At 38.2% G+C, this 72,089-nt stretch overlaps 2 protein-coding genes across 9 annotated transcripts; one reads left to right on the forward strand and one right to left on the reverse strand.

Moving 5' to 3' along the window:
* Window positions 1-5,560: 5,560 nt before the first annotated feature.
* Window positions 5,561-7,804, reverse strand: RAG2 (recombination activating 2). Its single transcript, XM_032691179.1, has one exon. The coding sequence runs from the start codon at window positions 7,763-7,765 to the stop codon at window positions 6,113-6,115; it is 1,653 nt and encodes a 550-aa protein (XP_032547070.1). The 5' UTR covers window positions 7,766-7,804; the 3' UTR covers window positions 5,561-6,112.
* Window positions 7,805-8,060: 256 nt separating this feature from the next.
* Window positions 8,061-50,126, forward strand: IFTAP (intraflagellar transport associated protein). Of its 8 annotated transcripts, none has more exons than XM_032692155.1 (7): window positions 8,061-8,143; window positions 19,957-20,109; window positions 34,152-34,309; window positions 35,846-35,941; window positions 36,884-36,941; window positions 43,194-43,324; window positions 49,888-50,126. In XM_032692155.1, the coding sequence occupies exons 2-7, from the start codon at window positions 20,007-20,009 to the stop codon at window positions 50,026-50,028; spliced, it is 687 nt and encodes a 228-aa protein (XP_032548046.1). In that variant the 5' UTR covers window positions 8,061-8,143; window positions 19,957-20,006; the 3' UTR covers window positions 50,029-50,126. The 8 variants fall into 8 exon arrangements, with proteins under 8 accessions (XP_032548046.1, XP_032548047.1, XP_032548045.1 ...); XM_032692156.1 differs by lacking the exon at window positions 8,061-8,143 and adding an exon at window positions 8,145-8,162; XM_032692154.1 differs by lacking the exon at window positions 8,061-8,143 and adding an exon at window positions 8,553-8,723 and having other exon boundaries at window positions 19,955-20,109.
* Window positions 50,127-72,089: the final 21,963 nt, after the last annotated feature.

Below are 72,089 nucleotides of genomic sequence, written 5' to 3' on the forward strand. Positions count from 1 at the left end.
ACAAATACATCTGTTTCCCATGGAGTATAAATATGAGGTAGAAAGAAAATCTTTTAGCAGTAAATGCAGATACAGTTTTCATTTTTGGTCAACATATATTTCATTATACAGATAGTTGCATACTTTTTTTTTTCTCTTTATGTGTATTTGGGACAACTGTATTACCTTATGTTTTATCTTTGACTTTGCTTGAATAAATTAGGGGTTTGTTTAACAATCTCAACTCATTTCATGGTGATTTTCACTCCATTTAAGTGGTGTATATAATTTTTGTTGCCTTTTGCATAGGAATGAATTTCACCCCCACGTAATCCAAACTCATCCATTACAATGAATATGTATCGTGGAATGACAGACCAGACTTTGTTAATTTTGCACATGTAATTTCAGTGACTCTGGTAACATTTTCAAATTCCAAATTCAATTTAACAGGCTGCTGATGTAACAGCAAGTGATTTGTCTCACAATCTGCAAAAGGGTTGAGTAAGTTTTATCCTTACATGTATGATTTCTTAAGACAAGCCTTATATCCTGGGGTAACTCATCAGACTGAACAAAACCTGGATGGGGATAGAGAAATGCAGTGGGACGTGAAAGTATTCTTTTGTGAAATATTATTAAGCCATAAAGACACATTTCACATCCTACCAGCTCTGGGCAGGATAGCTGACACAGAGAAGTACTACTATTTTTTTTTCTTTTCTGTTTTTTCAGATTTGAGTCTAGTTTAATCTTCTATTTCCCCATTGTTGACATCTTCTGTAAATCAGTTGAGAATTTTGAGCTCATTAGAACAAACAGTACTGAAAGGGTAGGTACCTTCAAGTACAAGCTTTTGTAAACAGAGCTAAAATAACAATGCTGCATGCACTGAGCCATGCATCGGAGGGCAAACAAATCCTGACTGCAGACAGGTGCATCATTTGGTTATGCAGCCTATTGTTAAGCTTTCTGATTTTGAAGAGGCTTTAGAAATATGGAGACACTTCTATTCATAGTATTCTTTCAAACCTCCACATTTTCTTTTTTACATTAATAATTGGTACAAATCCTTCAGTAATTCATGGTAAATAATTACCATTGGTAATTACCATTGGTAAATAATTGTTATGAAATTGTATTGGCTGTAGTTTTTATACAATCACATTATGTTTCTTGTTTTGTTTTATTCGAGGGCTTTGTATTGTGAATTGCCATGTTATGAAATGATGTGAACTATGTTAGAAGCCATGATCTTTGTATCATATTTTTTTTCTCACAGGAATAATTCTATTGCCTTAAAGCAAATCAACTTTGACTTTTAGTCAGGTAGTTCAGAAAAAAACTCTAGATATTTACAGTATCCTAATTTCTGATTACATTGAGTTCTTTGCTTTGTCTCACTGATGGTTTCATAATTTTACTTTATCTTAATGTATTACAGTTTCCTAATTAATTTCCTAATTCAGTTTAAAATAAAGGTCTTATAAATATTTATGCTTCTGACTTCTGATTTCTTAACAGTTTTTCAATGATGCACATAATTTCATGGTACCAGTCTTACTTTTCATTCAAATTCTGGATGTTTTTCATAGTTAGGTTGTTCTAATACCCAGAGGCAGCTGTGATTCCAGCCCTGTTCTGGAATTCACTAAATTAACACAAATGAAGATTCCTCTGTGAGTCTCAGCAGTACTTTCAGCACCCTTCCTCACAGGCAATTGTGTGACAGAAAAATAAACTGATATAAACACAGTTTTATTTAGTCTGTAAATGCCTTTTTCTTCATTTAAAAATACCATCCCAGATTTTATCTAAAATCAGCCTTGCACTGTTATCTACATGATGAAACATTAAGTCTCTTTACTGGTTTCTGTGCATCCTTTGCATCAAATTTTGACTCCTTGTCAGAGACTGAGCTGTAAAGATTAGTTCCAATCTACCTTTCAGTTCATTATTTGAAATTAACCTTTATTCTACTTCAGAAAAATCTTTCTTCCCTACAATGATATTTCTGGGTTAAAAGATTTATGTAAACAAACTGGTTTGGATGGAACTAATGATGAGCAAATTAAGCTACCTGATTTCCTTGTGTAATCAGATAATTAGACATCTCATATCTGCACTTTATATCACCAACTTATTTTTTCATCTGACCTCAAATAAAAAAAAAATGTTGGATGGAAAAAACCAGAACTCATATAAAAGCAAAAAACAAGCCTGAGAGAGTTTTCAGGTAATGATTTAACTCCTTTACTCCTAAATCTGTAATAACTGACTGAATTTTCCTTTCCATGTATTCCTATTGGGATCAGATGAAGAATAATGAGGCCTGTCCCTGCTCTTCTTCAGAGTACTGTTTTAGAGAACTGAATATGGTATAATTTTCCAACAGCTGACCAGCTGCAACTCTGTTTCCTTAAGTGTTTAGGGAGCTTTTCTACTTTTGCATCAAGCTTAATATTGTTCATGATACAAAAAGACATATTAGGAATTAGCACCTTTTCTAGCAGCATCAGGAGAGAGGTCAAGAGATGTGTTTTCAATGCCCAGCTCTTCCTCTGGAGATGGGCACTCTGAGCAAGTGGACAAGGGAATATCTGCACATCTGTGGCAGTGGCCAGTGCCCTGTTTTTCCTGTGTATGTATATGGATATGGATATGTGTATAGAAATCAGAAAGTTTATAAGGTTATTGCCTTGCTTTTTTCAAATTAAAAATGGGCTCTGGTGTCACAATTTTCAAAGTAGAGACAACAACTGGAGTTTGATTTTCAGAGGCCCAAGGCTTTCCCAAAAGTTAAGTCTTGTTTGAAATGGAATAGAATGGGAAATCAAATATGGAGGGAGGTATAGCCATCAATGATTAAAAAAAAAGAAGTAAGGCAATCCTTTTGTCTTTAATACATAGGGTCTAGGAGTAAACAACTTTACAGATTCCGTTTCAATCTGAATTCAATATTTTCCTTTTGCTTTAGGCTCCCAGTTGCATTATTTCCACTCATTCCAATGGTCTATTGGTACAATGAGTCACTCTGAACTATGACATGTTTTAGTGCTACCACTAAAGTTTGTGCTGTGCCTTTGCTGTAGATTAATCAGGTACTTCAAGGTCCAAGCACCTTTCAATACTAGTAAAATCCATATATTATTCTCATAAAAGCTGATAATAGAAGTACAGTATTACTAAAATGTATCTGGGAACCACGATGCTGTATATTGTGGTTACAAAACACACAGGTCAGTTGAATGCAGATACAATAGAGATTTATTTCTACACTCAAATCTACTTCATTTTATCTGCTAATTCTAACCTGCCTGAGCAAGAAACATCTTGTATTGATTAGCTGGTTTTGAAGACAATGAATGCTTTTAAAGTACATGACTCAGTAAATTAAGTACTTTCTGCAGTCTTGAATGCTATGTCAAGTGTCTTCTTTACAGGCTGAAGTTCATATATCTCTTTATGTTCGAGTGCTTTCAAGTGTTTTATATTTTACTTACAACTTCCTCTTTCTGCAGTAACTACAGTGTTTGAGCTGTGATTTAATGCTGCTTGTACAGCCCTTCACTGTGAGGCTGGGACATGGTTTAGCCAAGCAATTTCTCCCTCCTACTCAAATAAACCACACATTTTAAGAAAGCACAGCTCAAAAATATAATACACTAATGTTATGGGCCCAATGAGGTATAACATAAAGTCTGAGTGAGAGTTGTTCTTTCATAGCCACAGTGTTAAAGTAAAGAACAATAACTCAGGTAACAACTGAAAGGGGCTGCAATGTGTGCTTGTGCTTGCCACATGCTGAGTGTACCTGCTCTTAGCTCCCAGGGGCTCAAGGAGTCACTGAAGCTGCATGAGGCAGTTCCGGAAATTCAGAGTAGCTCCCAACACATTGCAACCACAACACCAGTGCCTGAGTCACCAGGCTTTATCTCAGGCTGAATGTCACTTCTGCTAAGGCAGTGTCAAGCTTTACCTCAAGAAAATGTTTCCATCCTTTCGTCTGCACTAGCAGACAAATTTGTCACACAATATGCTGTCTGTGGAATTTGAGATAATGACAGTAACTGGGAGAAATAACAGGCAAAAACTCAGACTAGATACTGCCCAGGAGTTCAATAACTGTGGGGAGTCCTGTTATTGTAAAATGGCAAAGTAATAAAGGGTGGAGTTTTGTTGTAGGAGTATATTGTCACTCTTTGTTGGTGTTGTGATGATGTGGATTTTTTTTGATGTAAATAAGTCCATGACGAACATGCATGACAATTCAGCTCACTAACACCTCTGATCAACCTACAAAAGAGGATGTTGCCAAACGTCATTGGTTTGAAGGGACTTTACATGGGCATGATATTAACTTCCTCCTTGGAAAAACATATAGCACTATATACTTTGAGCTTATGTAAAGTAGCATGACAAAGGAAATGGGAAGTTGGCATTGAAATCTATGAATTAATACCCCTATCAAAATGTTGAAAAGGGAATCAGGGTGATATACTTCCCATTTACAAGCTCAACCCAAATTATCACCTCCCTCAGCACATGAAAAGGTTGGAAATGGAAATTTTGTACAGTTGCCCTTTACTTTTCTTTGCTGTTGACTGGAGTTGGTAAGGTTTTAAGGGAAGTACTGTGGATATACATCTGTGTTGATAGAAATACTGTGCTACACAGGCTGCTTTGTAAAGGAGTGGCTGCTCAGGGTCTGCTCACAGTGATCAAATACCTGACAGCTACTGCCGCTCCTGTTTTTCTTTTTTATTCAAGGATCCAGCATGAGAGTTGGACTGTGAATACTGTGCTATTATTGTTGGCTCACAAATGTTGAGCTGATGGTATTGATTTTCTGAAAAGATGTTTGGAGCAGTAATAAAAATAAAAGTCAAGAATGATGAGGCTTTACAAATAGCCAATAAAAGAATCCACAAAAAAACTTAGTAAACTCTTGGGCTATTCAACCTTGACAATGTCCTTTTCAATCTGAATTTAATCTTCTCCTCATGCTTTGAACAGCCAACAGCATTTGTTTCTACGCTCACAATGCTCCACTGGCCCAAAGGATCACTTTGAGCTACAGCTTGCTACAGCTACTTCTAAGCTTTCACACTCTACAGAGTTTACTCTGGGAAAGCAGAGAGGGAAAGGGGTAGTGTAGGACCTGAGTAAATGATAAAAGTCCTCTTCATCAGAAGGAACTACTTCTAAAGTCGATGGGAGTTCACAGCATGGAGTGCTGTGAAGCTAGACCCCCTTATTGGGCTTCATGTGGATCTCCCAAGCATACATGCTGTCCTTTTGTAAACTTGGGGATTTATGTTTGATTTCCCCATGAGTAGGTGAAAAAATACAGTCATTTTTATTAAAAACTTTATTAGCTTACTAGATTTTTTAAAATACAAACACAAAGCAGTTGATGAGCACACTACCTTTAAAAAGAAATTTGATTTATACTGTGAGATGATATTCCTCAACTGTAGACAAAACTGACATATGATCATTCAATACCTCTCAAAATAAAAAATTAATTATCCAGCATTAAATGCTCCACATGTAAGCTTTCCATAATGGAGTTCCCTGAAGAAAACTGACCTTCAGTGCCTGAATATTTCATTATTTCTGACACAAGGGACTTATGCCACTACTTTTGTTTAAGATCAGAGTAATTAGTCTCATTTTATTTCATTACACCAACAAAAAATTGGACTAATGCAACTATAAAGTAAGTGAAATATTTCTAAAACTACTAAGATAAAAAAGTAAAATGGGTAACATAATGTTCTTTATGGACAGATGCTAACAGTACTAAGTACATGGGATAATGTCTCATCCTACCAGCAGTTGCATTAAACTTACTGGGGTGTAAGTTATAGCATAAAATACAGCATACAGTTACCAGTATCTGACTGTGTGTTTGCACAATTCCCTCTGTGAAGGGGTTCCTATCTGGAGATTACAAAAATACACATAAGAGACAGAATAAATTAATGAGCTTTGAAATGTAAGAGAAACACTGAGATAATTGAAATAACAAGATCTCTCCAAGCTCCAATAACCCACCCTGCTTCAACCATTACTGTCTTGGACTGTGATTTCTTTTCCTCCCAGGTGAATTCAAATCAGCAGTGTAAATCTACTCAAACAGTCTCCGAAGAAAGGACTTTTTTGCGGACGTTGCTAACTTCATGGTTTTCTTTTTGCGCGATGGTTTCATGGGTTGCTTTTTCAGGTGCACCACCTTTGGGGGAGTTTGTAGCCCTTTATTAAGGTCAACGTGCTTGTTGCAGAAGTACTTGACATTTGCTTCTGAGAGATGTAGAAGCATGGTCTCTGAGAGATCCATACATTGCGCGTGGACCCAGTGGCCAGTCCCGCTGGAACACAGAATCATTGCAGGCTTGTTGAGTTCTGTCGAATAGAAAGGGACCCAGGAGTTAATGTCAATATTGCAACTGTCACAGCAGGTGATCCAGTAGCCCGTTTCTGATTCATCTTCTTCATCATCCTCATTGTAAGTGTCAGTATCATCAATGTCAAAGCTACTGGTTTCAGCACTAAAAGAAAACTCCTCTGAATCTTCAAATGGAGTGGAATCTCCAGGGTCTTCGCTTGATGTCTGACTGCAAATTTGTGTTGTCAATTCTTCTTCCTTGTCCTCTTCTTCTCCTTTGCATCTCAAAATGTAGAAGTAGTTTGCATCTGAGATTAACTGTTTGTTGGCCCCTGGAATGCCCAGCAATACAGACCCTTTGCCCATATCACAGCCAAACCATATTCTGCAGTGTTTAATATCTGGTGTCCACTCTGGGCTCTCCCTTTCAACAATCTTTATCTTACTGTCTTCCAGAACTATGGTGTTACACACCAACCGTTTCTCGTTGTCGGAGTGGTAGCCACCGACAAGGACAAATTCAGTATCACTGATTTGAGTCACTATAGCACTTGACACTGATATCCCTCCTGGCAAGATGGTACAGGTCACAGATGGGCTGCCCAGTGGGAGATCAACTTTTAGCTTGTACAAGTTGGGGCACCTGGTGTTATTTTGAAGTGAATGGCCTCCCAAAATGTAGATCGTATCATCTCTGGCGATTGAAACATGGAAAGAAAGTCCATCTTGAAGCTCTGGAAGCATGTATGATGTACAGCATCCAAACTCAAAATCAACAAGAAACACAGATGGCAAACAGTCGACTACGCTGTTCCATTTTTCAGTGGTTCTTTGTGCAAGAGGAGTATACGATCTCCCTCCAAATATAGCACTCATGCTTTTTCCCCGGCTATGAACTACACTAATCGTATGCCCATATCTACCTTCAGGCACATCTCCACCCAGGTCTTTCTCAATGCATTGGAACGTCATTTTCTTGCTATTTTTGCTTACCAGACTTATAAAGTAAATCTTATCAGAGAGGTCATTGTTAGGTGTTTTACCACCATGGATGATATACTGGTACTCATCAGACTTTGCATTGTTTCTGAGTGTGCAAAGAGCAGGGTAGCGGAGAGGGGGAAGGTAACATGAGTCTTTAGAGAAGGCGGCAGGTTTCATTTTGAGCTCATTCTGCTTTATATCGAGTAGGAAAACACCAGTGGGGCAGGATCTCTTTGGCCATCCTTTCTGCCCAAAAAAGAAAACATGCCCATCAAAATTCAGGAGAGAGAAGCCTGGTTGAAGCAAGGATGAGTTACTGACAGCTGACACCATCTGCAGTGACATTTCATCTGTCGACTGGGCCATATTGTGGCTTCGAAAAGAAAAAAAAAAAAGAAACAGATCAAACATGTATTACACCCTACGAGAATTATTTAACAGTACTTGAATAAATCGTATTAAAATTGCGCTTCAGCTCACACTTTGAGAACCGAAAAGACACCTTTTCCTGGGACTAAAGAGATGAGTCAAACGTGAGCTGTGTGCCAGTTATGCGGGATTTTCTACAAATTATGCCCTTTTGGCACGGAGAACACCGATGCGCCCCCAGCGCTACGCTTGGGCGACCTCCCGGGACGGGCGCGGCCGCTCCCTTGGGAACGCGGCCCCGCGGGATGCTGGGCCCGGTAGTTCTCGTTGGGCTGCCCGGCTGGGGGCCGCTCGGCTCGGCTCGGGGCTGCACGGCCGCCGGTTGGCTCGGCCCGGGCGTGGGGCATCGGGCCCGGCGGGGGGAGCGGGTTGGCGGCGGGTGAGTGTGGCCGCGGGGCCGGGGCCGCTCTGCTGGCGGCGGGATTCGGCTCCGGGGCACCCGGGGGCGGAGGGAGCAGCCCCGGCGATGCCGCAAGCCGGGCTGGTTCCTGCCCGTTGTTTGTCCCGCGGGGGTACCGCGCTGGAGCCGCCCGGGGAAGGGGCGCGGATCCCCGGCCTGGGCGCCCGGGGGCTGCGGGAACCGCGTCTGCCCGCGCCGCCCCCGATCCCGCGTCCCGAGCGGCTCCGGCTCCCCCGGAGCGGCAGGAGATCGGGGGGCTGCCGCCCTTCCAGGTCACTGGCCGGGAATGTGCCCCAGTGTCCTGTGGCCAGTGGGCTGAAGTGCGTGCACAGCCGAGTGCAAACTTCAGTTACACGTTTTGCAGGGTTACAAGGGGGAAAAAAAAAATTAAGATTTGTTGGATACATTTAGAAGCAGCGATGCCCGCTCTGTTTCTAACCGTGCAGGTATCACTGAAGCGGCAGAGGCTGTTAGTGCCAGGGTGAATCACACTTGTGCTGAACAGTCCACTCAGATCTGGGTGGCTTGCGAGTCTCCTTGGGATATGTTTTCGATGTGTGGTCGAATTCTTTATCTTTCACGTTTACTATTTGCTCATGCTTTCACGAGTAAGTTTCAAGGGGTATCTTTTATAAACCTGTTTGTTCAAAAACCTAAAAGAGTTCATGTAGTCAGCCTGGGTAATAACACTGAAAGAGCTTTGGAGAGCACAGGCACCAGGGAGGGAAATAACTGGCCTATTCATTGACACTGTCCTATGGTGACAGCAGAGACATGCCTTTTAGTAAATGTCCAAGTTCTCTGTCCCAGCCTTTGCCAAATCCCCAAAATTTAAAGGTGTGAACTAAATATTAGGAAAAAAACCTAAATCCTTCTACATTTTAAAATGTAATTCCTTGTTTTGAAATCTTTAGGATTCATATTGTCCTTGTTCCTGCCTTTCATTTTGCTGTAATAACAAAAACAAGACACAGAGGGTTTCTTTTTTAAGGAAGGATCAGTATCTTCTGGTTATGTGACATCAGATCTTGGGGAATCGGGAACAACATTGCATACAGGAAGAGTCACTGTAAAAACATGGGAACTGATGACACCGACTACATCAAATTACCATGTCGTACCATATTCCTGCACTGCCTGCCTGCAAACTGGTGTGCAAATTGCTGTGCTAAAATATGGATCTGCAATGGAATGCTTTCAAAAGTGAGATGTGCTTAGGCCAGAGCACATAGACAGAGTAGGTATAGCCATTACTGAGTCCGTTTGAAAAACAATCCATGGAATAGCTGTCTTACAAAACTGGATGTTGTGGAATCATCCAAAGATTGTGGTCAAGTTCTGTTCACTGTGCCGGTCCTAATGCCTTTTCCCTGAAGGTAGTAGTTTTTTCTATATTTAGATTCCTTTTCAGAAGTACTGCACTGTAAGTTCAGTTATAAGTTAATTAAATTAGTGAACCCTGTTCTGAGCATGTCAGTACACACAGCGGGTTTTGTTCTTATTATGCATGAAGAAAGATTTGCCAGGTTATTTACCTTCAGGTGATATGCTAAACAGGAATCTCTGCTGCTTGTTCCTTACAAGGATTCAAAAATGGTGTCAGAGGAGCTTGCACTAAATTGGGTTTACTGGATTAGATGTCCTTTATCTCTTCTTTCATATTGGTTAGTTATTTCTTTGTTTTTACAGGATCTTTAGAAAAGTAAAATGTCCTCCATACTGAAGATGCCTTAAGAAAATTAGTGTTCTTTATGATCAAATTAGTGTTCTTTATTTTGTAACACTAGTGTTCTACATTTGACTGCTGGTTTATATTTGAAGTCTAAGATCAGTGAAAATTATTAAAAAGTGAGATTGACAGATACAAGTAAATAAGCACATAAACACACTTCCTCCTTGTCATCTCGTAATATTTCTTGAACTTTACATAAGCAAGCAGTTCAGTCAGTAACAGAGAGAATATTTATCTGAGATTTTTGACAGACATGGCTTCTTAGGCACTTGCTGGAATTGCTTTGGCTTTCTGTGTTTTTTTCATGCTAATTACAGTGTGTTAACATAGTGTGGTTGCTCTGGCTATGCTGACCTCCACCTCTAACCTTCCAATACCACTGGTTCCTTTGGGCTTGTCTGACCCTGAACAGCTTCAGGGAACCCAAAAGGTAAAACTCTAACCTCATAACCGCAGAGTTTAAAGTGTTTTCAGTGGTTTTATGCTCAAAACTGTTTCACCGTGGAGTCGGATTAGCATTAGAGTTAGTGCAGAGGGAAACAGATGCCTTTGTTGTGGTGCATCACAAGTTATGGGGAAAAGACACTACAAGAAGATAAATAAATAGAGAAGGGTGGAATTACCAGTTATGGTGACTTGAGTCATGCTTCATCATATTTGGTGTTTTTATAAAAGGTAAAGCTGCAAGGATTATACAAATATGTGAGAATCTCAGCATTACTATTGTAATGCCTGTATTTGAGAAGCAGTAGAGACCTGAGTTAAAAGCTAAGCTAACAGAAAGAAGAAAACTAATATTCTTCCCTATTTTATTTTAAAATCAAACAGTATTTTGAGCAGGTTTTTTGGGGTAATAGTTGTTTGTATGGCAAGACAAGATTACAAGGAATTCAGATTTAGGTAGGTTCCTTGGCAGATACATTTACAGAAGGATCAAATGAAGAGAGAAGGTGCTTTTTAAAAGCAAATGTAATTTGAAATGTGCTTAGTATGGAAATAGATGGATATAGTTACAATTTTGTGTGGTGTATCATTTCAGGAACTGTAGTAAGTGTTCATGGAGAACAGGATGAATGTCTTTTAGAAACAAGGGTTAGGATTCAGTCACCTGAACATCAAGTGACATTTCATATACCTTTGGATATTCTTCCTTGTCTTCTAGCTTCTGCTATGGAAGGCAGGTTTCCCATTGGTTCTGTGTTCCAGGTTTTATAAATCTAGGGTTTATAAAATGTCACTAGATTACAACGTTTAGGCGCTGAGTCACTCCCAAGCTTATTGTCCTTTTTGGCTCTGAAATTGTTCATCTATGTGATTTGCCTGTTACCTGATTAGGCAACAAAAACATTCCAATCAGGAGAACAATGAGTAATCAGTGCTGCTGTTTAGTGTGACATCTCATATTTTTTAACGTTAAAAGTACCGTATTTTTAATAATTTCACAGTAATTTGAATGCTGGCAAATAATGAATGATGAATGAGTTGACCTTATGAACTGTAGCAAACCCAAAGAACCTTTTTTCATTTACATAAAGATAAGATATTTGAGCAGTACTGATTGTACACTGAGAGAATGGATTGCAGGGTAGCGTGGAGTCTTAGTTGGTATATGCCCATTGCTGACCATTAAATTCATTAGTTTGCAATTATTTTTAATTTGACATGAACACAAATATTTATGGTAGGATTAAATTTATTTGGCAGCATTGTATTCTTTTTCTCTGACTGATCTGCTTTTTCATTTCCAAAATGGAGAAGCATACCCCTAAAAAGCAAGTGCTGTTTCCAAATTCTCCACAATCAAAATCATATCCAGACACTCAGAGAGCTTTGAAGTCCTCCATAAACAATCTTAAGGAAGGAGTTTTTTTATATATTATTTCTCCAAACATATACTGAGTGTATCAACCAAGTTTGCTTTGGGCAAAACAGTAATTTAGACATACCTGGCTGATAGTGGCTTTTTGCGTCCTCCAAAATCTTTCTGTGTAATTGGGATTCAAGTGTGAGCAGTTTGAGGAATCTTCTCTGACAGCGCAGGGGGCTTGTGGCAAAGAGAGACAGCCTGATGGAGGGGAATCTATCTGCTTGATTTGCAGATATGCTCCTGAGAACTCGATCTGCTGTGGCTAACAGGCTGTGACTGTTTTTTTTTCTTTCCTCTCTTGTCTTTAGGTGGCACAACAAGAAACCCACCAGCCTCCAGAAGCTTTAACTCTTTGCAGTAGAACAAGATTAGAGTGACAGAAGATGTCTCTTAGTTAGATTGTAAATGTCCGCAGCGTACGCTTCTTTAGGGTTTAATTTTTTGTACTGCTAAACTTGCCAACCTTGTGATCTTTTTTGGAATATTTCAGTCCTGATTTAAAACGTAATTTAAAGTAAATTTTGAGTTAAAAGAAAAAATAATTTTAATAGCTAGTAAAAGAAAACAACTCTTGCTGATTGGCATACTGCTTCTTTCCCCAGCAGTGCTCTGCCCTGAGTAAGCAATGACATTGAAACAGACCAAAGTAAATGACAAATGCATGAAATTCAGTGAGTGAGGGCTGACTGAAAGTCCAACTCGAAGTCCACTAAAGTAATTAGAAATGTCTTTTTTTTCTACTTCAGTGGCCTTCTGATCAGACCTTAAAAGACTAATAAAACTTTGCACCCTTCTGTGCCATTTTTCATCAGTTTCACAGTGCTTTTCTCCAACAAAAAGTAATTAGACTCTGTGAAGTCCTCTGGGAACATATCCTTTCAATAGCTAGCAGTGCTGGGGCACAGAGGATAAGCCGCTTGCATAACATAGCACAACAAATAAACAGAAAAACCGTGAAAACAATTCACTCTTCATAGCTCCCTGCTTTTGTTTTCCTGGCCCTACTTCACCCACTCCTGACTTACAACATCTGCTGCACAGTATTTTAGAAATATCTCAACTCCCATTTGAAACTGCTGTGAGAATAGAAATAGAAGGAAATGGAATTTGATTAGTACAGCAAAACAAACATACCAAATGTTTGTGAAAACTGTCTTGAGACTTTGAATAACTGTAATGCAGATAGGATGTGGTGATGTTTCTCATCTGAAATACAGCAGTGCTAAGGCACTGTGCTCTGTAGCATCCATAGGCTTTTTACTTCTTTACTGAAAAAAGATGAAAGGAGACTGTACTGCAGAGTTGAATGCTGAAGAACTTTCCCCAAATTTAAAGGCATTCAGTTCACATTTATTTTCAGTAGGGCCTAAATAATACTTGACAGCTTCTTATCTAAGTGTTTGACATACTCCGACCCTTGTTTGGGTCTGTGATCAAAGATGTACTGGAAAAAAAAAGATACAAATGTTTAAGTGAAAAATCCAACCCCCAAATTGTGTCACATTAATATTTTACATTCATTTTACTCTCTTTCTGCTGGTTGACATGCCTTATCTTTAGAAATTCTTTTTCCAATTAATTTGGTTGAGAAGATGGAGAAATTAATGTTTGTTCGTTACAGCATGTCAGTTTTGGATGAGGACATGGTCTGTCCAAGCTGGTCTCTGTAACTGTAAATGATGAAGTGCTTTGGAAAAGCTGCAGCAAGTAGCTTCAGAATAATGTACTTACAAGGTAGGAAAATCATGTTCAAAACTGTCCAGGTCATAGCAAGAACATCTTGGATTTGTATCCCGAATTCAACTGGCAGAGAACCCATGTGAAAATGAATAAATAAACTTTTCCTTCCCAAATTCTATTTTAATAACATTGACATAGGTAGTATGTTTTCAGCAGATCGCTCTCTGTTATGGAAATGCTTTGTTTCACTTGATTTTCTACAATTAATTTTTCTTAAAATAATATGTGGTTTGCATCTTCATCCCAAGTCATTCCAAATTGCATTGAGATATTTCTAGGCTTTTCAACGTATTTTCTACCAGTAAAACAGAGTCATCTCTGAGCTGGAATGTAGGTGGCTTCCTGTGGGTTGCAGTAATGCATTCCAGCTCAGCAGGGAAATGGAAGGCTGCCTTACTCATTTGTGTAGGGTTTGCCCGCCAGAATGCAAATATGCTGGATATTTAGCCAGGACACCCAGGCTGAAACCTGTGAAAAAGGGCATGGGGAATACAGCATCCTACAGTCTTCAATTTTCTGTCTCATCTAAAAGCAACAGTAAACAGTATTTAAGATGTGAGGGAGAGGGTTTTATTTGGAGGTCTTATCTAAAATAGCTGATTGAATCCAACTGTGTGTTGACTGTCAAATCCAGGATGATCATCTTCCAGGGTGCAGTGGCTGCTGCGGTTTGGAGGAAACATTACCCTTGCCATAGGCCTCTAGATGGTCTTTAAAGGGTGCAGTGCTTTTGAAGCCACTGAAAATTCATTAAAAAAACTTCTGCTCAGGTGTGGGACTGATATATTAGCACTGAAATCAAACAGCATGAATGTGCTTGCTTACAATTAAAGCCCTTAAATGTAAAAGCTCATATGAGCTGGGCACGAGAAGCATATGTTTTTGTCTATCACGGAGGTTGGCTCTCAGGCTCAGTAATGCACTTAGGCAAGCAGATGCAGCTCCCATCCACACAAATTGCTGTTTCATTAACTGTGTGCCCTTAAGGCCTCCTGCAGAATGCAATGGCAAACATCCAGTGATTTTAACGGGATTAGCTGTTGTAGATCACATTGAATTGAGAGATGCTGGAAGGAACCTCATCTGAAAGTTTTTCTCCTTTGCAATTGAAACTTTTCGTTTGTTCCCTTAGTTCAGTTGACCTGCACCTGCTCATGGGCAGAGCTTGCTACTGTTGGGTTCGCTCCAGGAGCTCTGCCTCCCACAGGTGGTGTGGGTAGCAGGGAGGAGGAGGGAGGAAAGTAAGGCAGGACAATAGGGCAGGGAGGGCTTTGTTTTGCAACTGTAGCTTTGCAGATGTCTAGACAAGAAGGAAACGGTTGGCTGTCTTCAGGAAAAAGGGTAACCTTCCTCTGCTGACTGAAAATGTTTTATGTCTTTCTTGAGCAGGAATTGAGGTTAGCTCAGTTGCTGAAAACTTGGTGTTAATAACTACAAGGTCACGGGTTCAATCCCCTATACGGGCCATTCACTTAAAGAGTTGGACTCGATGGTCCTTGTGGGTTCCTTCCAACTCAGAATATTCTGTAAATTTCCAGAATCACTCCTTTCCCTTTGCCCTCTTTTAAAGCACTATCCTGGAATGTTTGTTAAGGTAGCAGTCCATATCTAACAACAAGAATTTGTTAAGGACAGGCTGGAATTCCAGCTCTGCCTGCCTCTTTGCACTATGGGAGCTGATGATCTACACTCCAGGCTCTGGCTCTAGCTGTGGTGAGTGTAGGAGTGCCCTGGTAACATCTGTGTTTCCTAGTGTGGAGGAAGCACAGCTTTCTGAGCCATTTGTGAGGAGTGTTCCTAATGAGGCTGTGCTTTCACGGTTGCATAAACAACTATGATAGGCTGCCAAAAGGGCAATCCTGCATCCTTCCCTTGTTCTCACTGCGTGTTCCCACTGTCTGCTTGTACAGGCACGATCGTATGGCTGTAAGGCAGATCAGGAAAGGTGTATTTAAAACAATTTATGGATTTACTCAGTTTAGCTTCAGGTTTTATATTGGAAGTTTATATTGTCTGGCCAAGAAATGAAGTAGAGTGAAAAACCTAAGGGTGAAGAGGAAGAGGTGGTGGTGGTGGCTTTTTTGGGAGGAGCCAGCACCTAGATAGGCTTAAATTGATTCTTACTGCACTCATCTGATACAGGCTTATTCTTTTTGCAAAGGTACTATCTCATTCTTCATTGCTGTAAGAATATTGTAGCAAATCCATACTCCTCTAGAGTCTTCATCACTAACTAATGTGGTAAACAGCAGTAAGACAGCAAGGAGTGGAAATCACATAATTTTGCTCCAAAATTAACTAGTCCTTGCTCTTGCAGGTTGAGTTTACTTTAGTAACAATAAAGGACCTAACAATATAGGACCTAGGTCATTTATTTTGTGTGACTAAACCAGTTTTCTTGAGCAAGCTTTACACAAGTATTCTAGTGCATATATTACGTGGGATGACCTCTCCAGTACCGTTGCCTAGAGGGCAGAGTGGGATGTTACAGGGTTTTTGGTAGGAGACATCATGCTGTTACATAGCTTCTGGAACAGGTTGGAGGGGACTCTAATGTCCTGAATCATAGTGTGCTTTCTCATTGTCCTTAGTAAACAGGAAGCATCTCTGTTTTTGTACTTGGTCTCCTGACAGTTTATTGCACTCTTAAGACTTGCCTGTACATCTGCGGTATTGCCAAACTATGTGAGCAGCCAACCCTCAGAGACAGTTTCTGCATTAGCAGCCCACCTCATCACTATGACAGCTACTATGAGCTAGTTGCTGAACTAGCCAGCCCAAGAGAGTCCCCAGAATCAGGATCTTTGTGTAGACTGACTTGTAAAACCTTTATGGATGAGAGATGTTTCAGAAATGCTTGTTGCTTAGGGTTACTTTTATGAGAGGTTACTTAGATCTGAAAAATGTAAAGACCCCTTTGAAAAAAGCTAGTTGTGACAGGTATAATTACTGTGATGGGTTTATAGGGGAAAAAGGATTGAGCAGGTACTCTGGTAACAGAGTGTAAGATTTAAAATAATGTCTTTGTGTTTAGTCTCATTTTTGCAGACATAGATTACACAATCTTGATAACAGGTGTACCTAGTGGGTATTTCTCATTAACCTGTGAGTGATTGATAAAAAACTTTATGAATAACCCTATTTTTTAAAATTGAGAGTGAATTCTGGGAGAGCAAATTCGTAGCTTGAAAACCTGACTTGAGCCTATACCAGAAATGCTAGTGAGGTATTTTTTTTCCCAGAAAAATAAAATTACATGAGATTTTACTGAGTTTGTAGAGAGTATTAGCTTACTGCTCCTTCCATTTAAAAATTCAGAATCTTGATTTTTTTTTCACTGCCTTTATTATATTTAAGAGAAACATAATAAAGCACTTGAAAATGCAGCATAAACCAGGAAGCCTATATTTCACTGCATTTTGTATTGTTTAGTAGAACTAATCACTGCATAATTGAAATCATGCTAATATTCACTTGACCTGCCTCTGTGATTCAATACAGGGACCTCTGATTTGTTCTAAACTACTGGAAAGAAGACTGCATTTTGAGAAATAAAATTGATTTTGCACTATCTGCTGATGATCAGCAAGGCTTAATGAACGATTACCTCAAGAAACCTCATTAAAGTTACTTGGGTGGATGAGCAGGAGTGAAATGCAAAAGGAGAAAACATAGTTGCTGTTTGAATGCATGAATGATATTTGACTCTAAAACTATCCAAAGCCAGCACAGGGAAAGGATCAGATATCCTTGCCTTACTTACCTTGAAACCTCCAAGTTAGTTTGATGCCTTTTGGGAAAAATAGGGTAAGTTTTTGATTTTAATAATAGCTACTCTCTAGCAGAACAATGCAGTGATTTCATTCCTAGTGGTGTCATTGTATCCACTTTATAAATTGTGGGGATTCCAATCCATTATTGTACATTTTTTTCATGACAGTTTAAAGAACTCATTGCCTTGAGGCTGTGAATTGTGCGATTCCTGAAGCCCTTTACTTATGTAGAATTTACCGGTGAGCTCCTTAGCACACGTGAGAGTCTTCTAGTTGTCCTGGTTTCAGCTGTTCACTTCAGAAAGCTTCTCTGCAACTGACACAGCGTGGTATTCATTTAAGAGAGACTCGGGAATAAAGTAGGTGGGAGGCAGCAGAAAAGCAAAATGAAATTAAAAATACCAAAACCTTGGTAGGTTGAGATAAGTTTTTGAACGCTATTGTACCGTTCATTCTAACCATATGTTCAGGGATAGTAGATGTTCTCCAAATACCATCCTCTGTGCTTGCTTTCATTTAGGGTGATGCTATAGCGCCCTGCGGTTCTTCAAACTAATTGAAACCAGGGGACAGGTAGTTTCAGCTGCCAGTCTCTCTTCTCTATTGTTTGAGTGAATGGCTGTTTTTCTGACAGAACCTAAGGTGTGATTAGGACCTAGCTGATTTTTCTGCTCCATGAGGACATGATTCTGTAGACCTCAATAACAGCTGTGCAAGGGAAAATCTGGAGTGAAGTTTCCTAAGTTCTGTAGGAAGTAGAGGCTGCATGGCAGAGTAAGAATTGAGATGTGTAATTTTGGTGCCACCTGGTCTGGGTGCTCAATCTCAGGCTGCTGATCCAGTGGTTGTAGAGCATGGCATTCACTGAGAAAACTGTCTCAGCTTGGTTAAGGATACAACTATTCCCCCTAATTGCATATTAATTTTCTAGTTTCCTAGAGCATTTTAGAATGAAGTAATCTAAGCTTTATTGTCAGCCCTCCACTGATCTGTTTTCAAGTCATTTAAACTCCTGGTGCCCCTTTTTTTTAATCTGTTATTGGGAATAATATTTGTTTGCTTTTCCTCATGGGAGTATTGTTAAGTTTATTTCATTAGTATTTAGAAGGGGCTTGGAGATCCTAGACACCAGATGCCAAAGAAAAACAAAAGTTTGTTATTAACATTTTCTTAATTAAATATATATATATATATAATTTTACAGTAGCCTTACAAATCACTGTGTTATTTCATATAATGAAATTACCTTAAACAATGATTTTAATAATTTAGCCATAATGATGAATAGAAGACATTGCTTCCCTCTCAAACCACTGTAATACATAAATCACTCTGAGAGTCTGGTGAATTATATTCTGCTTGGTCAGTTCACAGAGAGATTAATGCTGATTTGATTTTTGTAAAACATCAGAAAACTTAAACTTTAGGTCATGCACACATGCGTGTATTTTTATATCTTCAGAACATTAGTCTTCCTTACAAGCAGGCAATCCAACAAAATTAGAGTTTTACATTTGAATTTATCCTTCATTTTCCTGCTGGGCTCTGAACAATTCTTTTTAGATCTTATATAACTTTAAAATCATGTTGGCAGCTTTTCCTTAGTGTAGTTGATTTTAAGTTTTGCTGAAGAATTAAGCTTTCATCCTCAAAATCAACTTCTTAATGCTATGTTAAATCAAGAGAGGAAACAGAGGAACACAGGCAAATCAAGCACTTAGTGTATAATGCATTTTTGCATCTTGATCATGTTTATGTATGCAAACTGATCATTTGCATCTTTTAGTTAAGTTACTACTCTGTGAGACAGTGTGCCTGTTATGTGTGTCCATGCCCTCACCTGTGTTTTTCTGCTTACAGTAGTGTGGACCCATGTGTATCAAAAATCAATAGTATAAGTAACTGTTTAGGATCACACAACTTTTATAAGTAAGGGCCAAGGTTAATTTCAGCAAACTTCACTGTGAACTCTTTCAGGGCCATTACTTCCTGTAGAGGCTGGTTAAGTGATGAAGATCGGCTGGAAAGCTGTTGCTGTGTGACTCTCAAGTCAGAAAAGCCTCTGTGGGTTTCCCTTAGCTCTCATAATTTGTTCCCTTCTCGAGAGTGGTCCTCATGTGTGGCTGCCCCATTCCACCATACTCGCCTGTCCTGTGTGTTGTCTCAGCATACACACACATGCCATCATGATTTAACATGCTGTTCAAAATCTGGGTTAGTGGCTTTGATGGTACAGTGAGCAGTGCATCTGGAGAATGATGGATTCAGTCCAAGTTTTGAATGTACAGATGTCTCAGTTGTTAAACACAACATGCTAGTGAGTGTTGTTGCTGTTTCTGCACAGAAGGCAGGAGTTGAAAGACTGAACAACTTAAAATGAGGGAATGAACACCACAGAGAGAAGATGGCACTTCTGTGACCCATATTACCTGAGGTCTTAAATTCCAGGCATAGATGATTGAAGTTTCTCCCTTTGTACTTAAAATTTCTCTGTCCATTTGAACTCTTTGGGAACTGTGTAAAGTTCACTGACAAGATCAGAACTTCACTAGGAGAGAAGAAAAATTTGACTTTCTGCTGCCCATCTGTGTGAATTAGGGACTCTTCAGTTGATTTGTTTTTTGCCTGCAGATACATATGGCTCTTCTCTTTCTATTGCAGAAGCAGCCTACTAAAGCAAATCCACCTGTTCGACTCTCAAGGTGAGGATCATGGGAGAACAACTGTTAGAGAACAGCATCCTTGATCAATTTATTAACAGCCATGAGCAGTCACATGAAGAGTTTCTAAATACATTCACCTGTCTTTTGAAAGGTATGTAACTTCCCAAATCTCTCCTTAGAAATCACAGACAGAAGGGAAGGTAAAAGGAGAAACAGTAGTATCTAGTGTTTGTCTGCTTCTTACTTGCTTTGTGACCTTAGGCAAATCCTTGTGATGCTTTTGTTTCTCCGCTCAGCAGTGGGAACCCTAAGGACAACTTTGCTTAGATTGGTTCACAGACTGCTAAGGTAGGTCTGTACTGGTGAGTAACCATGTTTTGCTTGCTTTAGGGCGGTGAGGGAATTATCCTATGGAAGGATAGATGTTTCCTAAGTACATCCTGCACTGTTTAGCTTGAAAAGTTTCCGTAAGAGAGGAGCCTAATTAAAGTACTTAATAGTATGAGATGGCCGAGATTAGGGGTGTGCAAAACTTTCACAGGTTTACTAACACTAGCCTGCTGTGCTATGCCTATGTGTTTACCTTCTACAATGTGATTGCCTTCTGTGATGAAACAACTACCTGGAGGGATGAGGGGAGAGCAGTGGATGTTGTCTATCTCAACTTCAGCAAGGCCTTCGACATCATCTCTTACAACATCCTCGTAAATAAACTCAGAAAGTGTGTATTGGAGGAGTGGGCACTGAGGGGAATTGAGAACTGGCGGAACGGCAGAGCTCAGATGGTCGTATTCAGTGACACAGGGTCTAGCTGGAGGCCTGTCACTAATGGTGTCCCCCAGAATACAATACTGGGACCAGTCTTGTTTAACTTATTCATTAATGACTTGGATGAAGGGGCAGATGCATCCTCGACAAGTGTACTGGCAACACAAAGGTGGGAGGAGTGGCTGATGACCCAGAGAGCTGTACTACCGTTCAGAAGAACCTTGACAGGTTGGAGAGATGGCAGAGCAGAACAAAGGCAAGTGCAAGGTCCTGCATGTGGGAAAGAATAACCCCAAGCACCAGTACAGGCTGGGGGCCAACCTGCTGGAAAGCAGCTCTGTGGGGAAGGACTTGGGGGTCCTGGTGGAAAACAAGCTATCAATGAATCAGCAGTGTGCTCTTGTGGCCAAGAAAGCCAGTGGTGCACTAAGAAGAGTACTGCCAACAGATTGAGGGAGTGATCCTGTCCCTCTAGTCAGCTCTGGTGAGGCTGCATCTGAAGTGCTGTGTCTAGTTCTGAACTCCTCAGTGCAAGAGAGACATGGAGCTCCTGGTGCGGGTCCAACAAGGGGTGACAGAGATGATTGAGGAACTGGAGCATCTCACCTAGGACAGGCTGAGGGAGCTGGGCCTGTGTAGCATCATGAAGAGATGACTGAGAGGGAACCTCATAAATGTATATAAGTATCTGAAGGGAAGATGTCAAGAAGATGGAACCAGGCTCTTCTCATTGGTGCCAAGCAATGGGATAAGAGGTAACAGGCAGAAACTGATGCACAGGAAGTTCCACCTCAATATGAGGAAGAAGTTCTTTACTGTGCGGGTGACTGAGCACTGGAACAGATTGGCCAGAGAGGTTGTGGTGTCTCCCTCACTGGAGATACTCAGATTCTAGCTGGATGCAATCCTGCAGACTGTGCTCTAGGATGACCCTGTTTGAGCAGGGAGGTTGGACCAGATGACCCACTGTGGTCTCTTCCAACCTAACCCAACTGTATCCATTCTGTGCCGAGCTAATAGGTAACTTGGATGAAGGCACATCAGATTAGATGATTGGGCTGAAAAGGTCTTATGCTCTGCAGATGAAATAAAAGGTGGTGCTTAACCTTGATCTCAGCATTGCTTAATTACAGGATTCGAATTCTGTAGCTCAGGTTTATTTCTTTTAGCCATGTTAAGTCTGGTGCCATAAAAATAAATACAAGCTACTCACAAATCTCTTTACCACCACTTTGCACTAAAAATGATGTTCTCATATTATTACAGAAGCACTGTATTTTTCAATACATCGTGTGGCATGCTCCATTGATTGGCACTCAGAGGTCTGTCCTGTCCTTGTCCTTCAGGCAGAACTAAGTGTCAGTCACAGACACCGAGCAGAAAACCATTGGGGGGTGGGGTTGAAGCTGCCACAGAAATAATCTTGTGGCAACTTTCTGTCTCTCCTCCCTGTAAAAAATAGAAGAGCAAGGAGACACTGGGAAATGAGATAAGAAGATTGAAAATCCGGTTGTGGTCTTCTTATGTATGATTGATACACTGGGGATAGCTGCTATTGTAGAAGCATGCTGCTTATCATGATGCTACTTGCAAAAAGCTTCAGCATGTGTTTCAGTCACTTTCATTGTCACTATAGCATTTGCCACTAAAATTGTATAAAAGGTAGAGCTTTACCTGAATCAAATGCTTAGAAATGCAGGTATGATGGTATAAACTAAACAGCTCAGCTTGTTTTCTTCCTACCTTCATTTTCCTTTAAAAATACTCAAGGTGCTAGTTTGCATTATGAACTAATGTCCTGCAAAAATTCCACTTAAAGCATAAGGCATTTTAGCATCAGAACAGTGCAAAATATTTTATAAAATATCACATTGTTAGTTTCTTAATTTTGCATTTGAAAAATAGTCATTTGCCTTTAATTTTTTTTTTTTTAAAGCAACTTACCTGGTAATAGGATCCAGAAGTTTTCACTTTGGTGTAATGAGATCAGATATTTACTGTGGGGACATATTTGTGGTTACTGTCAGGCAAAAAATCTTACTGTTTTCAGATTACGTCTCTAAATTTGGCCTTGATAGTGGTATTGACCCCCACACCAAATCTTTGTACAATGAGCATTAATGTGAGAATTTGCAGTCCTGCCTAATTAGATATGGAGATAGCTATTTGTATACACAAATAACCAAGCATAAATATATAGGAGGTCTTTTAAAAAAATCGTTGGAAAACATTGTCATCTGATAGATTTTTGTTTGTCATAACATTGGAAACAGAAGACCCACACACAAAACTAATTGAATCCCATTGATTTCACAGGGAAACAGATTTATAGAAGGTGATTTTCACTTGGTTATGAATTTGTCCTAGGTCTATATTTGGGATTGCAAGGATATTTTCCCCAGCATCTCCTAAGAATCTGATACCCTAACGATTGTTTAATTTTTCTTCATAAATTACATTTGCACACAGTAATACTGTAAAGAATATATCTTGATATAAAGACCCAAGCATCCTTGACTGTTCTGACCTAGCTTAAAAGAGCTAAATAGCCTGGAGTCACCCACTGTGAACACATTAGGATCTTCTGCTTAGAGAATAGTTTCATTCTTATAAATATGGGAAAGAGTGTTAACGAATTTTTACGTTCCTGACTTCCATTTGACTTTTTATGAACTGCTAATATCCTAATCAAGAAAATCATAGTTTTAGAATGTTTTTTTGGTGTCTGAATCCGTGACCTTTGACTACTTCCATTCTTCCTTGTGCTATATTTGAAAAGATATTCTCTTAGTTCATATAGAACAAGATCTGGAGTCAAAATAAGTCCTTCTAAATTCTGTATAATAGATATCATGACATGTGTATGGTGTAACTATCACACAGATAAGTTATAACTTAGTTGGACCATAAAATTATATCTTTGATATGGGAATTTAATCTTCCTGATTAAAATTCAAAAAAATCCCAATGATTTTGTTCCTTAAATTGTGCTTGGTGCAGTGAGAGAATGAGAGTTCATAGACTAATTGACAAGTAAATCCTATAGTAAGACTTTTACCTCACATCTACAGATCTGATGGAACATGGATAAACATACATAAATGTATTTTTAAAAGTCTGACCTCAGCATTTAAAACATATATGCTCCAACAGAACATGACCTATATATCTTGAATACATAATATTTAAAAAGCACTTCCTTTGTAAGTGGAAAATTTTTAACCCCTTTTTATTGATTCTGTAATGGATGGACAGTTGAGGGCTAGGTTAAGATTCTAGTTAAGTCTCTTATTTTTCCTACTTATACCATCCAAAGTGTGCTTTTTGTCATATGGATAATAACAAGATGAATAGATAGGTGAAAGGGCTGGTGAATCCTCGGGAATATAATTTAGCAATTAAAGCACAGATTCAGAAAGATGAAATTTTTCATGCTCGCATTTTTCAAGCTTTGCAGAAGTTTTGCATCTGGAAAAGAGAAGACCTCCTCTTGTGGGAAGTCAGAGCAAAGATACTGGTAAGAGGAATAAGTGTTTTAGTCATTTATTTTAATACATTCATGTGTACTGTTCTTAGAATCCCTAAACCCCCTTATGCTTATGCCAAGTTATATATTTACTTTTGTTAGTTTATTCTTTTAGCTTTGAGTATAAAAACAACTCGATGACAAAACAGTTAACTGGCTTTTGTTTTGAGTTTGCACAACTCCACTATGTTTTTTAAGTACGGAGAAAAATTTTAAGACTGATTTATTGATTGTGCAGTTGAAGAAACCTCAGAAGAGCTGGATTTACAAAAAACTGGATGATTCAGATTTCTGTAGATGTGGTCAATGAGTGGTATCTTCAGAACTACACGTTTCCTAGAACAACTTCGGAGAACATCTCATGAAAATACACCCCACCCTACCTTCAAAAAAATTCTCACAGAGTACAAAAGAGTTCAAATCATAGGAAGATTGTTTGAAATCTGGTGGAGAGAACTACGATGTCCAAAATTAGAAGGCAGCATCTGCTCATTTTTCTAAACTCAGAGGAAGAATGGGAAATTAACTGGAGCATAAAATATCTCATTTGACCATCTGCAAAAAAACTACAGAAACCCCCACCCCACCCCAAATCCTCCAGGCTTCAAATTCTTCATCTAGATTTTAAGTTACTCCTCTCCCACTTCTGAAAATACAGGATTCTGGATCAGTCAGCTGCATAGAAAAATGTTGCCATTAATAAAATTCTTACCCAAACCCAAGTTTAAATTTGTATTTTTTTCCATAGTCCTGGGCAGTTGACCACTGAAATTAAATTAATTCCACTCCTGCTGTTCCTTTTACTCTGTTTTATACACCTCACACTGCCTGGCTGAAGTCCAAGGACTTTGATCAGACCCATCTAAGCAAACGAAACCTTGGATATAAACTTCATAGCCTCAGTGCTGTTGTTTTAGTGCTTCTGTGCCAACCAAACTGTCAAGTGGAGGAAGTTTGAAAGTGACTGACCACTTCTCTGCTTCCAGGTGGCCTGCAAGAGCCATTTTGTGTGTTGTGATCAACATCCAGTGAAAGCTGGGCGATGTATTCAGTTCACAGTCCATTTGATGGTAGCTGTCTCCTGCTTTTTTTTCATTAACCACATTCAGGAAAAACAAAAGCTTTCAACTTCCTGTATAAGTGTCAGTGGAGACACTTTACAAATGTGAGTCTTCACAGCAGAAAGCATAGCAGAAAACTATATAAGAAATGACAGTAAATTCACTTTAATTTTAAAAATGGACCAATAGGACAATGCTAACCCCAAGAGAAATTTCAGCCTATGAGTGTATTTTCCAATAAAAGCAACTAGACAGTTCAATAAAACTAATTAAATTAATCTGTCATCCCCACGGAACTTAAACAGGGCATGAAATAGGAGAACAGCGTCAATTCAGAGCTTTTTATTGATGTGTTGTGTTGGAGCATTTGATAGAATTGGTTGGGAGACAAAATTTGCAATTTTCTATTGATCATAAATTCAGTACCTATCTCTGTGTAACCTTTATTCAATATAGTATGAAATCAAACATCATACAGAGCCCCTAAATGTAGGAAAAAACCCAGACATAGAGATGCAAACTTAATAGATTATTTTTGAAATAATAATGGCTGATCTGTTTTATGGATATTTTTTGTCCTGGTATTTGCTGTGCAAGATACTTCATCTCCATTGTATAGACAGAAAAAAAATATGCCTAAAAAAAGGGAAATGACTTGTGTTCATTGCACAGTAGCTCACTGGCAGCACCAGATAAGGACAGACTCTTGGAAACTTGGTCAGCCCTTCAATAATAGTGCTTCCCTGATAGCAGTTTTGGGTTTTTTTCTGTGATGTCTTTATTATTAAACAATTTCTAAAGATTGTTTCAGATAAAAGAAAAAAAGCATTTTCATTCTCTTGTATAACTTAGATTTTCTAGAATGTAGGAAAGGGAAATATTTTGTGATTTTGCTGTTGATGGCTTGATAAAGGTTCCATCATATAGTGACATATTGACAGTGATTGAATTCTGTAGTACTATAAAAAGCAGTAACACAGAGTGAACTCTTGCTGTACCTCATCACCTTGTCTTGAAAGGCATCGAAGTGTGCTAACTGCAGCTGTGGGCTTAGTTTCATGTCATTGCAATGAGGTGAGGAAGCTCTCTTTTACAGATGTGGAAATGACGCAGAGCAAATAATTTCAGAGATCAGAGCTATATATAGTGACTTAACAGGACAATCAGGAAACAGAAATCAAGTAACTTCGCTTCCAGTTTAGTGCTGAACTCTTTATAGAATTGAGTGCTTTTCTGTGTTCAGTATAAAATCAAATACAATTGCCTAATTTCAAGAAAGTAGGTATTTGCCTTTAAAAAAAAAACAACAACCAAAACCAGACCTTTTAAGGATGCTTTAATGTTGTGATTATAATGTCTAAAATCAAGCATTTTCCTGGGCTCTCTGACATTTTATTAGTTTGTTCCCACCTGCTATAATCTTTTTATGACATTATTTGTTAAGAAAGGAACACTTTGTATGGAGATGTCAGATGCTTTTAATTATATACAATTCACTTGTTTCTTACAGCGTTTGTCTACTTGCCTACTAGGGCTGAATTCTTCTAGGATGCAAGTACACAGAAAGTTTTCATAATTGATTCTGCCCTGATTTCTTAGTATATCTCCTGCTCTTTTAAAGTGCTCCCCACACATATGTATTTAATGTAGTTTCCTTGTACTGAGAATGACTTTAAGCACATTTGTGGTTTCTTTGACTGTAAAAAAAATAAAAAAATCAAGTGCAACAAATGCAGTGCTTATTTAAGAAATAAACTCAAATACATTCTGTTTTTCTTAGCTAAGCTTCAAAGTATGGCTTAGTGTAGCCAAAACTCAGAAGTCTGGAGCTGTTATACACTGAAATAGTATTCTCCAATTAGTTACTGTCTAATTTAAAGCTCTTCTTAAACTGTCCCTGAAATGAAATTTATGAAGTATAACAGTATTTGCATTCTGCAAAGGACAGTGTAGATTTTCTGAAGCTATTGGAAGCAGGCCTACCTTTATCAACTGGAAAAAGTGTTACAGCTTTTGTATCCTGATACTCTCTCAAATTATAGTTACAAAATACTATCAGTTGTACAGCCTCTGCCTTTAGAAAGCTGTGCTTTTCCCCCTACCACATAAACACTCTTTATTGTTAGAACTAGAAATCTGCTCTAGTATGTTGGCATTGCTTGGTGGTGATAGGTACCACTTGATCCCTGGTGTATACTGAGAGGTATAGCTCCCTTAATAGGACCGTACTGGTTAATATCCACTGAGGATCTGTTCTAGTGTTTCTCTCATGGTTTTCTGAATTCTTTTTAAGATTATTTTTCATCTTCCTCTGTTGGAAGAAGCCAGATTTTGCTCATGAAGGTTACTGAAATTATCAAGTGACTGACTACATTAGTGTTCAAATGGAGAAGGTATCCAGCAAAAACACTGTTGAACTGTGGAAGAATCATACTTATTTTTAAATGATCAGTTGGTGTGAATGAGGTATAAACAAGAAATATTGCCCCTTTTCTAACACTGAGACTATTTAAAGCACAACAGAGACATAGATATTGATACAGATAAACACTATATAAAACCAGAACACATAGGTTCCATTTAGTAAAAAGGGAGAGAGATTGATACAGTAAAAGAACAGTTAAACTTTTGAAAATTAGGAGTTCAGTTGGTTTTAGAGAAGTATTACTGTAGTACATTAGGTTAGAGCAGGCATGTGAGCATGGCTGAAATATACTTGAGAGTAGCAGTCATTCATCTTTCCCCTGAAGGAGCACGCACAAGAAAAGTCCTTTCCTAACTGATTTTTAAACATAGTAAATATTCAAAAATAACAACCAAAAGTAACAATTGAGACCCTTTCAGGTGAGGAATATCCCACTGAAATTACTTGTCCCACTCCATGGACTTATCCTAGCTGAGGACATGGTGTAGTGAGATATCCTTAAAAATTGGCATAACTGAGAAAAAAATTCAAGGCCATATTACTGATTATAGTAAAAATGACCTTTTTTGAAGGAAAAAAAAAGCTAAACAATACTTTCTGCAGATTATTCGTTATTTAATTTGTTATTTAATCAAGATAAGATCAAAGAGCTTAGACAAAAAGGCTGCACGAGCTGAATTTTTGTGTTACAAACATTAACTTGCACACTTAGGCAAGTATTTTAGTCAAGTTATTTTCTTTGCTGTATAGATCAAGTTTGACAGAGGAGTTCTGCTTCCTCGGTGCTACTGTGAGATCACTGTCATTGAAATTAGTGAGGATTTTGGTGGAGTAAGATTGGAATGGGATTTACAGGAACGCAGGTAGTTAGGGGATAGCCAATTCAAGTGCTGAGGGTGGGCAGATATGACACACTGTCTATGACGCATCGCCTGCTTCTTTGGGTGGCAGCAGGAGGCTGTGCCCTAAGACTCCTAAAACAGGACTATGTGATGAAATTTAGGTGCCTGAATTGCCCATGAATTGCTCTTACTTATGGGCAGACATATAGAACCCTTATACTGAAATCCTCCAGGTACTTCCTGTATGGGATACTTTGAGTTTTTGTGATGAAAACTTGGACAAACTGCATTGATTTACAGAGATTTATGCATATAAATACACAGAAACAGTAAGATATCTGGAGAACATAGAAAGGCTTTTTTAGGCTAAGTAACTTCAAAACACTTTGTTCTATTCTCAGCAGGAGAACATACAAGCAGAGGGAGGCTGGAAGTTTTGGTTGGATTACTGCAGAAAATCTGGGGGCTGCTTTGATTGAGTTATCAAAAATTGATAGAAGGCTTTAAAAATTATCTTCCCAGCAAATTGGATTTTAAGCCTTGAAATTTCGTTTTTTTACCTCTTACAGCTTGTCATTTAGGGTAGATGAACTCAGCGCGGTACAATGGTTTACATAGTTACAAATAGGTAAATACAGGTACTTCTACAGTATTTTACCACCTTGTGAACATGTCAAAGTGATATGTTCTGGAAACATTTCAGTGAGTCTTTGTTCTTGTTTTAAAATGTGGTTGTTTGCTGATGATGGGTTTGAAGAATGGAGATAGTGAATGAACATGAAATTTGTGCTTGTGACCTCTGTTCAAGACAGTTATTATGCTGCTCTGATTAAAATTGTTCGTTGTTCAGGAGTCCTCTACAAAGTCACTGTAGTATTTGAATCCCAGGTTTTTCATCAAAGCATAACTTGGAAGGGATTTAAGGGATTCACAGGCCTTCTGCTGGCCCTCAGTCCAGGATTTGAAGATAAAAAAGTAAGGTGGAACTTATGGTAGTAGCTTTCCTGTATGTTTTTTTTTTGTTGTTGTTATATAGTTAAAGGGATCTGTTTATAATTCTCAACCAGTTTTTGTTTTTGGAATGAATTAATTCAATTGAAAAAAAGGTGGGAAATATCTGGTAGTTTGTATTGTTTTGTGCAGTGTGTTATCCCAAGCCAGATTTTCTATGTTATGTTACTGATTGCTCTGTCTAGTCTGGCTTTGAAATGTTTCAGACCATGAGACTTTTATCATTCTTCTGGGACTACTATGTCATCTAACAGATTACACTGACAGTAAGTTTTTCCTGATAATACAGGTAGCTCTCTTCTCCACTTTTGTGATCCAATATTCTCTGAAAGATGTGAGTGATCAGTGGACATTTTCAAAAGATTCCCTTCCAAATTGGAAGACAAAGAGAATTTTAAGCAATATAGAGGATAGATAGCAGGAGACAAAATAATTTCTCAAGCTTCATATACTTTCTGATACAAACGTGTTTCTGAAGTGTGCACCGTACTCTTTGGTGACACACCATTATGATGGATACTTCTCTTGAGAGACTCAGATATACTTTTCTAGAGACCTAGGTTGGCTTCTTACTTCATTTTTAAGATACAGACAGTAAATTGTCTAAAAAGTGAGACAAAATCTGTCTGCAGGATGAATATGTGAATCTTTCCATCATTTCAGCTTTCTTCCTCTGCTACATTCTGTTGTGTTTGTATCCCTTATTTTTGATTTAAGTCACATGTTGTGAAGGCCGGTGTTCTACAAGGATCTTGGCAGGTTGAGAGCTGTGACTGTGAATAATGAGTCAATTATCACTTAGTCAGGGGAAAGGCAGAGTGATTCGCTTGCTGGCTTGAATGTGATCCTTCCTTCCTTCCTTTTCAGAAATGGGAACAGAAATGGTTGAAATTCAGAACACTAGCAAAGAAATACATCTGTGATATTTGTCTGCTACTACAGATTGTAGTTTCCTTAACTTTATAATAACTTATGTGTGTTGTTTTTAATAATATTTTGTAAGATCATGACTGTTAACTGTTTTGAGGGAGCCAGTTAAGTGATATATGCACTGGGAAGCTGTAGGTGTCAGTAATTACTTTGGACATCTGAAGGTGGATCTCACTGGTCCTGAGGTACCGTACTTGAGGCTAGCAACATAATGTTTAATTTACCTCCCCCCCTTTAATTTATATGGCATGGCCTCATTGTGCTCATGGTTGCATAGTTGATATTCTGTCTGCAGACTTGCTTTTAACAACTGCTTTGGGTTGCTTAGGCACTTTTTTTTTCTGAATTTTTCTTCACATGCAGTCATTAATTTAGTATCATATTGCAGTTGGAATGTTTCATCAAAAGTAATGTTTAATATTCTGTAACCCAATAACTCTGCAATGGTCTTAACCAGAAAAAGGTTTCTGACAAAAGTTTATGACTGATCTCTTAGGAGAAGGGATAATGCTTCTAGCTGTAGTCTGGAGTTGGTAAATGGCACATAAAGACTATGAATGCACTTGATTTCTTACCAGCTCATTTAATCTATCTAGCTTTTTAGCTGTGACAATAGCTCAGCTGTCCAGAAAATATATAACCTAATAAAGGAAGTTTGTCAGCTCATATGTACTGCCTAATTATAACTACCCAACTATGTGTCATAGGTCTTTTGATGCTAAAAATTATATTATTTTCTTTGGAAAATTCAGAATCTGTATTTTCAAGAAGAATGATCTGATTTATATCCCAGAAGAATGACCACAGTGGTATCCAAAATAAGCACGGGCTAGTACAGGAATATCATGTTTGTTCAGAGTCTGTCATCTGCATGAATTATGTTGCTGATCATTCCAGTGATGATTTCTTTTGTCTCTCTGTTTGTCTGGCTGACAAAATTGTATGGCTTCTGGAAGCTTTTTATCACTTCTCATACATAAATGCTCCTGGTGTGGACAGGGAGGATACTGGGTCCTCAGTCCCTCGTTACTCTATAGGTCTGCAGATGTTTGGCTGCAGTAATTCACCAATATACACTTAAAATACACTAATATCCTTTGGTGTCTTGTCAGTCTTTAAGATAAAACTTGCAAGTTCTTTGTATAAAACAGGATGTCCATCCATGCTTTACTACTACAGTAACAAAAAATTGAAGCTTTTTGAGATAGCCATCTAGTTCTTCCTATGAAGTAGGGTGACTGTAAAAGTCTCTTCAAATAGTGGGTAACCATTTTACCAGTCAAGAATTTAAAAGAGGGTTTCTTGTCAAATGCTGCTTCATTTCCATGGCTTGAAAAAGAGAGTGTGTAGGAGGAAGAGATTGCTCATATGTACTGCTGTATCCAAATATTGTTTTAGGAAAGTACTTGCTAAAAAAGTGGGGAGAAGCCACATGTCACAGAGTCCTGGGATTTAGGAATTATTCAGAGAATCCATCTGTGATGTGAACATTAAAATCTGTTTGCTAGATTGCTCTGGTCTGGTGCAATTTTCTTTCTATGAACCCTACTTTATATAAGAGTGTGGACTTCAGGTTATATCCATTCTGCCAGTTCTTTCTTTGTGTCACAGTAATGGCAGCACAGAGCTGTCCCAGGGTATTAAGAACTCTGCTGTATGGCTCAGTGTAGTAACCCCAAGGGCATCATTAGTACTCTCCACAAGAATTGCTTCAACGCTTGTAACATATAATTATGCTTTAGAAATGCACTGCTGTGTTTCTTGTTGTTGCAAAGCGGATTTTTTAAACTAAACCCAAAAAACTTCATTAAATGAGCATTTGTTTTTCATTAAGAGAATATGGTGTGAAGTTTATTTGAACTGATTGTCCTGTAGCTGCTCCATATTTGATAATGGGACTTTTAAAAGAAAAAGTACTGCGTTTTTATTTTGGCCATGATTACTGTATTTTTTGCCATGTTGAAGGGAAAAAACCCAACTATACAGCATGGATTTGGAAATCCACACATCCATGCACATACTTATCTGTAAGCAGCTCCTAGATCCAGCCAGTACTGTTGACATTTCATTTGATGATCACCTAGATGATGATCACCAGCCTTTGTGCCCTGGGGCCCTGGCTGGTCGGACAGTCAGAAGCTCTTATAGTTGTCTTAACTTTGCTGTTGTTGTCCAAGGAGTTGTTAAAGGTCTGAAAGATGTCAAAAATTATCATTGAAATACTCAGTTCTGTTTCTGAATACTTCCCTATTTTCAGTGAGGACTCAATTAGCCACTGTTGATGTATAAAATAAGCCCAAGAGAAGTTATTCTGATCTTCTGAAAATACACTGTCAAAACATTTTTTCCAGTCTGTCTTTCAAGACCAAAGGAATTTCTTAAGGGAACAAACCCTGCTTGAACATCTGCATTGGTTCCTTAATTTCTGGACCTAAACTTTTGGCAATGAAGGATCACTGGCATACTGCTGTTTGTTAGTCTGATCCCAATAAAAAAGTATTTAGTTGCAAAATTTTCCCCTCAGATTGCTGAGCATTCTATAGCTGTTAAACACTGAAAGCAGCACTGTGTAAAGAAACGAGGTGTTTTTCTAACTAAAGACACAGGAGCTGAATTATAGGACCTGTCAGTGCATCTCATCACACAGCCCTGGACTGGTGGAGGAGTGGTGGAGGTTCTAGTGGTGGTGTCCATGGACACCCAGGAGCTCTGTGAATACTGACCCTGGACCAGCCAGTATCAGTACCAGCTCTGAGAAGAACTGCCAAAGCTCACTTCTATACTAGACAACATGGGTGTTTGCTTTAGTGGTTGTGAGGTTCACATGTGAACCTACTAATAGCCAGTATAAATAGGGTGATACCAAGATGCTGATGTAGAAAGTGTAAGAATTACTCCATTTGTGGCCCAGATCATTTCTGTACTATGATCAACATCAGAGCCCTTTCTTGTGCTTGGTCAGAAGATACATCATTGATTAGTTATCTCCTTGACAAGTCAAGTGATTTTGTAAGCACAGATCCCATGTAAGCATCATTGATGGACTTTTACAATTAGAGATATAAGTGTTGGGAGTGTGTGTTGGTGTTGGGGAATGAGGGAGGTTTTCTGGTTTTAATGTTAAAAGTGTACATCTGAAATAGCTGTGTGCAGTTGCCATTGGACTGGTGTATAGTAGTGTCTCAAAGAAGAGATTCTTCATATATATTGGTGTTTGCAGTGTCAGATGAAGACATGGGCGCACATGTTATGTGCCATTTTGTCCAGAATTGAGAGAGAATTTAAATAAAGTTTTAGAATAAAAGCTAAGGTATAATTCTGCTGTCTTGCTTTTCTGGGTATTTCAGCTCTTGGTTGGTTTTATAAATTTTTCTGTACATTGCATAAGCTTTTGAGACAATTAAGTCTTCAGTATGGAGGTGATACTCCATGCACTTGAAGTTCAAATGAATATTCGGTTTTATGATAAGGGCTGCAAAATACTTTTTTGTGTTGCACATGGAAGCTCTGAGCATGAAAGGGAAAGTGAATGTGTAAAATAAGTCAATATTAGATCTAAGGAAATACATGTTTTTCTTTTTTCTTGGGTAGTGCTTTATGTTATCTGACCTGGTGTGATTCTCCTTGCAGAGAAAGAGGAGAAGACAATTCAAGGAAATAAAGTGGACTACTTAAGAAAAATATTTTCTACTTCTGAATTATCAAACAGAAATAAACAGAATGGCTCACCTGAAAGAAGCAAAGAAATGTGGGTATCTCTTCCATCACAGATGCCAAATGAGAATGAGGTAAGGAGTTACAACTGTCCAAGTGGACAGGCACCACATTCAAAGAGTTGAAAATATGAAGAGATACACTGTTCAAATGTTAGGGGCTAGTGGTATTTGTCTGATTCAAGGCAAATATTTAAAATACTATGTAAGTGTTTAATGCTTAGAGAGGCACCTGCAGGGATCGTGTTTGGTGGTGGCATTTGCCTTGCTGAAGAGCTGCCATAATCCAACTATTAAATAAGGTGCCCTGCAATGAGCCATGTGATGCTTTTGCTGAAGATTGCAGTTAGCAGTAGAGGTTGGCAAAAAGGAAAAGAAATCTTGAGAGTATGGATCCCAGCACGTAGAGATTTATTTTGTTTATTGTAGATTTTAGGAAGTATGGAGTTCTGTGTTACCGAAGCTCGATTACTTCAGATACCTGAAGTAATGCCTAAGTAAACAGTAGGCAGGCCAGAGGCATTTTTAGTCTTCTGAAACATATGAGATTAGGGATTTAACGTGTAGGGACAGGAAAACAACAGACATCATCTGGAGAGAGTGATATGGAAATCTGAGTAAACTTGTTAAGAACCTGAACAAAGTGACAAAGCTGTGATCTAGCCTGTACTCAAAATTTCCCTTCATTAACGTTTTTATTAAAAAAGAAGTAGCAGGTCCTTTTGTGCAATACACAGAGCAACACACTTAGGGGTCTTCAAATGGTGGGCCTGCCAGGCCTCAGTCAAAGAGCACAAAATGCCATTTTCCTCCCCACTAGGACTATTCCACTTGAGATGGAATCAAGCAAGGCTTTTAAAACAGTCACATTCTGTCAGTTAATTGTGTAATAATAATGACAAGATTCTTTTTAACTTTTTTTTTCATGAAGTATAGTGTTGCTTCATTGGGATAGTCTGTCTTTGGGTCTCTTTAGCCACTTTGAATTGTCTTTCTGCCCCATAAAGCAATGTGTGAATTCCAGTATCCTTTTTGTAATAGAACATCTTAATGCTTGTCTTTGTATCTAAGGAAAAAAGCTTCAGACATGGCTGCACATTTTTGCCACATTTGCAGTTTAAGAAACAAATACAGTGATAGTAGAATGCATTAGAAAAATTGCTAGTGTAGTAGCAGGAGGAGGCTGTAATGGGGTAAATTGACCACTGTGATCTTTAAGCCTGCCCTGAGGAAAGGAAAGAGGGGAAAAAACTGCTACTGAAAACAGTGCTACTCCTCTAAATGCTGCTTTTTAGGCATGTTATGGTTACTTGCATTGTTGTTCCAATTGATTCAGTCTGGTCCTGTGTAGGTTTTCAGGGAAATACCTGCATCCGTTTTATTTTCAGAAGCATTGCATTCACTTCTTAAAAATTTTTATATACAACATATATAAAGCTGTCTGAACACAATCCTGAGTAATGTGTTCTAGGGGACACTGCTTGAGTAGGGAAGTTAGACAAGGTGACCTTCAGTGGTCCCTTCCAACCTTACCCATTCTGTGATTCTGTGAACTGTATGTGTAAATCAGTACAAGCTTTGACTTACTTTGGTTCTGGTTTGTACATGTAGGTATTTCTGCCTATCTACCTGCAGACAGTGATGAATGAGAGCTGGAAAGCTGGTGGATCAGATGGAAAGAATCTCAGTCTGTCTCAAAGAGCGAAGGTGGGGTTTTCTTTGATTTTTTTCAGAGTGGAGATTATGATCAGAACATGACTGATTTTTGCTTTATTAACTTATAAATTACTTGCAATTTGTTGATGTATTTATTTCCCATTTGTGGGAAAGAACAATGAGAGAAATCCAGAATTTTTTCAAATATTAGTGAGTATGTACTTTTAGAGTGTAAAGGTTATGTAACTCTTGATGCGAATGTTGTCAAACCAGGTTGGAAAAAATGATCTAAGAGCATTTCTAATTACTTCATAGAAACACAGCAGACAACTCAGTGCATATAGTAAATCCTCCATGGTAACACTAGTTACATATAGGCTGGTAAAGGCCTTTCACCCTGTGCATCTATTCAAAGTGATACTTGAAATGACAAATGCCTTTTCTTTTGGTACCTTTTAGATGGTTTAGACTGTTTTCAAGGAAGATCAGTCCAAAAAAAACAGTAGAGCAATGTCCCAGATGAAATACTAGAAATTTAATTATTCTTAGCTTTTTTACTTCCCAATCAGTTCACCATTAATGTCAAAACAGAACGATCAAGCTCTAGTTTGCCTATAGCATGTACTGTCTCTGTGCCATATGAAGTGAACTTGCAAAATTGCATAATAACTTATCATTTATCTTTTTCCTATGAAAATATTTTACTTCTCCATCTTTCCACTGAGTTCCTGAAAAAGTTGCTGTACAGCTTCAGCTTCTTTCCCATCACTTACATTGATATGCGGCAATTTTGGAAGCAATTCTTTGCCTGTACCTAAAAGTATTTCCTTTGGGTTACACATTTCAAAGAAAATTCATATTCTTAGAAAAATGCAAGGGAGAATGGAAAAGATGAAGCAGACAATTTAATGCATTTTTACTTTGCTCTAGGTTGTACTAAAAGGAATGGAATTAATACATCTTAATCTATTTTGGAATTTGGGTTTTTTACAGCAGGTGGACAAGTACTTAGATTGGGAAGATATAGACTCAGATGAAGAGACATGCAGTGGTAGGTTTTCCCCCTCCAAATTCACTGTCATTTTCTGTCTTTGAATGCAAGTGTATGAACATGATTAAAGATTATGAACATGAACATGTTTCTTTGAATGCAAGAGTATGAACATTAATTAAAGAACTAAAAGTGATGATATTCCTCAGTTCTTCTATTGCCAGAAAATTCCCCACATTGCCCCAATTCCCCAAATTAAAATACTAATTTCCTCACTCTTAAGAAGTAATGAGAAAATAAATTAAAAGGAATATTTATTAAACTGTGTCCTTGTGAACAGTTATTTTTGTCAAGATTTTTAGAAGTGCAGAACACTTCTTGTTAGCAACATTTCTGCATTTTCCTGCACTTCTGTTTTGTATGGAAATTATTTTGATTACAAAAGTTTTTTACAAAGCGATTGGGTGCTGAGAGACAGTTCTGCAAAGTGGAAGTATTTAATGAAAATGTTGTCCCTACCTATTAAAATGATTCCATCCTGGGCTTAAAATAGATGAGACTGATTTTGAATTAACAATGAAGTTCTTTAAGAGTTCCAAGTATGAGCATTTTGAGTTGTGTTGAATTGTTGAATGTCTATAATAGTTTTAACTCTCCCACCTCTGAAAAATAAATGAAATGTTAATGTCTGTAGTTATTTGTCTATCATAGATCCTTGTGTGGTTTTTATTGCCACCAGAATTGACACTCTTTTAGTGTTTAAATTAATTTTCCTCATTTATACGTGTGATTGTGTAAAGAAACCAAGCCACACAGATTAAGGGATTTGCCTGAGGTCACTGATAGAAGCTGCTAATGAGGAGGACTTTGATCCTTGGTTTCTTACTCATTGCCATTTGATTGGTCTGTCCACTCTTACAGTAAAGATTTGATTAGTCTTTCTGTCTATGCAGAATTCCTATGAAGTCAGAGGGCTTAGAGACTTCTAGTATCTCATAAGAAAATAATAAACCTAATAAACATAAGTCAGGTTTACAGCAAATATTCTTACTTCAACCTGGACATTTCAGAAAGAACGTAGGAAGACAGCAGTGCTGTATCAGGTACAGACATCAAAGATTTCTCTTGAGTGTAGTGTTCATATGTGCCCATTTTTCCCTTCATAGACCATTGTTCTGTGTTTATGCCTTAAATTATAGTAATATCTGTTAAAAAGACCCTGGAGCTTACTGGTGTAAGCATAAAAATTTCACTTGTATCGTAATGAAATGATAATTGTCTATATCTAGTTCATTAAAGTATGGTTAGATGTTGTGAGTTCCAAACGGGCCCCAAATTGGTTGCTGAGAATTAAGCTCAACACTAAAATACTGAGTGGAACTGTGAGGAAAGAAGAGCTCTGATAGTGCTTGGGGTTAGCTCATCACATTCGGAATGATGACAGACCTTGCCTTTCTCCAGCTTTTGGGTCATTTCTGTGTATTTGTGTGTGTGCAAGAGTAAATATCAGTCAGATAAGTTTAGAAACCCCTAGTAAAACACACTTCATCAGAGGCAGACTTGCCTTAGTGCAGAAAGAAACTGTATCAACAAGACTCATCACATCATTAAGCATTTAGATTGCATTTTACAGCATGGAAACACTGCTGAGCCAGGCACTTATAATTCCTTTTAAACTCTGTAAGGGAAGTGAACAGCATCGAAATTTATACCTGGGAAATGCACAGCCTGGGTTTTGCCTGGGGCTTCTTTGGTGGAGATCATTGTTGAGTCAGGGTAAAAAATTTCCCCTTAACTCCTAAGTGCAGAAAATAGCACTTATAGCTTGATGGTTGTCTTACATGTCAAAATCCACTTGAAAGGCTTTGTAATAAGAGAGGTAAAATTTTACTCCTTTAGAAACCATAGCAACAAAATGCGATTTAAAATATAAAATGGTGTCACTTCTATTGTTTGCAATAATAAAGTAATCTAAAATAATATCCCTACTGACCACCTTAATAGGGATTAATTCTGAAGAATTCCAGTTAGTTTATAAATGAAGCAAAGTGTGACACAAATTTGAAAGACATTCTTTTGTTGGCATTTGTAAATGCTGCCACCTATATGTCAGAACAAATGATTGATTTAAGACTTCATATTGACAAAACAAGCTAAAAATATTGTATCTTTTTTTACACAGTAAAAAATATCATACCTTGCTAGTGTAATTGCCACAAGCTTTTATGTCTGTGCTTCATTTAGCTTTAAAGGGCAGTTCAGTTAGCTAAGTTAGCAACTGTACATTAATATAATAAATATTTGCACCTAGGGGCAAGTGGCTCAAAATTGACAAGTGTGAAAAGCATGATAGAAAATAGATGTTAAAATATCTCATATAAACTAGTGCTTTTTGGGAAATGGTCCTGGAAGAGCCATTCTAGTGTTTTTTTTTTTTCTTTTTCTGATGTATTTTGCAAAGTTCAATGTCTTTTAAGGTGTGAATGCATGCAGCTGCTTCTTACAAATGAAAAAAACAGCCCATGGAGTTGGCCAATATGCAAATTCATTGTGGCTGTTTTTCTTTGACATCACTGGGCTGAAAGCCTGAAACCAGGGCAGTGCTTTGCATTGTGGGACTTTGGCACAGTAAACCATGATTGGCAAAGTAAAATTGTTGCCCTAAACTATAAACCATAGCTTTAATGCTTCGTGTAGAGACAGCGTGTGTATGGTGAACTGTTTAATCGCTCTTTCTCACTGCATTTAATCTGTAACTGTAAGTTGCTTAAGGCAACAATAGAGATGATCAAGCTTTCTCCAGGGATAGATGGAGGATACTTAGTGCCTGTGTTGCCCTGTGTTTGATCAACAGAATTCCTTTCCAGGTCCGGTTACAAATCTCTTGCTGCAGGGCTTGAAGGGTAGTTAGGTAATAACAGGTAATATTTGTATAAAGTACAAAATATGTAAAAAGCATATCTAGAGACCTGGAGTGTGCTATTGTTTAAATACAAGAGAAAATGAAAATTAAATTAATTAAAATTACAACAGGACTAGTTAAATATATGGGTGAGACTGCATAGGCAAGGGTGTCAGAGTCTCATCCTAGTTCAGCTTGGAACACTGAGTTACTGCAAATTTATCTTTTCAAGGTCCTGGTTGTCTGTAACCCCACAGAGGCTGAGGAGAACCTAATTGACTCAGTTACTTTGAAGCTGAGGCCAAGCATAGCTATTGATTAATTAAATAATTCTTTAGGCAAATTATATCAATATCTGTTATTTTTCATAATCCGTGCCTTTTTCATTTATATTTTGAGTCTGTGCTTACCTCCAGAAAAGTCAGATTGAGGAAGAGGATTCAGAGTTAAATTAGGTGGATTTTTCTAAGTACGGGGCTCCCCCCAGCTGGTGAATCCCTTTCTTGTTTTTCTCCTCCAGTCTCTGCAATCCATTTAGCACTGCCTTGAGGTGATTTCACGCTAGGCAGCTCTTTTGGACTAACAGCCTGAAGCATGAGAATCAGAGGAGACTGCAAAATTTAGCTTTTAAGCTTTTTTTGTTATCATTGCCTCCCTTCTCAGCTGCCCATCAACAGCATTTTTGTGAAATGTAGTGTCTGAAAGTGGTAAAATCTGTGTCAGTGCATATATATTTGGGCATTGTTTGGCTACCATAAAGTTAAAGATATAGACAGGACTTTGAAGTTCTTTACTCTTGAAAGTTTGAAGCAGACCTGTGCCAGTAGATTTTTTTTCTATACCTATAATTAATGGTACACAATAAGCAAAAAGTCCAACTCAGCACTGTTGACAGATTAAATAATCACTTTCTGGGTTTTGAGGGGGGAGGGACTAAAGAGAATTGTTCAGTTTCCAAATGTGCCATCATTAAAGTGTGCTGGACTTGAGTAAAATCTTTGGTGTTCACTGCTATATCCTCCAGGGAGTTGATTCTTCATGATATGAGAGGTGCATTTCAAAATGTCTTCTCAGTTTTTTGATATCACTGCCTGTTCAGTTATCTCTATATATGGTGCCGTTGGCAGTATCCAAGGCTTTCCTGTTGCTAATTAATCACCTCCACAGAGAACATAATTAGCAGCTTAATTAGGATCATCATCCAGTAGTGCTGTAGCAGCAGCCTAAACAAGCTGTGAGGTACTGGCTAGAACTTACAAAAGCCTGGAGTTCCTTTGGGTTCTCCCACTGAGAAGGACTGTCAAAACTCTCTAATTTTTCTCTCTGAAGGAGTTTCTTTATTAAACATTACCAGGGAAAGCAGCATTTACCAATTAGACTTTCATATGCTGTCACACAGCCAGGATAGAGAGAGACAAAGCTCATTTCTGGCATGTCTACTGGCAAACAAAGGTTGATTACATTCTTACGGGGTGATTGAAGGGAATTTGAACATTATTTGCATTTCTAACAAGCCTTAAAAAGTGGAATTGACATTCTGAGTATGACAAGCACTTCTCGCTAAAAGCAAAAATAAGTTTCCTTCTGTTGTCCTAATTCTTAAGAGTTATCTTTCTGAGCCATTGCCAGACTGTTGCATAACAGTGCTTCCTCCTCGTCTTCTCTCTCTGGATTGGGCTGTTGAGGGGGAGAAGCTCTTAGTGCAGAAATAATCAGTGTTTATATCAGGAGGTGATACAAACCTCTTCATGTCCAGACTTCCCTTACTTTAGTGAGAGTCTAGATTTAGGGTGCATGTTTGAAACAATACTGGAAGATGCCATTGTCTTTAAATAAGCATTCTCATCTTCCTTCTGTCCTACAAATAGTTTTGACACAAGTTATGAAAAAAGTTGCTGCAGAGCATGTGAAGACATAGATACCCGTGGACTGTACTGTCCTTTACAGGAAGCTTTCTCGTATAACTGGTGCAGAATCAGAACAGATGCTATGCTGAGAACAAGTACTGAAAGCGCATAGGTGGCTAGAGATTGACCTACACAACCAAGAGAATAGGTATGAAAATGAAACCACTTATGTGTGAATATGAACCAAGAAACAAAAATCTGGGAATGAAATACCCAAGGGAATTAATTCAACTCCTTTTAAAAGAACATTTTACTTTGCAACTCCAAACCCTGTTGGCTTTGAAACAGTACGCTATTCCCAGAAGAAAGCTCAATGAAGAATTTGGTCATGGATTTTTTTACAAAGGCCTAGCTAGGAAATCATTATTTTCAAATGCAGATTCACAGAAGAATGAGAGGTACATAACTCCACTACTTTGGTAAAATTGTGCAGGTAGAGTTAAATAGTAACTTCATCCTTTCCACCCTGCATCTCTGTATCCTCTTATTGGTTCCATTAACTAACATTTAAGCAATGCTTTGAAAATTTATTCTGAAATTTCAAGAGGAATGTAAATGTAGTGTAAAACTGTAAAGATACTTGTGTATCAGATGGAAAAAATAGCAGATAGATTTACATAATTCTTTGACTAAACTGCAAGACATATGGTCCCCTTAAGTTCTTTCATAAAAACATTACTGAGACAAGATGGATGCATCTGTGCTGTAGCAGAGCTGAGATTGATTCATGTTAAAAGATATTTTTCAACCTAAGGCATATCCTTCTGATCTGTCACAGAATGCAAACTCACTGTTCCCAGTGTTTTGCTTAAGTTTGTAAAGGAAGAGCAATTCAAAAAGGCTGTGCATTTGTGAACTGTGGGCCAAATCGTGCCTGCATGGACAGGTCACGTTGCTCTATCCCAGATTTGGGGAAGTCCTCTCAAGTACCTCTTTTTGGAAAGTTTAGGGAGGAAAAACCATCAATGAAATATCCTTGGACAAGAGAGTCATCTGGCACTGTAGTGGGGAATATTAGTACTTCTACCAAGTATTTTTACTTAATGTTTTGGGAGAGTCATATTAGGATGCTTTGCAGTGATTCTTAATGCCCAATGTACAGGTGATGAGAAATGAATGAGCCTACTCGGCTAGTCAATGGCAGATGAGGTATTTTATAACTTATACTGCAGACATCTCTGTTCAGGACTTTCCATCTTTGTTATGAATGAAATAGGTGTAATCCCAGGTGTTCTCTGAGTTTAAGAGCATCTACATCCAGATTTTTTAATACAGCGTCCTCAAGAAAGAAGACCTACCTTGATTTTTGCTTAGTATAGTATTACTATTTAGATTGTAGCTCAGGACTGCATGGATCTGTTTTAATGATAGCTTATGCAACAATAAGTACAGCACACTTTGACTAACAAGATTCTGCTTGTGTTTGAGCAATACAAGATTTTAACAAGATTTTGCTAATTTATATGTCAACTGGAAGGTTAATGTTGACAATTTTTTATTCAGCAGGGTCATTAGTTCTTCCGGGAGAGGTAGAACAGACAGGGACTTATTGTACACCCATTTTTGATAAGCCTATTCAACTGAAGTTCAGAAACTTGTCAGTTCCACAGCCACTGGACAGCAGACCCCAAGAGGTATGAGGTTTCTTTGTTTAAACAGTAGGGGCTTGGGGTACTTTTTTTCCTTTTACCTTCTAACGTTATTTCCACAAGAACAGAGGGATCTAGATGGAGTGTGTGGAACCACTGTGAGTTAACATGTCATATTAGTGATTTTTAAATTGATAATGAATTCTTAAATACATTAAGAATTGAGATAAACTCTCTATTTTATCTCTCACACTGCTACTATATAATCCTACATTTTCAAAATGTGTACTTCAATACTTCAAATGCTATATGGGCTTTTTAATATTTAATTTATTTAACTCACAGAATATTCAAGTAAACTCTTGCACTTCCCGACCTTTTAACAAATCCTTACTTATGCAGAATGATAGGCCATTTAATTTTTCAGTGATCTCATGGTATTCTGCAGTTCTCTTTGGCTTAATATAGGAACCATTTTCTGCAACAAGGAGGTAGTGAATGGTCCCTTTAACATGACAGTTCAGAAAAAAAAAGGGTTTAAAATATATTGTGGTCAGAATTGAGATTTGTTCCCTTGGAAATGAGTAGTAGCAAGATGCTGCTGAGAGTCTGCGTTGTCTAGGTCTGGTATGGAGAGGTTTGCTTTATGGACTGTGAGCATTTAGTGAGACACAGTCAATACAAGCTTTAATTTAGAATTGCCATTTTCCTTCAGAATTTCAATTCTTTTCAAACTGCAACAGAAGGTGTAGATTGCTCACAGGCTTATTTTAAGTCATTAAGCTTCCTATCCAAATAGTCAGTGTGAGCATTAACTTTTGGGGATGTTTCTATTGCAGAGAATTCTTCACCACTCCTTTCCCCTGCCTGATCATTGTGCTAGAAGCTGAAGTTAGCTTCTGGCTAAAATGGGCCAGTTTTGATAGTTTCATATGCTTATTGATGTTCCCATGAGGCTTAAATCAAGTTTATAAATGACTCATGACCAATGAAGGTTTGGTGTTATAGCAGTGCATATGGTGCCTCCTGTCCTGAGCTCAGTTGTGTTTAGTTCCTTGCAATAAACCCTTTACTATAAGGAACAAGTCTGCTTTGGGAAAAAGTAGATGTACTAAAATGACCTCTTAAGCTTTGATGCCCACCATTCTGTGAATAAAAATACTCACTCTTTTCTCTAAGGATTGACATAATTCAAGGTTTTTGCCTCGGGATATATCCATTGGCACAGAAAATAAAAAAAAGAACAAAAAAAACCCCTAGAATGTGGTTTTATAGCTTTCTCATTTGATAACTTCTGTATAAAACCAAAGAGGAAGGCGGGTTGTAGCAGCCTGCAGTGTTCATAAAGGACTGCATATGATTCTTTAAACTATATCTCATGAAAAATAGATAAAGATCTCACTGCATGCAAAATTCATGTCCATTTGAGGAAAAGTTAGGTTATGAAAGAAACTGAGTATTATTATGTTGGTTAAGAGTTGCTGCATTTTTCAAGAAGAAGGATTTGCAATTTTCACAACCATTTGGTTGGTGCCAGGCTACTTAAGATGAAGGCAGTTTTTTACCTAAATTATAAACATATTTGTGTCTTCATTTAGATAATATAACTGTGGCCTGATTTTTTAGAACTGTCAAGACTGAACTGGTCCATTTGAAAATCCCTCAGTGCTTCAAATTGTCATTGCCTTGAAAATTAAGTCTTTCATTGCTCATGGCAGAACTAGTTTAGAGAGGGAAAAATATTTTCCCTGGAGACATCTCTGCTTTGAAATGAGACTGTTCTCTGTCCATCAAAACAACTCTGTTAGGGAAGGGCAACAGAATGTGACTGCCTAATTGATTTTCTTAGAGAATGGAAGACTATACCGTATGAAAAATAGCAGCATGTCAAATGTCTACGCTGTGGAAATACTTGTGAGGCACTTCAGGGTAAGGTATGTATCTCTGAATGTATTGCTGGGGAAAGTTTGAAAAATGAAGCTCTGCTAAGACCCAGTTTATAACCTGGCTAATTGTTAGAGAACAACTTGTCTGCCTGAAAATGTTTTTCTGTCAAAAGCTGTTAGGAAGTGGCTTGGTGAATGACCCAGCAAATTATTTGTGTTGTCCACCAATGTTCCTTCATCTTTCTTTCCTCACTTTAGATATACACATATTACAGGATTTCAGTATTGACAGAGCAGCATACATGACCTCCCATGGTCCCAGTTTGAACCAGCATGCACTCGATGATTGAAGTACATTATCATAGAACATTTTCCTTCTCTACCCAGGAATTTATTATCTCCTTTATTTCTACTAAATACTGTCTTTCATAAAGGACATCATAGCTTTTTTTATGTCTTAATGCCTGCTTCCTAGGGTCTTTATTTGTTCTTATTTCCCTCCCTGCATACACATGAGTGCAGTTGATGCATATTTTCCATCCACTCAATATAAACTTGCATTCAAAGTGGGATTCATCTCACCCAACTTCATCTTTAGATGCAGTCTAATTTAGTCCTTCAGTCATCAGGAGGCAGAGACAAGCAACTCCATAAAGTGATTCATCCCATTTGCTATAGGCATTTGTCATAAGATGTAGTATATCTCCATCTACAAGCTCTGGCTGGGCCGTTTTTTGCTAATTAACTACCTTAATCTAGAAACCTAATTTTTATATGGCTGGGATTAGGAAAGAAGAATTCTACCCTTCTATTCTCCCTTTTCTTTTGGTCTGTAGTTTCAGCATTCAAAAAAGTATATACCATGCCTGTCATTTTATCTTTATCTGTGGCATGGCAGCATCTATCACCTAAAATACGGCTTCCACTGAGTTTCTTTGGTTTAAGGTCTTACTGATAGCCTCAACTGAGGTTTGTTTCTGCTACGTGCTGTGCATAAATGCAACAAGAACATGGAAGAACTTAAAGACAGGATTGACTAAGTGAAAGAAGATGGAAGAGTTATGTCTTCTCAGAGGCCAGTAAAGACACAAAGATTGAATGACTTGTCCAGAATGATGAAGCGGAAGTGGAAAACTGGACAAGATTTATTGACTTCCAGTCCAGTGCCTCAAGCTCAAGACAAACTTTTTTTCTCCTGCGTACCCCAGTATATGTTAAGCTTATATAGATCATAGCATACATGCCTTCCCCCCAGCTTTTTTTTTAATTTGTTGTCAGTGAACTAGTGAGTTTTCCTATGAGTATGCAATGAAATCACTGGTGAGTGTATGTGCATACTTTGCATAATTTGACCAAGTGAATCATAGATGCCATAATTACACAGAAATACAAGTTTTAGGAGGACAGAGACAGGCTGTTCAGTTAACTGTAACTTCACTCAGATTAATAAAAGAACTGAGTTGCCAGTTATTGATAGACTTTTGAAAATGTCAACTTTAAGGTATTTTATTTACGATATTACTTCATAAAACAGCCACTAGCAAAATACTTCAGTTATTAATATAATTATTACATTCTTTCCCCCCTTTAATTTGGAAATGCAGAAACGGTAAATGAAAGTGATTTTTTCCTTCGGAGAGTAAATCACAGAAGCAATCTTAAGCAAACTGGCAGTTTTCTATTAGAGCAGGATTCTATTCCCAGAGAGCTCTCAAAAAGATTTCAATTAGATGTTAAATTAGACACCTGAAATTCACATATTTCTCTCAGCTCCTTAGGCAAAATAACCAGATAATAACTTGATCAGCTCAGAGGATTTGGTGTTCTATTGTAAGATGTCTTCCTTTTGAAATACATAAAAATTTCAGTTTGTAGTATAAAAGTTTTAGATTACTTGTCTACAAGGAAGGTTGAAGTGAATGGCTTCTTAGGAGAAGAAGCAAAAAAAGAATCCCTACTGCTTTGAGTATTCATTTGAGAGATGGAGCATACTGATAAATATGCAGTGTGGACAAATTTTTCAAATGTGAAATGAGTGGGTAACAGAAAAATTGTTAATGGGGTGAAGTTGGGTATGTTCTGTTTTGGCATCTAATTTCAGTTAGGATTTTGAGGTCAAGTTTTGTAAACAAAAGTTTTTCCACTATTTTGCTATGTCTACATAAAATGTTTCCTGGAATTACATGAAGGTCAGCACAAGGTCATAGGGAATGTGTGTATACTTTCTGTAACTATGTTGGTAGAGGAAAATAGAGTTGCTTTTGTAGAATCCGTATGAAGGCTTTCTGTAGTTTAAACTCGTCTTAGCTTAGTTACCTATAGATACGTGTCATGGTTTAACCTCAGGCAGACACCAAGCCCCAAGCAGCCACTCACTCTCACACCAGTAGGATGGGGTAGAGAATCAGAAGGGGATAAGATAGAAAACTCATGGTTTGAGATAAAGACACTTCAATAGGGAAACCAAAAGTTTGTGCACACAAGCAAAGCAAAACAAGGAGTTAATTCACTGCTTCCCATGGGTATGCAGGTGTTCAGCCACCTCCAGGAGAGTAAGGCCCCATCAGATGTAACAATTACTTGAGAAGACAAATGGCATCACTCCAAACGTCCTCCCTTCTTCCTTCTTCCCCCCACTTTATATACTGAGTGTGATGCCATATGGTCTGGACTATCCCTTTGTTCAGTTGGAGTCAGCTGTCCCTGCTGTGTCTTCTCTCAACCTCCCACACACCCCCAGCTTCCTCACCAGTGTGGCAGTACCAAAAGCAGAAAAGGGCTTGGCTCTGTGCAAGCCCTGCTCAGCAATAACAAAATCATCTCTGTATTATCAACCCCGTGTTGAACACAAATTCATAACACAGCCCCATACCATCCACTGTGAAGAAAATTAACTCTACCCCAGCCAAAACCAGCACAATGTGGTAACAAATATTGTTAAAACCAAACTGAATGAAAAGTCTGTGCCTTGCATTGTATTTTAGAAGAGTGTTTTGGATTTCTGCAAATGAAAGATAGGTAGTAGAATCCTTATTGGTGGTACAACTTTTTACCTGCTTACTGGTGACCTTACTGACTTTACAAAGAATTCCAGGAGTGTCTGCCTGTGAAAAAGATGAAAATGGACATGAATATGGTGTGGAGGTCAAGGAGCTGACCTTCGATTTAATGGGAATGAAAGCTTGTGTGCAGGCTTTATCTCATGTAAACATATTTCAAATGTGCTATTTATAAAAGTTAATGATGGTTTACCTGGGATAGTCCACGGACATAATAATTGCAAGCAGAATGAATGCTGTTTTCCAAGCCAACTCTATCTACAGTTTTTTCCATTATAAATGCCCATGGTCTACAGGTCTGCAGCTAGTATGATTCATATGCTCCATCATCTGTTTAAGCCAGTATAAAACAGGTCCCTAGAAAATTAAGCAATACAGATGATTAATAAAATGATACAAACCCAAATAATTGTTTCCTGATCATTCAGGCAACATTACAATTTATTAATAAAGGAGGTAGATATTACTCAGATGCTCTCTGCCGTGTCTATCACGTGCCTGGCTACCAGAGAGGAATCCAGCTACCACTTCTCGGGCCTGTGGCATTAGCTGTGTCAATGCCAATTCTTACAAAATGTCACATCAAATTGTGCAGGATACTGAGCAGTCACCATAAGATGCTGACTGTTCTTCCTGCCTGTCAGCAAACAAAAAATGTGTATTCTCAATTTCAATATGTCATTAGTCACTGGCTTCACCAAGGATTCATCAGAAGCTTGAAAAAATAAGCATACGTTTAAATCTTTTGCTGATTTGGTGCTGAAGTACTTAAATCTTTGAAACACATTTCTAGACATGTTATATTGACTTCTCATGGGATAGGGAGCATTCCTGTACAGTTTTAGTAGTGAGGATGTGTCTCCTGTGTTACCCTGAAATTCATTTTATGTAACTGCTTACCATAAACCTTTTGTGTTGTGGCCCCCTGCAGTTTCTTATCAGCATAGGGCCTGCCATAGTTATTCATTTTCATTATTTTATTTTATAGGCAAGGTGTTTATTCTAAGATATTTCAACCAGAAGCAATAAAATGCTATACAATATGTCAACAAGGCACATATTGGCAAATGCAGTAAGATTCTTATGTTCATCATGCAAGAAATACAAACCAGCCAATTGCATATCTGTGAGATGGTGAAAAGAAATTATTGGAGTCTGAAAATTGATTATGTGTCATTTTGCTCATTTCAGATCTTTCCTTTGCTCAAACTGTGTTCTGGAAATCATGTTACATTAGTATCAGATGCATGTATGCTGAAGCTTTACATAATACTAGTCCAAATTTTAAGGATATGGAATCTGTCTTTGAAATTTAACATAGCTGCACATAACATGTCCATATCCCCACAGCCATGCTGCTACAAGTGGCAGGAATATAATAGATGTATGCTAGGGTGGTTTTTAGATTCCTTGCCTTGAGCAAAATTAGTTAATGATATTCATTCAGATACAGTACAGTACAAATGGGGCACATTAAATGGCTTAAATTAGGTCAAATTGAATAATTGAATTTATTCTTTTACTTAAAAAGAGCTTAATCAGCTGAGAGCGTTAGAGTCAGAAAAAATAGTTTAATTAAATATTAATTAGAAGTTTATATTTTAAGCTACCTTATTATCACTTGCAGCAATATTATTTATGTATCTGGTTTTTCTCATTACAGCTACTGGGGGATGATGTTCAACCCTTCTCACTTGATGAAGAATTTGACTATGACAATGTGGCAGTGACCCCTAAGTTCTCTGAAGCTGAGCTGAAGGCCATTAAAGAATTGTCTAAAGAGAAGAAAACGGGTTCAGCATGAGCTGAAGACTAAGTCAAAGGCGTTCTGTGCAGGCTGTTGAAATGACATTTTTATGGGAAAAATATAGCTCTTCATTGTACCCCTATTTAATGTTCTTACCTGCCTGGTCAGTAAATGATATCCCTGAGATTTTTTGTTTATTTTACCAGCGTGCCTTGGAGTCTGTATTGGGTCAGGATAGGTGTGCTGGAGTGACCAAAACAAGATGGTGGATTTCAGACTAGCACGATGGCTACTCTTGCTTATTATTGTACTGACTTGGTTCCTGACTAGTGCAAAGCTGATCCTAAAGCTGTGTCATGGTTTGAGAACTCCAAAATCCAATTCCCTAGTCCAAACCCCCTCCCACATCTCAACCCAGTGTGAGAGCGGTTTTCCAGACACCACACAAGACTCAAATGGGGGGAAGGGAATATATATTACAATGACTATACAAAATAAATACTACAATATATTATATATAATCTTAGCTATCTCTACCATGACATAAAAGTATTTACAATGGATCAAATCTCTTCTCCCTTCCAAATAAAAGTCCAGGAGGGAAGAAGGAAAAGATCCCTCTCCACTCTTAGAGCAGCAATGTCTCTAAGGCAGCAGGCATCTATCTTCTTCTCATGCAGCAGCTGTAGCTGGATCTCTACCAGTACACACAACGGAGTATCCAAGCCCTCGTGGCCCTTCATCTCCAAGTGAGGGCCTTCTCTTCCGTGGACTGTGTAGCAGGGACAAAACTCGCTTCACTACGTCTTATCATGGGGTGTAAGACATCCCATGAAGGTCCCTTCCTCAGGGGATTCACCCCTGAGTCAGAACATCTTGGGGAGCTTCCAGTTGAAGGCATCTACCTCAAGAGTTCTGTCAGAGCTTCTGTGCTCCGATCTCAGGCTGCTAGCTCAGCTTGGCAACAGCGGTGAGGGGGGCCAAGGTCACCCCTTCCACGTTCATTTAATCGTCCCGGTCCAGCTTTCCAGGATGCCTGAGATTTTTCAGCTCCTCTCTGCAGTGCTGCTGCATTTAGGACTGCCATTCAGTAGGAGTCCACCCTCTCCACTTAGGAAAGGTCACAAAAGGAGTTTGGGGTTTTTGGTTCAGTTCTTACCCAAACACTCTCTCTCTCTCTGCTGCTGGCTCTCTTTTCTTCAGACAACTCTGTGTCTTCCTGCTCCGCTGCATGTTTGTTTCTGCTGCTTCTTTAGTTCTTATCTGTTGGCTCTCTGCCACTTTCCTGTGGCCAGTGCTGTTCTGCCACTGCTTCTGCTGCTACTCTGTCTGCTCACTCACGGTGGAGAAAACTTCTTTAGCTTTCTAGCTACAGGTACTTAGCCCAGTTTTACACTGTTCCAAGTCCCTGCAGCCCCCAGCTGGGGCTGGAGTCCAGAGCCCCCCAGGGGGCTCCTGTCCTTTCTCCTGGTGGCCTTACAACATGGCTACTTCTCCAACAACAACCTACAACTACCTTCTCTTCCAGTCTGCTTGTGACATGTTTATATTTTGCAAAAGCACTCACTGGGTAAAACCTCAAGGGTCACCACCCCCTGGGGTTTTACCATTTATAACTTCAGGGGGAAAACTGTTTCCCCTCACCGCAAGCTGCCTTTTACCTAATTCTTTCAGTAAGGCAATTAAGAGCTTTTTTGCAGTTGACGAATCAGTCCTTGAGCTCTTTCTCTTAAATATACAGAGTTACAGGAGTGAATAAATCTGGGAAATTTTTTTTTCTCTGCAAAGAAATAGATATTTCGGTTTCCAATAAACTTTTTGTGTCGATCAAAATTGACATGGTACAACTCCTAAAATGAAAACAGTAACTGCTCAAAAAAACCCTTCCACACAGAGGAAAAAATAGCAATCTCATCCATTAAAGGAATTGGCATTGAAAGGCTGTAAGATTTTACTGTTTTTTACAGCAGATGATTTTAAATACCAGCTTATAGCTTATACTCTGCATCACTGAAAGCCAGCAAACTGGAGTTGAGTAAAGGTCAGCTACATGGGTGAGAAAGAAGAGTGTGCATCTCTGATGCAAGGTAGTATGTACACTTTCTATGAAAAGTTAAGAATTCTTTTTTTTTTCAGCTAACTGTAGAAGCTTTGCTGTAGAGGTTGGTTTAACATCACAGCACTGTATTATTGGTCATTTTCTGGTACAACTGCATTCACTAAAATTTACTGACCAACATTTTGTCCTTGGCCTATGTCCATTATTTCTGAAGTGATAAATATGATGATAAATATGGGAAGAGTGCCTGAGCAGACAGACAGGACACCAAACCATAAGCTGTTTAAAGACTGTGGATGAAATCTCTGTGGTCAGTTGGCTGCTTCATTGGCATCAATTTATAAAAGCAAAGAAAGGTGTTTTGGTGTTCCAAGGGAGAGATTTTCTGGATCAGTAATTTTGTAGACCACAATTATGCTCTGAATAGCATTTCTTTTGAGGAATGACATTTACCTCGATTAGAGGGATATAATTTAAGGGTGAGATTAACAAAGAAAAAAACAGAAAAGAAAGAGGTCTCACAGAAGATGTTTAAGGAGACTGATATAAAATTACAAGTATGTTGTATAGAAAAATTGGTCTGTACAGGACCTTGTGGTAGAAGGTAATGAGATTTTTTTTTTTTAACATCTACACTCAAAAAGATGCCTGTGCTGTAGTTAAAATGCTTTTTGAAATGTAATTGGCTGTGTAGCAGATTCTGCTTGGGTTTTTTTGAAACTTTTTTTTTGTTTTTGTTTTGTTTTATGTGAATTTATTATAACTCAATGAAGTGTTTTGTTGAACCCAAGGTATTTTAAATTAAGTGCTTTAGATCCAAACGGAATTTTCCAGTGAAACATTCAGTTAAAATTTTCGGAACAGATCTATTTACTAATTCATCTGGAAGACACATGTAATGTGTGTATAAATGGGAAGAAGTAAGTTCTGGAAGAGCTCCATGAGCAAATCTGTGAGAAAGAAATTGAGAAGTGCTGTATAATGATAGCAAGATCAGCCTTTGAAAACCTCAACAGAAAAATAAGGGAGACAACCTCATTAAAATATATATGTATAGCAAAGATAATGTAAGGAACCTTCAGTCTGAGAGACCTCTGTGTACAGAATTTGCTATCCTGCAGACAAAGAATCAGCCATAAAAGAGAACTTTTGTGGTTTTGTGGAATGATGAATTAGGTGCTTCTTGTGTGGGGTTCTTTTTTAGAAAGGTGTGAGACACACAAACAATAGATTGGTCCTGTGGGAATCCTATTCCCAGCAGAGTCAATGAGAAGACTTGTCTAGGGGTTCATAATGTTCTTCAGGCCAAATTGGCTCTGGAATCTCTTAAGTGAATTTTCTATTCATTTCATTATCAATTTTCCCTGTACATTAGGGATACATCCAGCCATTCAGTTCCTTCTCTCATAGGCAGATGATTCTTACCAAATGTTCAGAGTACCTGTTATGCTCCATAAGTGTCATTCAGTATAGTCATTATATGGTTTCGTTTGATATAAAGAAGCACTTTGCTGCAGAATACCCAACAAAATTGGAACTCTTTAGTGACATTCATCTTACACAGAGAAATGGGGATAATTCACTTACATTTACACCACTCATGAGTTAGATTTTTTGCTCTTTGTTAACAGACATGAATATCACAGTGAAGATTAGGCAGTGCAGGCTACATTTTCTGAACATGACATTTTATTGGCCTGCTCCTGTGGTTGTTTTTGGCTTATACCTTTCATTTGATTATCCTTCACAGAGGAGGCATATTTTCCTCTTCTCCATTACCAGGCTGTCATTTTTAAGAACATACTTTATGTGCATGTTAAATTTTATACTTGCACATGGAGTTAGTTACCTGGAATTGTTTCAGTGTTTGTGAGGTGATTTGAAATCTGAATAATATATATCTTTTCCTTTTGTAGCTTCTGTTCTCTTTAATTTTTAATATTTCCAGCAGGGGTTGGCAAGGGACATTTGTCATTCGTATTTATGGTTTTTCTGCACATTTTTCCTGTTTTGCAGAAGAATTAAAGGCAAAACTCTTATATTGAACAGGAAACTTGGAATGATTCTTGGGATAGATTTAGGGGGCGCTGCAGTAGGGAACAGTTTTCTCCCTACCACACTGATGAGGAACTGCAAAATCTGTGACATTGGGTGAACCCGTGAAGGCTATGTGATGCATCTCTCGAATCCCTTTGTATTCGTGACTTCATGGATGTCTAAAGTGCAGTAGAGATGTGCATCCATATCAGTCAGGGAGCTTATCTGACTGGTTATGGTAGATATTATCTACAGAAAATGTTTGGTTTTTTTTTATTAAACTTGTTGCTTACTTTGGTGTTACCAGAAGGATATTGACTGTTTCTCTCCACAGTCTTGATGGATCTTCAGGTATTGGGGGAAACTCTTTGAGTTTTATGGGAAGTAAAATAGTCCTTCCATCAGGGCAGGAATTTGAAGGGTTGTTTCCTTGGCTGGTTCTGGTGAAAGCTTGAATATTGTTAATGCACAGAGATACTCCTTGTGGGTGTAAAAGTAACAGTAATTATTTGGTGAGATAATGGTTGTGAAAGAGTAAGATAAAAATTGAAGAAATGAAAAGAGATGCAGACAAGTCTGACTCAGACATTGTTATGGTTCTAAATATATTTGTATTAATGAACAAAGGTATCCTTTTATACACTTGCATACACACAGTGCCACTGAAAGAAAATGATTTAGTATGGAGAGTACTCACCCAATAATTCAGAACCTTTTGAAAAAGATGGCACAGAAACAAATCCCTGCGCTTACGGAAAAGATCCTTTGATCCTCTGGCCTTCATTTTTTGCTGCTATAAACTGGCAGAACTCCACTGAGGCCATTTGTATTCATACAGAGCAGACAGGAGCCTGGTATTTACAGTCTTAACTGAAAGAATATGGAGCCAAATCAATTCCTGATTTAACTTCACTGAATATATAGTTATGTGTATGGCCCATTATCATTACGGGGAAAGATTTCAATGAAGAGTCAGTGCAAATGAAATGTAAAAGACATATCTTGTAACTGTTCAGATGCTAATTTTGCACAGGTCATTTTGGAGTTTCTGTAGTAATGTATGCTTAGAACATTGCTTTTTGCTTTATGAAAAATATCACATACATTTGCAAGTCCTGTTCAAAGCACGAAACTTGATTACATACATAACTGCTAAAGATTCTGACCTCCTTTAAAGTGTTTTCTTTTTCCCTCTGCATCTTGCCAAGGATTGGAAGTGGACTTTGCTTTATCTTGGAATTGTTTTAAAAAGATCTGGCACCCTTTGTAAAAGCATACACTTTCTTATAAAGGTAGGCTGTCACTTTGTGATGCAACACTAAATGCAGAAGTAAATAGGACCAAATTCCTAGTTGCTCAGCAACTTCATGTACATCATAGTGTGGGTAAACATATATTTAGTATGAAAGTGTCTTCTTGGATAGCAGGCTGATTTGTATCCTGCTGTCCTCTACCTTTAATTTTACTTGGGAGTCTGAGCAGTAGCTTGCTCTTACCAGGGTATGAATTTTCACAGCCCTGCAAAGAGGCTGTGAGACAATTCAGTTACACCGACCAAAGAAGCCGAACCAGCAGTGCTGTACTAGTGCTCCGGACATACTCCAGCCTGCTGAATAGTTTAGCTGAGTGTGGCCATTCACCTCTGTTCGGCAGAGATTTGTGTTACAGCCATCGTGAATGTGATACTCCTGAAGATGTGCAGTGGAAAAAGTAGTGACTGATAAGGGCTGGGCCAGAGATTTGTTAGACTCCATTCACTTTCTGGGACCTTGCTGAAGAGGCAACTCACTGCCCTCCCTCACGGGCTGCAAGTCAAGCTCGGTGTTCTCAAGCCTCCCAGTAAAGCGAGGAAACCCCTGAGAAGGGCTCCTGCTGGCCTCAGGAGGTGAGCTCCTGCACTGCCGAGCCAGGCGCCTGTGGTAGCGGAGAGGTTCCCACCGCAGAGCACTTTCTTGTGGCCGGGTGTCAGTTAGCACAGGTGGGTACGAGGGCTTGTGTCCGGAGCTCCTCTCACAGCAAGGTGCCTGTCTTCGCCAGTCGTGGGTGCATGCAATTCTCCCAGGTGCTAAGTGTCTGCCCATCCCTTGGGAACACAAGGCAGACAGTTTTCCCTGTAATCGTATTAAGTAGTGGGACATCTCAAAAGATGATGAGTTCGGTAAATTGGTGATTGCTGGCTGTTGGAGCTGACACCTTGTGTTTTGCTGGCAAGATATTGTAAGCCAATACTGCAGGTGTATGATCTGTGCAATACCACAAGTTAGACTGGAGATGGTTTCAGTGCTTGTCTACAACAAATTTGCAAAAAGAAAAGCAAGTGTTAAAAGGTGCTGTCATTTTTATAGACAAGCTACTTTATTTGCAATTGCAGTACCTCACAGTTAAATGGAAATCAATTCTAATGCCTTATGAAAATGCAGAAATATTTGTCTCATTTACAGCACTTCCAGAAAGGACAGATAGTAAAATTTCCCTGATTAACGATCTAAATTTTATATACTCTGTGGTGCATTGTTCAGTACATCTCTGCATAAATGTTTCAAAATAATAAGCAAAGATAGATCTGAACAAAATCCCCAAATCTAACTTCATACTGAATTTCAGGTTGTGGAAACTCTCTCTCTATATTCAAAGCCCTCTTTGATCTGAATATTCCCAAACTTTGGGGAAGTAGCTACTTTACTTTAAAGATCTCTAACCAAACATTTCTGTGGCAACCATATAGTACCAATCTGGACTAAAAAACCCAAAGCAGTCAGGGACTTACCTATATAAAAAGAACCAATGGAATGTGACAATTGAAATAACTACACTCTATAGGAAGATAATGGATAAAAGGACTCTAAAGATAGAGTGGTATTATATTTTATATAAAAAATTATATTTCTCTAGAGAATGAACCATACTAAAGTATTCTGTTGACTTCATGCAATTCTAGAGAGTCTTTGAATGCCCAATTGAAAAATTAGTGTAATGATTTTGTAATTCATGTGGATTTACAACACAGTTATCTCTTGAGCCACTAAAATGACATTAAAACTTGTGTGAGATTCTTCAGTATATTTTGTGGCAGTGCTAACACCTTAAATTAAGGCTTTAGCCTCATTCTCTCATATGTTACAACAGAGTTTGTTCTTATGTGGCTTTTGTGGTTGAGGATTCTGGTGGCAGTTTCTGGAGAGCAGGTGTGTACTTGCAGCAAGTAAGCCCTAAGTTTAATAAGTTTTCTTGAATCCATCTGCTTTTCTGTCCAATATGTATAAAATTTGTATGATATGCATAATTCTTAGAAAAAAGCAAGTGTCATTTATTATGTTGCTTATGCTCCTCAGAATAACTTAGCAAGAGGACAAATTCTCCCAATTACTTGGAAGTGTTGATTCTGCCATTTAGATTTGCTGCAGATTGCACATTTGTTCTTTGAGAGAGAAATGTTGAAATGCATTTTTCATCCTCTTTTCCTTATTTTTGTTTTTGTCTTTCCTACGTCACTTTTGCAACTAACTTCCTAGAACTTGACAAGACACTACATTAATCTCATGAGCTACTTTCCTGCTGGATAAAATTTTAAAGTAAAAAATATGGAAGGCTGTTGTTTGGGCCATGAAACATCAAAGCATGGTTAACATTTCATGCTCAAGCTGAGCATTTGCAAAGCTGTCAAAACCAAGCAATCAGGAAAATACAAATAATGGTCAGCTTTCTTATTGAATGAAAATTTAATTCCAAATATCCTTTGTTTAAATCAGCTACTTACACTTCAGCTCCGCTGCCCATCAAGGATTCTGTTAACTAACATATTTCAAAATCCAAACTGTCAAAAATACTGACAGCTTGCATTAGCTGAACAGCATTTCCCGCAACAAAATTGTGATCTATTTAAGGCTCTTTGTTTTGGGTTGTGACACATTTTCTGAATTCCACAGATTTATTTGCCATTCATGAACATTAGTAATGTCAACTGTACAAAAAACAATGGCCCAGTGGGTATCTTTCTGCTGAGAGGAGGAAGAAGAGAGTTAGTGGGAAAAGAGGTTGGCTGAGCAGCCTAACATTACTTGTGCTCCAAATGTGATGCTTGATGTCTTGCTTTTGATTCTTTTGCAGTATTTGTTATGAGAATCTTGGTTGTCAAAAGAGCTAGCTGAATAACACCTCTCCCCACTGCGGCCCCAAACCCACATGTATGAACGTGCTGGCAAACAAGCTAATCAAATTCAATTCGCTACTATTTCAAGGGTATAGTTAGTGTTCATTACAGGGTGTGTTTTACAAGGTGCTTGCAACTGATAGCATTTACTGACAGGCTTAGGCTCTGATCACAAGTGTTCAGATGAGTGTTTGTTTGGTACTGCTTGTAATCCTATACTTCCCAAAATGTAATTTTGTAATGTATATTCTTTTGATATTTTTCACTCGCTGCCCCAGAATCAACAAATCAAAGTCATCCTTCAAAGATGATACTAAAAAAACATGACTTGGAGTGCTCTGAACAGAAGCAATGAAATTAGGAATGATATAAAATTAAGTAATATTAAATTTAGGAAAAACAACTTGCTGAAATTTAAATACACTAGACTCTGCAAGTGCCACAAAAGGAAGCTGGTGGAGCTGATTTGCAGAGGTCAATTAAAAGAAATCTGAAAACAAAATTGGAGAATATACTACAGAAACAGAATAGTGCATCAGTCAGGAGCTGGACTTCTTTAATGTTTTCTCTTTAAGATTAAGGTACAAGAGAATGAATGGTTGAGGTTTGAAGAATTTTACTTGTTAAGATTGTCACTGTCATGAGTTCCAATTCTTATACTGGAAGAAAGGATGGTTACTGTTGTTGCAGGTTCAGTCTGATCGTTTTAGTTCCACAGCATCTCTATCAACTCTTGATTTGTACACAGGCTGGCATTCCATTTGTGAAGCATCACTGCCAGCATTTGCAAAAATGAGAAGTGATATATTATTTAAATATTCTGCTTTTTTTGAACAGCCTCATTGCATTACAATTGCACAGTAAGATAGGAGAGATGGCTTTTTTTCCCCTGCTCTTAAGAAGGCAATTTAACTTAGAATTTTGAAGTGGAATATTGGATCAGAACCACATCAGGGCTTTGAGAAAACCTGTGTTCTATATGTAGATCTTTGGCTCATGACTGCATTGCTCAGCCTTGATCTCTTTGCTGAAGTAAATGACATCAATTTGATCTTACTTTGGAATAATGAAGCTATTTTTTTTTCAGAATCCAAAAGCATTGTCTAATTTATATTTTCAGGGCATGCTTCTTTTACAGTTTTTTCTCCTCGCCTTTATTTGTCTCAACTGCTACTATAGAGCAATCAATATAATATAGGGTAATACACAGAGAACAAGGTATGGCATTGCTACATTTTTCAGCAGGAAAAGGGAACCTTCTCTGTACTGAGAGATAAAGAGGCCATTGAAACCTTTTTGTCTGGCCATCTGTCAATTTGAATAGATGGATATTGAGTTAAGCTGTTATTTTTATGAAATATTTGTACTACCCAAATCAGGGAGGTGCTGCTTGTTGAAATAATTCAGAGGAAAACTCAGTTCAGTCAACTTCAAAGTAGTCCGTCTTTTGATGACTATAAATTCCTCTGGATGCTCCTGTCTCACTGTAGCTCTATCAGAATCAACATAGCAAACACAGGACACACACTGTCTGTTCTAGCTGGGCTCTTGTATAATGCTGCCAACTCTCTGGGACACTTCCAGGGAGCTGTAGCTTACCAAGAGGCTCCCCAGAGGAGAATGTAATTTTTATTAATTTTCTGTTCCAAAACATACCTCCATGTAATCCTGCTTCACCCTGTCCTCCCCAAAGGAATGTCTAGGGGAGAATACCAACACCTAGGCTGATTAGCACTTGTTGGTATAACTGAGTGTTCAGTTTTGCTTTTCAGTTCACTTTCCCTAACCTTTCTTTCCCAGGTGGAATTTTTCCTTTAGTGCCAAGCGCTGAGGAAACAAAAATGTGTTTCTTCAAACCACCTCCATCTTATTAACATTGTTTGCTGATATATTACTGATATATTCAGTAGGAGAGGAAACTGATTCTACCTCACAGTAAAGTTTCTCTGTTACAAATTTAATTGTTTTAAGTACTCTGGAGTTTTCTGTGACCTCTAGGTAATTTTTTTTTTTAAATGATTGTTGATACAATCTCTCAGAAGAAGGGGAGAAAAGAAGTACTTTGTTGGCCTAGTTTCAAGTAAGCACTAAAAGTTCAAGTGGACCAATTACACATAAAAGAGAAACAATTTTTGTAAAGCTTCATTTGAATCCCAGAGGGGAAAAGTGATAGAAAATCAATTAACTTTCCACATGAAAAAATAGCTCATATTGCAAAGCTTTCCTTGCATAGTTTTCTGATTATGTTTGGAAGCAAATTGTCTTGATTATACCTTTGACGGGAAGGAAAGTCTTTTAATTAATTTAGTACATGATACAGCAGTGCTAAATTGTATCATGGAACAATTGAGTGGACCTACACCAATATTTTTGTCCCGTTGAAAATGGATATTGCTCACTTAGCGATTCATGCTCTTGCTGGGTTGATGCAATTATCCATTGATTGCAGAGCATGTGACATGAAAATAGGAGAGGCTAAGTGGAATAAACAAAAAACCGATTTCAGTGAAGGGTCTGAAATGTCTCTTGTCAAAAATTTGGAAAAATTGAAGCTAAATTTCAGAGCCTGTAACCCCACTGGGGACTGAACCCAAACCCTAAGACAGCCCCTACCTTGGGAATATTCGGGCTTCAGATGTGTTTTCTATTGGTCTTGTCCTGAAATGAGGAGCGGAAGTGATTCCCTGTTGGCCATGTACTGACACAATCCTCAAACTCATGTGCAGCTATGAACTATTGATAGCAAATTTGTAGTAGCATCTCTGGTAGTTGCTGCACTAGCTGCTTCTTAAACCAATTTTTGCATCAAGCTGAAAACAACTACATTTGTTGTGTTTGCTGAGAATAGGATTTTTAAATTACAACTTTATTTACAATTTATTACAATTAAATTACAATTTTAATTCAAATGTTCTAAATATGAGAAACAACACATTCAAATTTTAACAAATAATGCATGTTCTTATAATGATGTTACATTACATTATTGAAAGAAAATAATATTACGGATCTTCATGATAGGTCTGTTTGCTATAGTACATGTTCTTGTCTTGCTAAACGAGCACAACTGGGTCATGTCACTTTCCCTGATGGATCTTGTCTGCTGGGAATATATTTGCCTGCACCATGCTTTTCATACTGAGGTGTGCTGGGTCTTTTCTGGTGAGCTATAGAATCAAATATCCAAGAGCTGAGTAATAAAGAAAAGACTCCACCACCAGAGAATGTCTTATGAATTCACTCATAGCTGTCTAAACTCAAATAAAATATTATCACACATTTTTCTACTGTCTCAAGGCCATACACAATGAAAAATTAAAACCTGTACAAGTGAGGAACAATACTCTGATTGCTCTCTGTTCTTTCTGATTTCTTAGAGAAGGGCCAGCTGGTGAGGGGTTTGTTTACAAAAGGAAGCTAGCAAAATGTGGTTATGGAAAGACTTGAGATGGGATAGGAAGTTTTCTAGCAGCAGTGTGAAGGCAAGTGTGTACTAAAAATGTATTTCAGAGGTTCAAAGTCATGGCTCTGAGCACTGCACCACAGGACTGGTATGCCCTGAGCTAGTGTTATTATAATGTTCTGCATTATTTAGAGATTTAATTTAATTAGAGGTCTTAGGTTTCATAATTAGCATTTTGAATTGTGACAAAATTGGGCTGAAAAACATCAGTATGCAAGAAGTGCTGTCAGATGCGCTCTCTAGGCTTGTGTACCAATAGAAATATTTATTTTGACCAGAATGGCAAAGCTGGGAACCAGAATGGCTGCATGACATTACCTCGCATTAGACAGAGAGGTGCAATTTGCACCAGTTAATTCAGTAAAGATTTATTTCCTCAAGGATAGGTTTAAAATCTACTTGTGGTTCACCGAGGGTGTCAGTAGGGTGAAGGGGCCAACTCAGTACCTGCCCCTCCCTGAATCCAGCTGGTTGCTGCCAATCATTTGGACCAACTGGGGACTGTGACCTTGACCATGATGATCAGGCTTTATTAACTGTGTGTAGTCAGTAAATGTATCCACACTGCTGGTACAAACACATACTTGCTTTTTGCATCATGAATGGTCCAATGTAGCCCTCCACCTTCTTGTCAATAGAGATCATTAAAAAAAAATAATCTTTTTCCTTTTTTGTTATTTAAATTTGTCTTTTCTATCATCACAGATGCCATACATTTATGTACTTTTTTAGTTCTCTCAATTGAAAACTACTAAAAATACAGTATGCCTTCACACGGTTTTATTTTGATTGCATTAAGGTTCTGTGTTTAATGTTTAGCCTTCTTCATCAAGAGGGAAAAATACATTCTTGCCTTGTTGAAAGGCAAAGATAGGTCATTTAAGAACTCTGCTAGTGCTGAGATCAGGATCACACTTAGCCAAGACCTAATCTCTCTAAAAAAATGAAAGATTGTGTCAAAGGTGATTGAAAATGTCACTGATCCTTAAGGGCAATCATGTATGGCTAATTGTTTCCACTGTGACTAGAATGTGATTTCCATTGGATTTCCATTGGATTACTCTAGGAAAGATGTTTCTTGACAGTTTCAGAAAAAATATTAAAGAAATACGGTATATTTAGAAAAAAACCCCCACCCCTGATCTATTTCAGCTCCTGAATTTAGCTCTGGGATCATTAATTCCTAACTCGGTTCCTGTGCCCCACAACAGACCAATGGGAGACTCCCAAATGTGCTGGTTGCTGGCTGACTCCCTTAAGAGACTAATGGCACTGCTCCAGGCATTGTTTCCCAGTATCTAAATACACAATAAAAAAGAAAAAATTGTTGGGGAGAAATTACTTACCCTTAATCTTTTTCCATTTCTCTAAAATAACACGAAAAGGAGTGTAATTGTATTGACACCGTAAAACCAATTCTCGGTGCGGAGCACACGGTGGCAATGTTGCACCACTCCTGGGCAGCTCTCCTGCGGCACTTACCCAACCCAAATTCATTTACTGAGCAATAAATAGATAGATGGAGTAGAGTGCTGCTTTACCCAGGGAATATTATACTTGTACATGGTAGCACTGATTATGTTTTCTCTTAAAATAGAGAGAAAGGTATAGGAAAAATAATTTTTCTTCCTTTCTTTTTACCACTTTTGTATTATTTGCATGCATCCTAAGCACAGATACATTTAAGTTTTGCAGAAATAATGTAGCTGGTATTGGAAAAAGATATGACTATTTAGTTTTGTTCCATAAACCCAAATACACCTGCCTTAGAGGAGCACTTAGGATCATAAACACCTCTACCCATCACATATAGAGAGAAACTGGGAACCGTGAAGGTTTCTCCCTTTCAAAAGAAAGCTTTACTATTTAAACAAGCTAGCCCTGAACTCTCTCTTTCAAAAACATCTCTAGCCTAAATGTAAGCTTCCCTAAATGTCTACAGGGAAATGGAAGGAAACTTTTTCTTGGCAGGAAAAGTTTCAGGCACATGTAAGGGTGAGTTCCCAGGTTCAGTGGCCGTGGACAGCTCTCAGTGCAAAACCCCTCAGAGCTGGTGTGGTCACCTCTGGCTTTCTTCTCTGTTCAACCTGACAGGAAGGCCCTTCAGAGGCAGACTGAGTAGCAGAGTACTTACATTACAAAGGCAACACTGCTGAGTATTTCAAGTCTCTGGGGCTGTTGCCTTTCATATTTGTCCTGCTTTTGGTGTGCTGTTGCAGCTCCACCAGCTCAGTTCCCAAGCCACGGTCTTCCATGGTTTTTCCTCTGCTTTCAATGATCTCTGTGCCCTGGCAGACAAATCCTTCTCTGTGCCTCTGCCATGGCTCATCTGATTTCCATTTCACCAACACAAAATGAATTGAATTTTCTTTCCTTCTGGTTTTTTTTTTTGAGCTTTTTAGGTCTAGACATGTTATCAGCCGCTCCCTGGTTATTCTGACTCTCCTTAAAGAGTTTGGATTCAACTCCGCATCTAGTCTTCTTATAGAGCAAAAAGAAAAATACAGGTTATTTCACCTAACAAACAATGCTATACTGTCTTTGTTCCCTTCTCCTAATTCTATCAGACACAAAGGTAAACTAAAATGAAAAAAAAACAAATGCCAAAGTGTGAGAGCAAGCACTCCAAGTAAGCAACACTCAACCATCTGCTTAGATTCATGCTAAGTATAGGCAAGTACATTCAAAATGGTTGGTATAGGTTGATTTTTGTGAGCAACACATGCTCACAAAGGCCAGCAAAAAATAAATATAAGGAATTAAACAAGTATTTTGATCATGCTGCTGGTAAGGTTACTGTAAATAAAAGCCACCTAAATCTGCTGAAAATATGTTGAAGTAATTGATGCAGCAATAACAGAGAAATGGAATGGTTTTTTTTTCTGTGTCTAAAGCCCTTTTTAGGTGTATACTTCCAGGGTGAAAATCAAGAGCCCTACAATTCCATGTCTTCTCTTTTAATTCACAGGAGGCCTAGCTTAAGTGGAAAAAATTGGAATGGAAACTGGCCAACAACTGATAATCAGGAGTTTGGTACCTTGGTCATTCTTACCTCTCCTTGCATCCAAAAACCAAGCTGGAGGCCTTCAAAAATGTATTGAGAGAGAAAACTTCAGTGCCATGCAATTATTTTTCAGGTGTGTAACGGCTCATAAGTTAGATCATTATTTCTACTATGAATATTTTTTAAAAAGAGAAATAAATAAGAAGAAATGGCCATGGTAATGAATTTTCTGAAATGTGTCATCCTTGAGCAATTCAGCTGGAACTGTAAAGAGCCCATTTCAATCCCTGCACATGAGCCAAGCCTGCCACCCATGCCACTGTCTCCATGGGGCAGACTGACGCAGTCACTAATCTTTCAATCATATTACCCACCCTAAGAGCAGCCTTTCTGTGTTGCTGGTGAAACTTCTTCCAACTTACCATCTTCCCTGCCTCAGAAATGCTATGATAGCTCCCATACTCAGTGCTGTTTTTCTTTCATTTCACCCTATTTAGCCTCTGCCATGTCCCCCGTTGCCCAACACCTGTCAATAGTGCATTGGGATTGCACTACTGTGTGTGACTTTCTGTGCTTTTTGCTTTACAGCCTACACTGCTGGAGATTAACAATCCAGATGAATTTCATCAGGAGCCCTTGGCCCAGCTGCTTACAGTCACAAGGCAAAGAAATGCACCACCCTTATGCCTCAGTGATTTAGCTTACCTCCATCTTTCTGTTTTTATTTTAAACCTGAGTTTGAAACTGATAGAAATAAAATAAAACACTACTAGTAAGAAAATGATAAATCTCTTTTGTAAAAATTGTCATCTGTGAAGTGCAGAGAAATATCTAAACATTTGTAATTTAGAGAGAAGGACATTAGTAAGACCCTTAAAAAATTCTTGCTGGCTTTTTCTTGTCTTCTCCCCTCGCACATACGTAAAATAATAGTTTGCTAATCTCAAACAAGTGCTAAAGGCCCAAACATCTGCCAGTTACTCTGAAAAACATATGCTTTTGGCACTTCATAGTAATGGCATGATGGTCTTCTGAGGCATCTTCCGCCAATCTTTTTTTAAAAGACAGTACCAGTGTCATTTTCATAGTCAAGGTCTTAAGTCCCTGGGATGCCCAGCAAGGTGTCATTGGTGTGCAGATTTATTTCCACTGAGCAGCTAGAAGTATTTCAGCAAGGGAAAGATGCTGAAAAGAAATATAGTAGGTATAAATAGTAACATCAGACACTGTAGGGTACTGACTGAGGGCTAGAAAATTACAGAGGCTGTGATATTTAACTCTCATCACTAGTTCACAGCTGATGTATCTTTACTCTCCTACCCTGATAATATTTTGCTTGGTCAAGGTTTGATGGTGACAAACAATAAAATCCATAGTACCACATACATTTTCTTTTCTGCAGGAACGGCACATGGAAAAAGTGTGAACATCACATGTAGTTGTTGAATGAACAGTCCTGCTTTCATGAAGTACATCAAATAAAGGATTTACTGTGTGGGTTTCAGATGTAATATAAGCTCTTTTAGAGGCAGAGGGTGAGATTCCCCATTCAGTTCTGCAAGAGTGGATCATAAAAGCATGAGTAGCTCAGACAGGACCATGGAAATGCAATTGTCCAGCCTACCCCGCAACTAAAACTAGTTTGTCCTCATAGGAAGTGACACAGTCTAGAAAATGGTTAGTGGAGACAATGGCTCTGCTATCCTGATTATCTCACTTTATTCTTCTCTACTATCCTGTGATCACTGGGCAATCTGTTTTGTAGCTGTTCCAAACATTTGAAAGACAGAGAGAAAGAAAAGTCTATTGTCTAAGTTTTTGCTTTCTCTGAGTGTTATCCCTGGAGGCACATATTTTTGCTTGAAAATAATTGCAAATGTCACAGCTCTGATTCAAGCATATGTGTCACCTGACTTTCAGGGATAAGGGCACTTAAGTTACCAGTAAACTCCAGCCTAGGAATACTCTGGCCTTTTCAGTTCCTAAAACATATTTCATAAGCAGCATTTCCCTTCTAGTCTGTAGCAACAAGATTTGATATTTATATATTGCCCCACACATGCATCACATAATGTTGCCAGATTCTTTATGATTAACTGATGTAATTGACTTCTGAGATAAAAAGAAATTTATGGGCGAGAATCCACAGAATAAAATAAAGTTACAATTGTATTTGAAAGCTGAACTAAGAAAAGGAGGAAATAGACCTTTTGTGAGGACAGCCATTCCTTCAGGGAAGCAAGTGTAAGAAAGGCCACTGCATCAACATGGTGAGGAGCAAGGGCTTGCCAAATTTATCCCACACCTTGGCAGTGTATCTGTCTCAGTGTATCACAGAGAACACAGGAAAATACATCCAGGAAGTCAGAGCAGGTAAAGAGCATTCTTCAACTTTTCAAGAAGTCTTCTGCTCTCAGGAAGGACTGACTTGTACTTATTTTTTGAACTAGACTTTCACTGCTCAAGTATTAAGTTTGCTAGTATCGACCTACACTACATCTGTCTTAATACACCTGCCTTGTATCTGGATGTATTCCCGGTATTAAAAAAAAGACTCTAAAGTAGACAGTGGGTGTGCACATCAACAAACTTGCAACTGAAATTGCAGATCTCATACGACATTCTTTTACTAGCTGATGTGTTGAATGGGTTTTTGTTACTGTTACTACAATTTAATTCCAAAATTAAAGCTTTGAGCACTCTCCTAGCTAACTTGCTTTGCAACCACCTGAACATCTCTGGGCTTACAGCTGCAGATTTCTACAAGAGCTATATTCACTCAACAATATTTTTGTGGGAATTCAACAAAGTGGAAAACAGAAACAGCAACCTCCAGACAATGGTGTAAGCACAGGGCTCAAGAAATCAGACAGGAGAGTAGTCATTTGAACATTAGGAATATTTCAGATCTTACTGCAGCTATGATGAGAAGGAAAGGCTTTTGTTTTTGTCCTGAAAGCTTCATGGCTTTGCTTGCAACTTTTGGCTTTTACCACTGTGTGCCTGGATAAAAGACTGTGAGGATGAATACAACTTTCTGTTTGCTTGTTGAAGGAAGGGTTTTAAATTAGTTATAAAATGACTTTTGTTGATTTATTTATTTTTCCCACTGGAACATGGTGTGATTCTAGAAAATCTGTCTTGCAGATGAGGACAAACTGTGAGATCCCACAATTCCAGAGGGATGTTCAGTTACGCTGGGGTAATTTGTATCCAGGGAGTGGTGCACGGTGCCTCCTATTTGAAGAGCAGAGGAGGTCTATCTAACCTTCCTCACTGCGTATATTAAAAGCTCCTCGTTTTGTTTCATATCACAGCAAGAAATGACAGACACTACGTGAACCCCCAGCTAGTTAGTTTTTCACTACAGAACTGAACTTCAGCAAAGACAGATAAATAAGAATACTTCAAGACCTAAAGAAACCCGTTGTTCTTGTGTTAATAAAAGAAAATTGAACAAAGGAAGGAATAAGACAGAGAAGATTAAGTGACTCCTTATCTCATAGCGCAGTGACATTTTCTTATCCTTCTTAGAATTCATGGCCAGCTCTAGGAGTTGTGTTAGTAAACTTACATATTAAAATTCAAAACTACTTGCTGAACTTTAAAATATTTTCCCTAATGCCCATTAGATTGAAAAGAAATCTTCATTACTTCTCTATTTGTGAATGGCTTCCTTCTGTCAATGTTATTTTGTGAGTCACCAGTCGCTGAGGCATTGCTTTACCTTTATTTAGAGTGGTTGGAAATGCAGAGTTATACATACTATGAAGTAAGTAATAATTTATGACAAGGTGTGCAGTATGCAAAATGTCATATAGTTTGCAGAGATTAATGCATGAGCCAAGTGCAAATACATTAACTTAACCAACTATCTGGAAAGCAAGATAAATGAAAGAGGGAAATGAATGCAAAATAGGAAGAAAAAGGCATTGTAGTGACAGAAAACACTATAGCATATGTATTTAATATAGGGACCTTATGAATTAATATCTCATCTCTGAGTCAAATACACAGATACTTGTCTCAATAGGGACAGTCGTATAAATCAGAATGGGCCAGTTATGCCTGAAAATCAGAAAAAGTACTGGAGGCTGAGTTTAGCAAATCTTAGTCTGTTCTAGGGTGTCACACATCTAGGTATGTGTTTCTAAAACCTTTCTACAACATTTTAAAGCAAATATCCATGTCTCATTCTGCTAAGTCCCATTTCTGCAGTGCATGTTAGTAGAAAAGGTAAGACAACTCATTGTCTTCAATGAGTTGCATTTCTAATGAATTCCTAATGAATTGCTGTGTGCTGTGATCTTTGGGAATGGTATGCTTATACCCTCAGGCACACACATAAAGCCACGAGCACAAATTGTTTCAATACTTATCTGTGGTCCATCCCCAAGTCAGCTACAAAAGACTCTAGGTTTCTTGGTTACACTCTAAACCTGGCATGTTTTCTTTGCCAGCTCCAGAATTTACACTGTAAAGCTGCTGACCTTCAAGTCAGGAGCTTTCCCTGAATTCTTCTGTGTTGACACTACTTGCCTTACTATTTACTGTGATTAGCTAATTTCAGCCTTTGCAGACATGAGTAAGTTTAGGCTTAATGAAGGCCATCTGAATCTCAAAAAATCACACCATTAGGAACATGGACCTGCCATCTTCCTCTCTCCCTATAGTGTCTGACTCTCTTTCCCTCCCCCCCCACTTCTGGCCTCAAGTGCTACAGCTTGTTAGGCTACAGAAGAAGCTAGTCTGTATGTCAGTAACTTCTCATGGTTGCAGGTCCACAACATTTGGACTTTAACGTGAGAGAAGCAAAGGCATAAAAGAAAGTGAGGTTGAAGAAACAGGTTTAGAGAGAAGCATCCATTCTGGTTGATACACTTCTTCTGTCCTAGAAGCCGTGGCAGTCCTCCCCCGTGTACACTGCAGGCTCCGCTGGCGTGGTTTCTGAAGCTCATTACAAATTGCCATAGGTGATAAAGATGATTAGCTATATATTTACTCCTGTATTTGTGGGCTACAGTGTGAAATTTAAGAGCCCCTCAATATACAGAAAGTCCACCTAGATGATTGAATGAGCCTTTCTAGCACCATGAATCTCTGCCTATAGATATATAACCATTAAGATCCTATTTTCTGTAGGCTGAACCATTAAATTTATGGGATTAGGCAGTCTACAGAGGTAGCTGCCATTCTATGAGATTCAACATATGCTGCCTGCTACATTGAAATGCACAGTACCTTGTTCTGAAAGTCTTTGTAGTTCATTTAAATCTGAAATAAATCATATATATGGAAAACATACTCTAATTTTAGGGGCAAGGAAAAATATAACGCAATCTTATTTGACTGATTTAATTTGAATTTGGAGCAGAAGTCATAAAGCTGCAACTAGAGGAAGTCAAAAAAGAATTCCTCACATGGTCTTTGCTTTTTTTATTTCCACAGTTGCTATTTAGAGTGAAATCTTATACTCAGCCATTCAGATATAAGCTCCCTTTTCAGATAGTATTCTCAAAAACCCCTTATGGAAAAGACTATCACAATGGCTGTGATAAAATTAAGATACTTTTGAATATGCAAAAGTAAAAGTATTAAATCTCACTAATCACTTATACACATTATTCATGTTTCAGGAAAGGATACAGTTTTAAACTTTTGTATGCATAATTTTAAAAAAAATACTAAGAAATAGAAATATTTCCTAGTTCAATTCCTTATTTTAACTGACAATAGCTAGAAATGATGACAACAGGAACTATTTTCTGCATCACTAGCAGAAAAGTAAGTGCTACATACGGAATAGGAGTGTATTACAGACTGGAAATTCTATGCTTTTAGCAAAACATACCTTGGAAACAATTAACTACAATTATGTATTTCTCAGTCACTAAGAATATGTGTGGTCTCCTTTTTAACTATCTTATTCATAATTTCCCTAAATAGCTTATTGTTTAATATGGTAAAAAAAAAAGAAAAAGAAAAAGAACACATGAAAAACACATGAAACCCCCATATCTTCTGCTTTGTCTTTGCTTTGGGGACTTAGTTGACATTAGTAAGGAAGTAGCTACTAAACCAGCTTGCATGTGGATGAACAGGAACAAAAGTCACCTTGGCTCATGTCAAAGAGTGGGTCTGAAGTTTATAATCAGCTCCTTTTTGGACTCAAGACTCAAGGAAATCCTTTCAGGAAAAGTCATTCATGAATTTTTTTCTCCCCTCATGAGTTAAAGAATTCTACATATCCTGCACTCACAGTCATCACTAAGTTAACGTATCTCAAAGGTTTCTGTGCATATTAGAGAATAAGGTCATATTCACCTTAAATACACTCTGAAGGCTGCCTTTTGTAGGCCACCTCACTGTTATAAAATTAATTAATTGTTTTTTTCTTAACAGTGCATTCTCTCACACCTTTTGTTGTGTACACTGGCTGTTTCAACTGTATCTAATCATAATTTTGAACTATTGTTCAAGTAACAAGGGAGAAACTGTACTGACAATAGTGCTAAGTGTTGTTTGCTTCTGGCAATCTGCAGAGATTTGTTGGTTCATTTCTTTTCCCAGCAGTATCCTCATGAGTATCCACGCTGCCTGACAGTTCTCAAAAGAAAAGCATCCAATAATACCTACTTTATAAGTTAGACCTGTTTACCTCATTATTTCTTTATGTATCCTTCTCCTTGGAATAACTCTTAACCTGCATCTAAACTCTTCTCAGTTATTATTCTATATATTTAGGATACAGAAGGCTCTTCAAGGAATCTACTTCTCACTCACTCTGGGCAAAATATCTAAAGGGATTTGAGGTATATATATTTATGGATGAAAATCCATAATATATCCTTTATTGATTCATGTCTATTGATACTCTGTTCTTTGTTCAATTTTGTCAAACCAATTTGGCACACTGAATCCTGTAATTTTTAATTATACTGCATTCTTACAGTTGCTACACTTTTTTTTTTTCAGGTTTCTCTCGAGGACTCTTCCAAAACTGGCTAGCTTCTCAGCCAGAGAGCCTGCCTGCTGGTGCACCCAAAGGCCTTATGTTCAGACTCAGGGGATGATGGGCTGTTTCTTTAGCTCTCCCTTGGCACACAGGTGAGTTGAGGGGGAAGAGAGCCATCTGGATCAAGTAGCTACTCTTCATAACAAGGCTACAGAGATGTACAAATGAACCCAGCTATGTATGGGATTCATATCTGCATTAATGAGCTAAGAGAGAGCTTAACAGGTGCAATTTAAAGATCAGTTAGGCATTTCTACTCAGCAAATTTTGGAACAGCCTCTGGGTTTGGTTATACAGTTACACTTTTTGGTTTTGGTATTCATTGTCTTCTTGCATGTTTTGTCAAATAAGATGTAGTTCATGGAGGTGAGGTTAACAGTGAGGAAAAAT

This window comes from Chiroxiphia lanceolata, chromosome 6, assembly GCF_009829145.1.
Source record: "Chiroxiphia lanceolata isolate bChiLan1 chromosome 6, bChiLan1.pri, whole genome shotgun sequence".
Classification (NCBI taxonomy): Eukaryota; Metazoa; Chordata; class Aves; order Passeriformes; family Pipridae; genus Chiroxiphia; species Chiroxiphia lanceolata.

Excerpts from the sequence above, each read along its gene's own strand:
- RAG2 (XM_032691179.1), bottom strand. The coding sequence starts at position 7,765 with ATGTTTGATCTGTTTCTTTTTTTTTTTTCTTTTCGAAGCCACAATATG.
- IFTAP (XM_032692155.1), top strand. The coding sequence starts at position 20,007 with ATGGGAGAACAACTGTTAGAGAACAGCATCCTTGATCAATTTATTAAC. Across the intron at positions 34,310-35,845 it reads AGATGCCAAATGAGAATGAG|GTATTTCTGCCTATCTACCT; the intron begins GTAAGGAGTTAC and ends TTGTACATGTAG. Across the intron at positions 36,942-43,193 it reads AGATGAAGAGACATGCAGTG|CAGGGTCATTAGTTCTTCCG; the intron begins GTAGGTTTTCCC and ends TTTTTTATTCAG.